This window comes from Mixophyes fleayi, chromosome 4 (genome assembly GCF_038048845.1).
Source record: "Mixophyes fleayi isolate aMixFle1 chromosome 4, aMixFle1.hap1, whole genome shotgun sequence".
NCBI lineage: Eukaryota > Metazoa > Chordata > Amphibia > Anura > Limnodynastidae > Mixophyes > Mixophyes fleayi.
In genome coordinates, this window is record NC_134405.1 from 250,717,466 (window position 1) to 250,789,554 (window position 72,089).

Sequence of the window (72,089 nt, forward strand, 5' to 3'; positions counted from 1 at the left end):
AGAACACACAACAAATATTTATTGATAGACTGCATCTCAAAACTGCACTGGAGATGTATATTTTTGCAAACACAAAGCTTGTCAAAACACAAACTAATTTTTCATAAATAATACACAAAATGGTACTTTGAAAACCTTATTTGGGGTTAACCATCCTGAAAAATGGCAGTTATTTAGTACAACATAACAGTGTTTAAAAAGCAATTTATAGGAAAAGCACACATTATTCTGATGAGAACACCGACCCCTGGCAAGAACTCAACCATTACAAACATGCAGAATATAAAGGCATATACTGTGCAAAAATATTTCCTGCAATTTAACTGGGAGAAAACTAATGTATCAAAGGCATTTGTCTCAGATCCAGCTAGTAAAATAAATACATTTTTAATGAGCAAATAGTGTCTTCAAAGGCACATAATAGACTAGAGTGCCTACCAGATGCAGCAAGGAGGAGTGAACAACATCTCTAAAGCTTTGGCCATGGTATTTTGACATCTGTGAAAGCTTAAACCTAATTTTAAGGGGAAGACTATTGTATCAAAACACATTTTATACAGCACTTAATGGGATTTTAAGACTGTGGGTGCGAAGGAGGGTGCCTAAGGAGTTATGGTTTAGTTTAATAACTGACTAGTTGCTTCTGCAGAAGCAATATTATATCCAGAAATAGATTTCTTTTCACTTGTTCTCAGTTACTTCCTTATGGTTACACTCCATGCATTTGTAACTCTATCCAGTATCTGTTAAAGATCGCTTTTAGCATGTTACAACAAATGCAGTAAAACTGGCTCTTATATTTGGCAAGCATAGGGCTTCTATTGGCATATTGTATCATGATTTTTGATCAGTTCATTAAAACCTCTACCTTTTTGTTTTTGGTGCCAAGTGCAATAAAAATGTTATAAGAACCCACATCCATCTGTTAATCCAAATACATCATGAGTCTGCTTTCAAGCTAAACTTTTCCAGTAGACAAAAAAGTGCTGTAGCACCCCTGACCATGTAGCCAAAAGTGATACACAATATTCATGGGCAGCACACTTCTACTGTACAGTATATTGCACATAGTATGTCACATATGGACATTAAAACCTACCAAACACTTATGTGACTATATAATGGCAGTAGTAAAGAAAAGAAATAACAATATTGGTAGAGCTTCTACAGACAATATTGGTAGAGCTTCTACTGGAATATTAGTAGAGCTTCTACTGGAATATTAGTGTGTGAAATGTTGCAATAGCCCAGATAAAAAAAAGAGTATGGATCAGGGCTTTTTTTCATTGATAAATTAGGGTTATTTACTAATGTTACTCAAAAGTACAAAAATGCAATAACCCGTGGAAACCAAAAATGAGTTAGCTTTTAACTCCGTAGTGTCAGTGATGTTGTAATTATCAACTGGAAATAAGGTTAAAACAGAAATAACAAATTACTTTTTAATATTAAAAAATAGTGTTTTTCTAAATGCAACAGAGAGAGAAAAAAATCCAACCCATTTTTAAATTATGTTAGTGAACTAGCTATTACCTTCTTAAGTACGGAATTTCACAACATAAGCACCATTACAGTAAATACGCTCTTATGCTGAAACCATCTTTCGTCCTTTTTCAAATGATGACCCTTTGTCTTTTGTATAGTTTTTGGGAGAAAAAATTAATTAGACAGATTTTTGTACTGACCTTAAATATATATATATCCAAAGTAAAGAAACCTCAAGTTTCTGTCAACTAGTATTTCTTATAGGCCTTTTTGTTAATGTCCCTCCAGTTTCCGAGCTAACTAATAGTTTTTATCATCGGCCTATCGAAGTGATAAAAATTATAGTTTTTACTTAATTTATGAAAGTTTTCTCTCCAGGACAGCTCAGGCGAAATGTATCTGTCCCAGCAAGACATTTCTCTTGAGGTTAGATTTGCACTGCCTTACCTGCGCAAGGAGAGTTCTCTTACTGCTTGATTCATTGTTGTTAAAGTGCGCATTCATTGTACTTTTCTCCTACATATCTAATTAACACAAATAAATGATACTACTGAGCACAGGGGTGGATTTGGATAGACACCTCTCCCTGCTATGTAGGATGTGCCTGATGTTATTGAGGTGACAGGGGCAAAGAGAGACTGGATTTTAAGGGAGGTTTGATATAGCCATCCCAATTCCCTGGTCAATTAACACCAGGAAAAATAAGTGTGCACAGCCAAGCCATTAAAGGCAGAGAATAGAGATCCAGGTAAAGAAAGAATCCTACCAAAGAGAAGACCCACTGGTTCAAAAATCTCTTCAGGATAAGGTTTCTGAAGTGAGACATTTTTTGCAGCGGATACTGAGAACTTTTAGCAGTTTGTCTCACCTGGGAGATGGAGAGATCAGCAACCTGGGTTTGAAAGATGATGATGAGGCTTCAGGTGGAAAGCCCACTTTGAAGAGTCTTTAAAGAGTATGGAAAAGGTCCATAGAGGAGAATTAAAAGATTGTTGAAAGAGGTGACAGCAACAACAACCTGGGTAAGGCTCAGATGCTACCAGGTGTCAGGAGGCATCCTCCTGGAGCTCAAAAGACAAGGGTCCTGGTGTCCAGAGACTGCTGAATAACTGTTTCAAAAATGCTGTAGTATTTTAGTAATATGAACTTGATGGCTGAGTACCTTGGGATGTAATCGTATGGAACAGAACTGAGCAGGACTAAGGAAATTGAATTTGTGTAGAGTGAGTCAGTGAACTGCTGGCAGAGAAGAGGTCACTGAGAGACCTCAGGGTCTCAATGTTAGAGTACATCCTGCTGCTCTCTGTGGAATTTAAGATGATGAGTACTGTGCTTTTCTTACCCTGAACTTTCTAACCCATTAGTTGTCATTTCATTGTTTAGTTTCTCTTGGTGCCAAGGAATAATATTGGAGCTGTATAACATCTTTATCAGCTCTATCTACCAGAAGGTGGTGCCCCAAGTAATGAGGGGAGAAGCTGGCATCCTGTAGAGGAGGAACCAGGAAGAGGTGAGCTGTCTTTTCTCTGCTTCTCATCGGGCTGGGGGCTGAAGTACAGAATTGTATTGTTAACACCATCCACAGTGGAGCAGTTAATGTCCAATATACAACTACTAGCCTTCAGCCAGATCTCAAACTCATGTACATACCATTTTCCCTATATCTAGTGCTTTGCACTAGGCTGTTAAGTGGAATATTGACTACTTTTGTAAATTGAAACATATCACATCAAGTGGACTGCTAAGATCCAATTTGAATCTTACCTCCTCACAAAAATTAATCACATTTGTAAGAAATGACCAGTCCTTTATGAAACCATACTGACATTCATTGGTGTAACTACTGAGGTCACAGGGGTAGCAGCTACTAGGCCCCATATAGTCGCCCCCATGTATTCAGTGCCATGCCCCCTATGCAATCTCCTTTGAGTGGTGCAGCAGCAGTGAACTTAATGTGCTCCCTACTGTTTCTCCGCCAACATTGCAAAGAATTTGAAGTTCCAAAATGCCATGCACATGAGCCTGTATTCTAGTGGTCCAAAAATATGTGTTATGCTCAGAGGAGAAGGAAACTTTTATATTCCCTTCCTCTCTGAGCAGAAGTATAGAGCGGGGTGCAGTGCACCTGCAAAAAGCTAGAGAAAGAGGGCAGCTGGCCTGGTAAGGTAAGTGAGGAGAGAGGAAGGGAGGGTAGGGACTAATATGATGAGAATTGTCCCCTCCTAGAAACTTTAAAGGACCTTTCAAAATTGTGTATTGTGGCCTACAAATAGATACACTTCTGCTGTAGTATCAAATTATTTTCTACAATATATTTCAGAATCCAATCCCTCAGAATCCCTGCAATGAATTGACCAACAACTGAAATTAGTTCACAGCTCTATAATTTCAATGGCTAATAGAAATTTTTAAAGACTGGAACCTTCATTTTCTGCAAATTGTGTGACACTTACCCGTTTATGAAGTTTATGAGTCCATAAATGTAAGAAATAGTGGTCCATCAATTATTGTACTTTGTTCCTTTAGCACACATGGGTAGATAACATTTGTATTAATATTGTCTAGGTGCTTGTTCCTGTACTAGACAAGTAACATTTATTGGTGTGCATAGGCCAGTGATGGACAACAGGAGGCCCTCTGAGGCCCTCTACCTTCACCTCTGCAGCTCCCAGCTCCCTAATTCTCTATTGTAGGATTTGCTTTTTATAGCTCGCAATACTAGTTTATAATGCCTGCTGATATATGTTTTTACAGATAGGGGTCTCTGTTTATGAAACCGCTTTCCGTAAAACAAAAGTGTATCAGGTTGCCCATCACTGGAATAGTCTATTGCCTCACAACATATTTCCGGGTATTTTTTGCTTTGTTGTAATTTTTTATATATAAATCACTTATTAAAAAACCTAATAGACTATTAACATGAAATTAAAATATTTAATATCTTAAAAGAGAAAAAAATTTAGATAGCGTTCGGTTAAAAAAAAACCCTCCTACACTCACTGTGTAATTGGCTTTAATTTCTTGTCCATTTCAAGTCAGAAGTGTGAGCAAAGCCATTTTTTGCCAATATTTGATTACTATCGTCTTTCCTTTTGGGGAACAGTGATCACATTGAAATTAATAATGTTTGACTGAATAAAGATACTAATAGTTTTTCATTTTGTGTTGAGCAGCCATTAATAATTCTTGAAATAGAAATAATTAAGTTTTAATTGAATTAAAACAAAATGTAATAGCAACTCCATTTTTTCTATAATCTGTAAGTGATAACGCTTCCAGAAAATAAAATGTTTATTCACAGCTGATCGTGGGCATTATCATTTGATATTTTAGCTGAATAAAACAAAATAATATGCAAATACACTGGCATGAGAGCCCCAAAGTACACTGTGTACTTTGGGGCTCTTTTTTATAATATGTATAATATCTCCAGTTACCTGGAGCACAACAGAGGCCCCAATTCTTAATTGTATTACTGTGTAAAGCCCAGAATTGCAGATCATATCTCCCAAGATGTAATGGGTTGGGGCAACACATCCTTTAATGTGGCAGAACACGATGTACCATAACAAGCTGTGATTAACACGTCCAGGCAAAGCTAAATGTGCTCAGCAGATAGACTGCAAAACTGACATTTCTTCAGAGGAACACAAAGCCACGCTCATTCATTATTTATCTGAAAAATTCAGCTTCCTCAGGTGTAGGAACCTAGGAGTACTGTGTGTGGAAGCAATAAGCTATAGATCATTACCTATTTCTAATGATCTGAACATTTTGCTTTTTATGAACTGACAGTTTTTGTTATTTCTTTTTGTAGTAATGGTTATGTAATGCACTAAAGTTTATCAATCCTATTTGCAAAATATAAATAAAAAGCGACAGCTACCTAATGTACTCTATGAAGAAACAATCTAAGAACTCAATCTAAAATTTTAATAGTGTCAAAATATGATTAACATAATATATTTGTTTTTACCTTTTTTGGCATTTGTTATAATTACATTACAGTAAGAACAATTGAATGCTTGTCAATAAATATCATATTTTTTAATGCACACAACCACCGAGGTAGAGAGCACCACGTATTTTGCCTACACTTCCTAACAGAAATATCATACACCATGAATAAATTATTTTCTTTAACAGTTTGGGTGACAGTTTTTGAAGTATATCTTGATGAGTAACATCAGTCAATTTGGCTATGCTCTGTCTCGATGCAGATGTAGTGCCGCTAAGAATTGGCAGCATCTATGTTCTAGACATTGTTATGGTCTGCCTCTGCCAGGGGCTGGCAAGGCTGTGAGACAGGAGGGCATCCGCCCACCGTGCTGGTCTCATAATGGGCTACCTTGGGCTGGATCACTGGGCTACCTGCATTTTTTGATAAACACAAAAAGGTGCATAATAATTTGGAATAAAGAATGCAAAATAGGGTATGTGTAGATATAAGTATATCTGTACACTAAATAGAGTCCATAAAAACAAGTGTTATTATACAGGCGTCATTCTAGATCCTTAACATAAAACCTGATGCTGTCAATTCATATAATTTGCTCTCTTAGGTAGCTCAGAGAGGCAATGAGTCCAAAAGAAATACAAAGGATTACTCAGCACAGTCTGTAGCGATCATATGTATAGATAATTTCTAAAGGTAAAAGTTTTTTTGCAAGGAGAAGAGTTTTTTTTATCTATAGTACTATCTATAGTACTATAGTACTATATGTCGCTATAATCCAAATTGCCATTTTATTGTCTATTTCACAGTTGTTGGAATTATTGTTATCGGAAATTTGAATTCCAACATTCTGGTCATGGGTATCTGTGACCCCTTGATGGGTATACTTTGGGGGATGAGATTGAATACTGGAGACAGATATGGGTGATTCATTGACCACTATAATGCACCCTATCCCCCAACAGTTAATGGAACAGAAAAGACCCTGGCAATGGTGAGGACTGTCATCATAAGTGTAGCAGAGCTTAAATGGGAAAGATAGAATCTGGGATCCAAACTACTAGTTCCTGTTTATGAAATTGGGTTACAATATTCCAGCAAATTAAAATAAAATTAATCATATGATGCTATCACTGCAATGCAGTGAAAACGTATTTTTTAGGAATAAGAAAAAACAGTTCACAGCAGTGGTCCCCAAACTTTTGCAGTTCGCGGCACCCTTAGAGTCTCCATAATTTTTTTAAGGCACCCCTCCAAAATAATTACAGAGCAGTCCTGTTTTAGAAGTAGTTGGGTCAAAAAAACGTAAAAAGTATTTAGGTCAAAACAGAAATACTTATTTAGTTGTATGCAAAAATAATACACATAAATCCAAGGAAAAATAATATTTTTATATATATTTTTTTAAATCATATTTCTGTCAAAGAATAATTTATAGTTAACTCACACTGTGACCTCCTTCATCTCCACACACTCTGCATCCAGTCACACTGCCTCCTTTGCATCCAGTCACGCTGCCCCCTCTGCATCCAGTCAGGCTGACTCCTCTGCATCCAGTCACTCTGCCCCCTCTGCATCCAGTCACACTGCCCCCTCTGTATCCACTCAAGCTGCCCCCTCTGCATCCAGTCACCCTGCTCCCTCTGCATCCAGTCACACTGCCCCCTCTGCATCCAGTCATGCTGTCCCCTCTTACGCTGCCTCCTCTCACACTGCCCCCTCTGCCCTCTCTCACACTGCCACCTCTCACACTGCCCCTCTGCCCTCTCTCACGCTGCCTCCTCTCACTCTGCCCTCTCTCACACTGCCCTCTCTCCCACTGCCCCTCTGCCCCTCTCACACTGCCCTCTCTCACACTGCCCCTCTGCCCTCTTTCATGCTGCCTCCTCTCACTCTGCCCTCTATCACACTGCCCCTCTGCTCTCTCTCACACTGCCTCCTCTACCTTCTCTCCACACTCCAAAAAAACTCTCACTCTGCCCTCTCTCACACTGCCCTCTCTGCCCTCTCTCACACTGCCCCTCTGCCCTCTCTCACACTGCCCCTCTGCTCTCTCTCATGCTGCCTCCTTTCACTCTGCCCTCTATCACACTGCACCTCTGCCCTCTTTCACGCTGCCTCCTCTCACTCTGCCTCTATCACACTGCCCCTCTGCCCTCTCTCACACTGCCCCTCTGCTCTCTCTCACACTGCCTCCTCTACCCTCTCTCCACTCTCCAAAAACCTCTTACTCTGCCCTCTCTCAGATTGCCCCTCTGCCCTCTTTCACACTGCCTCTTCTCACTCTGCCCTCTCTCACACTGCCCCTCTGCCCTCTTTCATGTTGTCTCCTAACACTCTGCCCTCTCACACTGCCCCTCTGCCCTCTCTCACTCTGCCCTTCCTCCCTCTGCCCCTCTCACTCTGCCCCCTCTGCCGCGACCAGCCAAGGAGAACAAAAAGCAAAAAAAAAACTTACCAATCCGCGCGGCGCCCGGGATTCAGCATCCTCTCTCCCGCAGCTTGCACTGAATGTTGGGCGCGCTGCGGGAGAGAGGAGGATTCTGAATTCCAGGCGCCCAGATTGTTAAGTTTTTTTTTGGGGGGGGGGTTTCTCTGGCTGGTCGCGGCACCCCTCTGACAGCGCTGGTTCACAGGGATAAATACATTTTTATTATGACTATGATAAAGTGCTTTTATTGATTAGTAAAAGAACAACTAAGGAATTCCATTCTGGTCTGCTTAAAGAGTCTATTTTTCATAAAAGTGGCTTCAAGCATCTATTATATTTTTTAAAAGACCAAAGCTTCTTCCCTGCTTTGTTTGTACTTTGAACTACTGCACATATATAATGCTCTGAGTCCGGTTGTTATGTGCCTATATTAACTGCAGACATTGTACTCACCAGCATTTGTGCATTTCATCATCATCATTTTTATAGCGCCACCAAATTTACAGCACTGTATATGTTTTCACTGTAGCAAAATTTTCTCTTGCCCGTATGCTAGCCAACACTTTGGCCAGCCAGACTAATTTTATCCTTTTTATATATGGACCAATGCATGCAGCTATGATAGTATTTGCTTACTTATCAAAGAAGACCCCTGTGGAATCCTTTGTTCTAAACCACCCATGTTTTAGAATGATATAGCTATGCTACCCTTGTAGCCAGCTAAGTTATTGACTGTCCTCAGCCTGTTATCCTTAAGTTCACTTTTCACTTTAACATACAAAGTATTTTGTTTTGCATGTTTTGATTCATTGCCTTAGCAACCTATGTAGTTAACTTATGTTTCTTCACGCTTGCATATAGCCCCAAGGAAAATACATTGTTAAAACCTTTACATAGAGTAATATGTCATACTGCAAATAGTACTAAATACACAGTGTGTGGAATATTCTATTTGCCCATTACATTATCCAACACAAAGGTATGTAAATCACTCAAACTATAACAACAGTAATTAGCAATGTTCTCTACACAGGCAATCAAATAAAAAGCACATCATTTTCTACCCGGTGAAAGGTTGACTTAATATCTTAAACATTAGACTAGATTCCATAAAAAGAGAAAAAACTCCCAAGATTAGCATTCAAAATATGAAACATCCTTTTCTCATTCAATAAACTCAGAGCTTCTAAAATAACAATCTGAGCACACTGATCTCATGGATGTCTACACAGAAGGTCATGGGAGAAGAAGAGGGACAGAGGAAGGGGCTCAGCTTCTTCAACTTTTAATGCATGAGTTCTTGGGGCAAACTTGTAACTTTTCCCTAATGGGGCAAAATCAAATACAAGGATGGGATATTTTATGTGGAGATCCACTATGCATACAGATTTAGAAATTTAGAGTATTAAAAAGCTCTGCTACACAAAGTAATGAGTAGGAGAAGGATTGGGCAACAGAGGGAAAGGCAGGGATATATCTAAATGTGTTTTACAAGAATCGTCAGCATTCTCTATAAAAGTCCAATGTTTATTAAATATTTGCCCACATAAAAGGCCCCATAACTATACTATATTTTCACAAACAAAAGTTTGATGCACACAAAACATTTAATTCTGTACCGTGTAATATAAACAAATTATAGCAAAAAATATAAATATTATTACAATTATATGCAATGCAAATATACAAAGACAAACGGTCATAAGCACAATGACTTGATAACTTTAGTCAACATAATACGTTACATAAGAGACTCATTTTGTCTGAAGATACTCCCAAATCACCCCTCCTGTGCACTGCAGTATAATATATTTTGGATTATGTAACAGTAGCCGTAATCATCTCCCAAGTATTCCAAATGCATATATTTGTTAACCCATATCCATATTTATATTAACAATTATACTGTTAATAGTTGTTCATTTATTTTATAATACAATATTTTTTGATTGCGTTATGCTGTTACTTTATATTGCACATATGCTTGTGTGTATACTGCAGTCTGTTCTGTCTGTCTACGTTAGGCAAGTATCATTTAGGCAAAGCCAACTTACAGCCATATTCGAATAGAAATGCCTCTTGAGATCCGCTTTGATTTGAATGCGATCAGAACTATGTTCAAGTTAAGTGCTCTTTTTTAAAACGCAATTTATGTGCAAGTCATGACTGAACATAAATCAGGCCATTAGTGTGGTTTTTATATAGAAGTGGAGGAGGCTTAAAATCATCTTATAAAAATTTTAAATTAAATAACTAAACATTTTTTTACACTATAGTCTATTAACATTTATTTAGGACAACAATTTATTTTTAGTCCTTAGAATAGCATTTTTGTGATTTATTAAGAAAATAACCATTTGTATATTTATATGTATTCTCTGTTCTCCTCAGATAGGATCATTTCCTTATTTTTAAAGATGTAGGGTCTGATTGATTTGGAAAAAGCTAGATAAAAAATGACTACATAGAATGTAAAAAGTGCCATTTTCACTCAATAGCATAACAAGAGGTGAACATGGTGGAAACAATGTCGATGTTACATTATAGAATGTGAAAAACAAAAATAGGTGCATGGCTAAGAAAAATTGCACATTTGTGATATCACAACAGTCGGACTCTAATCCGGTAACTCCAGTTGGTAAATAACCCGTTGTGGTGTTATTGACAGTGAGGATGATTTGAGGTGGTGACTCTGGGAGGAAGGAAGATGAGAAGCTTAGTTTTGGACATGTTGAGCATTAGGTAATGTTGGGTCATCCATGTTTAGATATCAGAGAGAAAGCTAGTCCATTGAGCAGATTTGTTCACCAAAACAAAGAGGTGCACAGTCAGAATAGCAGAGGGCAGAGAATAGAGCCTTTTGGGATCATATTGGGAATGAAAGGGAAGATATGCCAAAGGTAGAGAAGCTAAATAAAGAGTTGGAAAGGTAGCAAGTAAACAAGGAAAGAACTGTCACAAATTCAAATGGTGTGAAGGGTAAGCAGGAGAATTAAAAGTACTGGAAGATATCTTCAACAGAGTTATACTGGAAAAGATTTGGGGTTGCCTTGGTGGCCATCAGTGGTGAACTAAAATAGGGAAGAATGAGACAACAGCTCAGGAGCAAGGGGGACCTCATCTGTCCTAGGGATGTGCAGAGCCACATCATAGGCAGTGAAAAATGGGGGCAGGTGATTGCATAGACCAATAGATTCTTCTTGGTCTTCCCAGGCAGTATCGGTTTTTGCACTGGTTTCAAGCCCATTCGATGGGGTTGGGGCAACACCATGACACTGGGGCCTAAATTTCCTTTATATTCCTCATGTAGTATATTGAGGATTGTATTTATATTGTGGTATTTGTATGTTAAATTTATTACTATGATCATGTTTAATGTTTTTGCAAGTCTGCACACTGATTAGTACGAAATTGATTAGTTGTCACATGACAACAAACTGCAATGTGTTGATATTATTGGGATTTGTTCCTTCATACTTAGTGATTCGTTCCTTCATAATTAGTAAATTAAGTTACGCCATAATGGAAGGATTGCTGCGTCTAAATCTAGAACTAGTGTTTAGCTATTCTTACAAGCACTGTCTCTGAGTACATTCAGCCTAACTGAATGTACAGAATTCTCTAAGACATTAACCATTTACCAGTCAACTCTCTGAGTTTTGAATTCTTTGCCCTGCACAGGAATTTCACCTTTCCTGGAAGCAGTGAAAAGAAGTTTACCACTAATATGTTTACATTTGACGGCAATTAATGTCACCCTGAAACAAAAGATTACTGGAAATCACTGAACTCAGTATGTTATTGTTATAAACCATACACCATTTTCTCACATTAGAAAAGTTCTATGTGAGTATTTCACTGTAATAATAACATCAACAATAATACTGTAACTAAACTTATTTATAAATAATAATAATAATAATAATAATAATAATAATAATAATATCATCATTATCATCAATGAAAAATTTAATTCACAAAAAATGCAGCATGTTGAGCTTTCTGCATTGTGATCTGATAGTGCAGATCATCCAGCTGCTGAATGATCACTATCAGATATTAAGGAAGTTGAAGAAGTGTTACATGGTTACTCTCATCTCATATTGATTAATAAACTCTATGCAGGTTTGGAATCTAGATATCCATCAAAACTACTGTAATTAACACCAACTTTCCATTAATGTGTCTGGTGTAATTTGTGGCTTCTTGTGGTCCTGGGAACAACTATTTGCATAATATTGTAGCAGGACTGTCCACACAATTATCTTCCGCTGAAGTGATGAATAAATAGTGCCCATAAAGGTTTTCTGATAGACAGTCTATCATCCCTGAATCTTTTGTGGGACTCAAGACTGATCAGACCAAAGCTTAGATATGAAACCAAAGAGGCAACCTAATAATTTTAATCGGGCCTCTCAGCCATGAAGACCTCCTTTTTAAAACTACTCTTTCCTATAGTGTCCAATGTTGGGCAGTTTAGAGGGTTATGTCATGGTAACTAAGCCATACCCCTATCTTCCTTTTATTGCTTAGGAACCCTGACATTAACCTAACTAGTCTGGCGGAAAAGTCCTTCTTATTGACAGGAAGTCCATAAAATCATCCCATCTCAGAAAAAATGTCACTCCCTTCTGTTGTGAAAAGTACTCTAATGGTACTCCTGTTCTAGACGAGCAATATTGATTTTTGCATTTTTTTAAGGTCATAAATATATCCGCTGGCATTCCATCTGGCCCCAGTACTTTTGCACAAAATAGAATAGAATTGACAAGGGGTACAGATTACCATAATTTAGAAACCGCAGGTCTAAAACAGGCTCATGTCCTTATTGAGGAAGTACCATAAAACATTATGCACCTATGTGTTCAACTTGGCACACATAAAAGTTCATGCTGATTCTCTGCTTTTGTGAGAAGGCTTAACAAAAAGATACTGTCTCTGCCTAACTGCTATATGGTTTGGTGATACATTTGTTTTGCTTTACTTGGTCTGACATTGTCTTTGCCTATACACATAGGTACAAATCAGTAACCAAAAGGAAGATCCGGATCAAGTCAAGATCAGCAACTGTAAAGCAGAGACAATACCGAAGCAGTATCAAGAAAAATAGTCCAAATCCAAAGCGAATGTTTATGCAGGCAGAAAACAGCCCAAATCAGAAGTCAAGCAGGGTGAGAGCATCAGACAAAGCACAAATAACAATACACACAAGACTTGTCATGAGCAAGGAAAGTATGTACCCTGTACTTATATAGGCACATAGCCTACCATTACTTACCAAGTATGCCCAGTCATATTTAAACTTGAATTATTACTATGTGCAACTCAATTCTAACTACAGACATAATCAGCACACAAGTTAGCATTGCACATACAAAAAACCTACAAAACACACAGTTCACATATCACTGTAACCCTAAATATGTGCGCAGCTCAGAGGGTTCTAGTTACTTACATGTGAATGCCCCTGATCCTCTTCTCAAAGTGCAAGGGGCTGTTAGCGTTAGATACATGCAGCTGAAAACACTGGCATAAATTGTGCGCATGTGTGGTGTGTCAAATTTTATGCTACATGGAAAATTTGATGCAAGATTTTTTATCTCATACTTTCCTTGCTCTTGGAGAACACTTATAGTTGCATAGCTAAATATATAGAGCAAGCTTAATACAGACTAACTACACACGTATAACAGTGTCCCAATTCTATAATAAAACTATGTTAGTGTGGATCATTCCATAAGTCAAATTTAAGTTTGCTCTACCTGTAGTTATTGAGGTTAAAAAAGGAAACAGGTTAATTAATGAACTCTGGATCTGCTGAAGGAAGATAAAACAAAAGCCTCACCAAAGACACAGACAATTTAACCTCATATGGGGAGGGTCCTCAGGTTACTTTAATGGCCAATAGATTTATAGTACAATCAATGGCTCATTAAATGTACAGCACATATATTGTTTAAAGTGCAATGTTTTTATAATGTAATCGACAAAGGGCCTATTTTCATTAATCTACAATCTTCAATTCTCTTGCCAAGATATAACTTTTACATCCTTGTAAAATCAACTCCATGCTTCAGTGTAACATCAAATGACTTGGTAATTTACCTAGTGCTTTTATACTTTATAACTTAAAGTACATAAACTGTATGACTCTGGATGATTGAACTTCACTTTGCATGGAAAGCAATCTGACGCCCCAGGTTAGAGAATCTGTTTCTAACTGTATTGTTATCATAACAGCATCTTGGCAGTAGAAAGGAATGCACACCTTGAATTTCCAGCACATGAAATAATGTCTCTTGCGCAAACAATACAACAAGATTTGCCCATAGGTTTTCAATATCAAGCGAGTAATTGATTTAAGGCTGGGCACAAATGCCAGCTCATTAGCAAATCCATTTCCATGATGATGGGAAAATTCAATAAAAGTCTTAAATATCCCATATATTTGGTAGATCATTAAGTACATTAGGAAAGTATGCATGCCTCCCATTTTAGCAAGTTCTACCAAAAATACCTTTTCATCCAATTTAATATAACCTAGAAACTCCCTTTTATAATGATAGGTTATGAATTGAAAGACAGTTAAGAAGACACTTCAAGATGGAACAGCAAGATCCAGTATTAGGGGCCAATAGTTCTTGGATCAGGAGTACAGACAAAGGAAAAACACTTTGGGCTGACTTTTCTCAGAAATCACATGTGTTTTGAATAATATTTCAACTTTAAAAACAGAAAAAAATTCAACAGTCCCGGAAAATTGGCTAGTTTGTCATCTTACATGTATTACAAACATTGTTCGCTCCTTACATCTCTAAATAATCAGGGATCCATTGTTATGATAATGTTTGCAGGTTGCACAGCAAGGGAAGAAGACAATGGACCTATGTCACTTCAGGGACTGCTCACACAATGTCTCTTAGATGTATTATAATGTTTTGGATACCCATGAAACAAGAAAACCACAAATATAGCAGTAGTAGTCTTTTAGGCTATTTAAAAAATAATACAATTATATTTTATGCCCATCAGAACAAAATTCAGTTCCCACCCTATATCCAATTGTTTCACTTTTTTAAATATTTGTTACTGATGAGAATATTTAATTTCAATATTTCATCATTTTATATTCACTTAATGCCATGCTTTTGCCTTGTTATTAGTGAACAAATGTAGATTCCCTCCCCCACTTCATGTGGCATGAGGCTTGTGGAGGTTTTGTGTATATTGAGAAGCAACTTGGTTTGCATATCAAATGCTGTGAACAACTTCCTGTGGAACGTTGGCTCCACTTCAATGAAAGGTTTTTATATTATGTAACAAAAGACACTGGAGCCCTCTTTCTTCGCTGCTTACACTCTGATAGGATACAGTCACACAACTCCTAGCTGAACAGCAGGGAAACTGTAAGTTGAATGCAATGGAGGTCTGTGCATGTGAAGTGGTCTGGAAAGCAATTTATATTAGGGATGTTCACTGACCCCCATGTTTTGGTTTTGGTTTCGGTCTTGGATCTGTATTAACTTTGTGCTTTGGTTTTAGTTTTGACAAAACCGCCCTCACGTGTTTTGGTTTTGGTTTTTAAAAAATGTCAAAATCACATAATTTGGCTCTTTTTTGTTCCTATATTATTATTAACCTCAATAACATTAATTTTCAATCATTTACAGTCAATTTTTGTCAAGTGACAAGAGCACTGCTACCCCTTTTGTTTCTGTATGAGCGATGGCACTGAGCAATGGCACTGGAGACTGGAGAGTGACTAGGACACTGCTACTCCTGTTTCTGTGTGAGCAATAACGCTGGATCTCCTGGGAAGGGAGATACATTTTGAATTAGATTTGATGTACTAAGATTGGTGATGTTCAGGGGGGTCGGGTTTTCGGAAAACAGAGCCTGAGCATCCATAATTTATATTAGAGGCTGGCTAGTATGAAAAATGGATTATAGTGTATTTGAATGGATTGAATGGAAGGTGAAAAAACAGTCAGTATTTAACTTATGTGCAAAACATAAAACTAGGTTTCACCCCTGGCATTGTAACATGGTTTTGTCCAGGAGACTTAAATAAAATACTTCTTAATTTAAGATCCTTAATGAATCTGGCCCCTTGTGTTCAGTTTTTCTTGAACATAAAAGCATAAGTTATTAAATAAATATTGGTCATGTGGATTTGAAAGAATAACAATTATATTTCTTAGATTAAATCAGAACTATCTTTGTGTGAACAGCATATTTCTACACAGTGGCATTCCAACCAAGAAAGAACTTGTATAGTTTTGTCCCATCTCTCTGATTACCCACGATCTATAATAATTGATTATAGGATGAAGCACGTGGTGGCATACCAATCCCTTGCAACTATTGTATTACTGCCACAAAGCCTTACACTGTGAGTGAATATTTCTCCACTCATGCTCTATGATGCTAAGACAGTGATTCCAATAATGAATGTAGCTGAAGTGAGATGAGAACCTTGCCATTGTAACCACATAGAATACTGCCTTCCAATCTAGGGTCCTCATTAAAAAGAATGACCCTGTATCTAGAAAGCATTTGTTATTATGTAAGGACTATGCAATTCAGGTAAACATGTTTGTTGTCAACTGATTATCCACAAATCATTACATGTTTATTGCGCTTTTCGGTGGTCATATTTGCATACAAGTTCAATTTAATCTTTAATAGTGTGAAAAAACACAATATTTGTGAATGATCATGACATCACCTGTTATCTTCTCTGTTAAATGCTTCTCTCTGGTTGCTGCAGTATATTTCATTGCTCTCTCTGCACACCACTGGGCACTACTAGTACTGTACTGTTATTATGCTTCTGAATTGTCTCTAAGGTCTGTTATTGTGGAGCTTCTACATTGGACCCCAAAATTGTCCTTGTCATAATTTTACAATATCATCATCTACCTTTTGTATATTTGTGAGATTTAGTACTATGTTGTGCTTATAGATAGCAATAGTTGTGCCAGAGCCTTCTTTAAATAGTGAATGGGCAGAAAGTTGATTACTGGAGGGGCTGACAACAGCAGCTGCCACAGGGTGCCGAGTTGCCTAGCAACAGAACACGCCTGCACAAAGAAAGCTGCAGGTCAGCCAGGTCAAATGTGTCTGGTTGCCTGGTAACCAAACGTGACTTTCGGCAGGAGAGAAAGCGTCCATCCCTGTTCGGACAGGAGAGCACAGGGACGGCACCTGACAGTGCCCCCTCCCTTCCTCCGAAACTAGGAAGAACCTTTGAGAAATTTCTTGAAGAGCAGAGGTGCATGAAGATCTTTTTGTCCTCCCATGATCTTTTCTCCAGGCCATAATCTTTCCAATGGACCAAATACTGCTGAAGCCCTTGGAACATGCGAGAATCCAGAAAGTGAGTAATCTTGAAACTCTTCACCAGAAGCAGTCTGGACCGGAGAAGGGCGATTGTGAAAGAATTTGTTGAGAAATACCGGCTCCAGGAGGGAAATATGAAATATGTCATGGATGTTAAGTGTAGGAGGTAAACGAAGTTTGAAGGTTACCAGATTGATAGCACGAATGATAGAAAAAGGTCAAAAATGTGAAACCAGCTTCATGGAGGAAACGCCTAATCTCAAATTCCAATTAGAAAACCAGATTTTATCGTCGGAATGGAGAACCGGAAATTTTTTTTGATGGTTGGCGAAACGTTTATAACGTAAAGAAGATCTCGACAAGTTGTCCTTGGAAATCAGCAGCAGGAACTGAAGAGTTAGGACTCGACGGAAAGACAGGAAGGACGGGGTGGGTACCAAAAACCACAAAGAAGGGGGAGGAGCCAGAAGACTCGTGAATGTGGTTGCTATGAGAAAACTCTGCCCAGGAAAGAATATCACTTCAATTATCTTGATTTTCCAAAGAGAAACAACGTAAAAAGCTTTCAAAATCCTGATTCACTTGTTCCATCTGCCCATTGGTCTACAGGTGGTACCCAAAGAGAATTTTAAATCTAGACCCATATTCCTGCAAAAAGCCCTCCAAGAACATGAGATAAACTGAACACCATGATCCGATATAATTTCTTGAGGACAACTGTGAAGTCTGAAGATTTATTTAATGAAAACATGAGCCAACTGGGAGGCGGTAGGTAACCCAATCAGGGGAGCAAAATTGGCCATTTTAGAAAAGCGATCTATGACCACCCAGATAGTGCTGAATACTGCACTGGATGGAAGATCAGTGATAAAATCCATAGATATACTGAACCACAGGATTTCAGAAATAGAGTGGATGAAGGAGGCACCAGGGAAGGCGTCTGGGAATTTTATGTTAGGCGCAGACGGTATAAGCCGCAATAAAATTGCAAACATCAAAGCGGATACTGGCCCACCAGTAGCGAACAGACAACAAAGCGTAGGTCTTCTTGAATCCAGCATGGACAGCCAGATTTGAGGCATGAGCCCAACGAAAAATTTTGGGTCATAGATGGGTTTCCACAAACAAACAACCTGGAGAAGGCGTTCTACCAGAGGTCTTAGTCAGGACTAGGATTTGGTCAAGATCAATGATGGATTGTGGCTGGGAAGGAGGAAAAGAGTCGGCAACATCAAAGGCATCTGCCCCAAAGTTCTTAGAACCTGATTATAAAAGTGAGGAGGATGCCTAACAGGCTTGACGTGGATTCAGACATTTTGCCTCTTGGATGAAAATAAGGTAATTGTGATCGGTGTATAGGGTCACTGGATGGATGGCTGCCTCCAGGATGTGACGCGTGCTTATCATATTTTAAATGAAAGTACCTCTTGGGCATTGCTTCAAATGTTTAAATTATATGGACAAATAAATAATGACAAGTTTTTTTTTTCAATTTGGGAAATATGTTACAAACAAAATAAGAAATAGAGGCAAAACCACAGGTGCAAAAACATTCAGAAGAAGTGAAACTATTTGTTTCCCCTCACACGCTTGCCCCCTGAGCCAACAGTTTTAGGAGTGGTTCTCTTTCCTTAACTCCATGTTACACATTATGTGGATTGCAATAGTGGTGGAGAAGCAGAGGGAAGCAGAGGGCAGTGGGGAGCAGAGGGTGGAGGGGCAACAGAGGGCTATGGGGCAGCAGATGGTGGAGGGGTACAGAGGGCATGGGGACTGGAGATGGAAATAGGCTTATGGGGTAAACTTGGGGAGGATAGTGAGAGTAATCTTTGGGAGGATACTGAGGGTAAACCTAGGGAGAATAGTGAGGGCAAACTTGGGGAGGATAACAAGTGTAATCTTAAAGAGGATAAGGAGGGATTTCTTGGGGAATAGGGGCCTGAGGAGAGAAAGGTTTCATAGGGGCAGGAAGGTAAACTTGTGGCATAGGAGCCTGAAGAGAGAAATGTTGTATAGGAGCAGGAGTGAGGAAATGTTGCATAGGGGAAGGAGAGGACATGTGTGTAATGGGGAAAGAGTGGTATCATAGGCATTGGGGCAGAAGGGGAAATATGTGGCATCGTGACAGGTGGGTTAGTGGTGATATACTGGGCAACAATGTCGGTAAGATGGGTCAAGGTCGTGTCATTGTTTTGGAAAGTGTGATGGATAAGGGTGAGCGTTGTGTTGCATTTATGTGTTATTTTCAAATATTTGATTGGACTGGTGTATTTACTGAAATAATTATTGGAGGTTGGAAAGCTGCCCATGCCCCTTGCTTCCTCTTCCATGTGTGTCTCTTTCACATCACAGGTGTACTCCAAACGGTCCACAAGGTCTCACCCTCTTCCACTGAATCTGCATCTTCAGCAAACATAGTGGATGAGAAAAAAAACACAATCTTCTATGTTTGACTCCATGACTCCATAACGTCCACGTTTTTACATTATTAGTGCATTTCATAACTTTTTTTTATGAAAGCCCGTGTGTTAATGTGGGTCATCTTTTATAAAAATGTAAAAAAATGACTGTACCATGTAAATTTAAAAACCAGCATATCTGCATCTTGTGTGGAAATTTATATGTTATCTGATAATACTCTGTAAACTTGAAGACCATGTACAGATTCCATAGGCTGGCTAGGTTGCAGTATAAGTGCAGTATAGGTAAAAGGGATTTAGGAGTTTTATTTGCAGTCAAATTGGCAACTGCTAAAAATTGAACTGTAAATTTTCTGGTGAAAAACAACTATTCCATGGTCTCCAGGGGTCTGACAGGCAATACTTAAAGTCCTACCACCTGTGTGAATTATTCAAAGATAAGAATTTCGCAATGTATACTATCCAAAATATTTTAACAATACTTGTGCAGACATGTATATTAAAGATGTTGGGCTACCATACTTTGGATAATGTTTTTAAGGTTTGGCAAATTTACCAAGAACTGTATTAGGTATGAAGAGAACAATATAATTTGAAATTTTATAAATGTATATATATTTAAATTGCTTACCATTTTTTCTTACCACAGTCACCAATTTTCTAATTGGTGCTACGGCATTGACCTACACACTTATCTCCTACCATATCCATATTTTCTCTGGTTATGAAAGCTGCCGGTTGGTTATCTGCAACCTCTCCAGCACCTGCTGTACCAGCGCTTCAACCCATTGAGGGGAGAAGTGTGGCTGCCTCCGCTTAGAGCCCAATGTGGAGGAGCCAGAGCCTTGGCTTAAGCGCAGTTGCTGTGGCTCAGCCATAATTGCAAACAGAGAAAAGGCAGTAATTACTACATTATTATTATTATTAATATTATTATTATTATTATTTGTTTATATGGCTCCACAAGATTTCCGCAGTTCCATGCTACAAAGCATTTCATACACTGTCCCACATATGTCCTCGTACTTACCAATAGATTAGAATGGATGGCACACTGAAGGTATTGATTGAATCTATCATAAATCACACAATGACGAATTTTTATTAATGTAGCATCTCTGAACTCTGGTGAGCTAGAAAATCACAAAATGACAGGGCTGAATGATTTCCTCTCCAGCTGGTATACAGGGTATGCAGGTGATTGCCTGTGTGAATGGCTAGACGTTCTCATGCCCCTATTTGCCTGGGTACGACTGATTACTGAGATTGATTGAAAGTTAAAAGTCAGCCATTTTAGAAATGGTATAAAAACTGATCTTTGACTGACTGAAAGCCAGTCAGTAGGTAGAATGTTGAAAAGTCTTGTTTACTTGCAAACATGACGGCAACAAGCTTCACTTGTGCTCAGTACATATTGAATGAAGAAATTAATGCTGCATATAGGGCTGAGAAGCTGTGTCTGCGGCCACGGTTCAGCTGCAGACGCAGCATATTGAAACTCCACTTATGCAGCATCAGTGAAGCAACCTAAGGAGGAGGCAACCGCAGCTCTAATCAGAATAAAGGGGAGAAATTGGTATTTGTAAGTTCACAATAAATTAAAAAAAAATTTTTTCAAGATAAGATTACTGTTATATTTGGCCCATTACAAAGCAATATGGCTTGTAATAACCTTAAAAGGACAAAGGGCAACTGTGTAATAGTGATGTATCTGAATCAGCATGTGATTGAAATAAACCTCCCAGGTCAAGTCCATATGAAAGTGGTGTACAGGTGTGTTTATTTGGCCAATGCTGGTCCATGTGTGGAATTGGATATTTAATGTTGCAAACTAACATTATATGTATGTCTCTATGAATGTGTGAAACAGAGGTAACCTTTATAAATAAACTAATGTGTTATAATTCTTCCAACAGAACACCTCCTCCCCTGCCACCTCAGACTATGCATCCGCCATTTCCAGGAGGTCCATTAGGAGGTCCTTGAGGAGTTCCTTGAGGAGGCCCATGAGGAGGGCCAGGAGGAGGCCAGGAATGGGGCGGAACAGTCCCCAACTCACAAATAATCCCTTTTCCTAGTTACCCTTCAATCCCTTTCCCCACCCCACCCATTCCCTTTTGCCAGCCCCTAGATTCAGAGTGGCAGGGCCAACTTATGTAGGTATCCTGGGGGAGCCCCCGATAGAGACAGGGACTAAAAAAAAACAAAAAACTGGATGACTAATGTACATATAAATATTAATAAACTCATTTAAATAATAATTGTAACTGTCTATGATATCATGTGGTCATGAAGCCTGGTAAAATATTGATATCTTAATGAATTAGCAATGTGTAAATTAGCATTGTGTGAGTAATCTGGGTTAGGTGATAAACAAACATCAATAATGTGGGTATATGAAATAATAAGAATTTGAGTAGTGATGTTATTAGGGTCTTAATTGTGGGAAGAATTGAGCAACAGAATAGATTTAAGATATACTAGCAGTCTCTGGAGACATGATAGAACAAAACAAATACTTCAGACATTGTTATCTAATTGAGAATGTAAAAGAGAATTAAGAGGGTTTATTTAAAGGGGAATATCTCAAATTTAGTGCTTAGACCATGAGAAAATCCACTTAATTTTTTAGCTAGCACTGTTAGATCTTCTATTGTGAGCTGTTGCTATCATGGCAGTCAGAATAATAGATACTATACTGAAGTTTAAAGGGTGTTCAGTGTGCATTTAGGCACAAGTTCACAGTTTAGCAAGTATATGTAGAGCTGTTTTCAACAACAAATGAGGTGGAATTCAAATGAACTTTAAGAGGTTTAGTGTGAGCTTAGTGAATTGACTTTCTCAAACGTTACTTTCTCCAAACTCCTTTTATAATTTTTTTAAAGGCACAGGGAAACCTTCCCTGGTGAAAACTGGCAAAATTTACACCTGGAAGGGATATCGCCTTCAGTAAATGAAAAGCAGTGTAGCACTCAAATGAACTTCAAGAAGTTTAGTGGAGGCTTAGTGGATTAAATTCCTCAAGTTTTAATGTCTCCAGACTCCTTGTAAAGTTTATTTAAAGGTATGGGGAATCCTCACCAGTGAAAATTGGAAAAATATACACCTAGAGGGGTTAACACTATCGGTAACCGCTATGAAGTATAGGGTGAAACAAAAAACAATGTCACAGTCGAAAACAGCAATATTCCCTTTGGTAATTAGAACCCTAGTCCCTAACCTGATTTGTGTTGTTTAATGCTACAGTGTGTTGTGGATATAGTTTGGGCAGATCTAGTGAGGCTTCTTTTGTCCTCATTTTTTGTTGTCAAATGTTTAGGAGTACTGTCACTACAGTATTTATTAGGAATACCCATGTATAATAAGAAATAGCATACAGACTGTAGAGTTACGCTTATATGAGTCATCTCAGAGATTTGAGGCATGAATGAAATACTCTGTGACCACAAACCTTTATTAAGTTATGAAAATGTGTGACTTTTATTATCCTTATTTTCTGGGGTGCATTACTCCATTAGCAAGCATAACTTTTAAGAAATCACATATTTTTGTTTATATGTTCATTTTCATTAATCAATGTTGAGTCAACTTGTGTCACAATATTTTATGAACATAACCGAAAAGTCATAGAGAACTAAAGGCGAATGCACAATCCAAAGAAACTTGATCTGCCATGGAAGTGCCTAAAAAGAAAAGTATATTACAAGTGTAAAATAAATAAATCAGTTTCTAACTTTCAGTTTAGTGGATTGAATTCCTCATCTCTCAGAACACTTATAATTAACATTCTCAGCTTCAAATATTTTTTATTAGTGGCAAGTGGTTTGGAAAATAAAAGGGAGAGCTTTTTAAGGTAAACTGGCAATTCCCAGAAAGAGTTCTACCTGCTCTGTGATTTACAGATGATTTTGGAATTAACTGTGCACTCTGTAAAGTTCATGTGTGTATTGTGGATACACACATAATGTGTAAGCTTGTTGAAACAAAATTACAGGCTACTTAAAATGTACTTTTTAGACAAGATACACCAAAATAACTTTCTGTATAAAATTTATTAAGCAAACATAGCTGTACTTCTTCACCTTATTTATCAAATACTAAAACAAAACATGTATAAAAAAAGTCTGCTAAGTGCAGAGAATACATTGTTTATGTATATTCGCTTCATTCCACATATGGTCTCACAGGCAGAATGGCCCTAAGTAGCCCCAGCATTATCCCAACCACACCACACAGCAAAAGGAACTAACTGTCATTGTCACAACTATATTTATAAACTATAATTTCAGTGAAATGAGAATTAGCAAATATTGGGGCAGATTCAATTGGCCGCAAGGTGCCACCAGACATCGCCTCCAATACGGTAGGGAATCTCCTCTCATTCTTTCTCGCATCTCTTTGGGACATTCATTAGGGAAAGGAAAGCAAAATAAAAGAGTAACTTTGCACCTTTTAAAACCATGTTGCATTGGGGAAGGATGTAACTTTTAATTGCAGGGACAGATTTATAGTTGGATTAGGGCATCCTAGATCAAATTAAAATTTCAATGTACAAATAAAGCTATTAAGTATTTGTGTGCTACATGAAAAAAACAGCCAGTATTTTACTTATGTGTAAAATAATAAACTAATTTGCACCCCTTGCATTGTAACATGGTTTGTCCAGGTGAAAATGTACTCAATTTTTAGCCTTACTTTCCTTAATGAATCAGGCCCACAAAACGGCAGAACTCAAATTTGTATGACAGGAACATTGCACCAAGTAGCATCGCTACCAGTGATTTGGGGCCTGTAGCCGTCACACAAACTGTAATGTCAGCATCTCCAACTCTAATAGGAAGAACCGAGCAGGAGCTGCTGAAGGGTGGAGGTTCCCTTGGTCTCCCTCTGGTGTTACTACAGCATAAACACTACCCAACAAAGACCCTACAGTATACAGACCAAGGTGGAGGTACTGCACAATATGGGATATTAGGTAAAACATTAATTTACAGACAGGACACACAAACTGATACATACACCCTAGCCGGAAAATGGGGTGCTATATATGTACTTCATTTTGGTGGAAGGAATTACATTTGGTTTCTGTTATAAACTATGACCAATAGGTGAGTAAAATTCTATTCCTCTTTTTGTGGTCTCTTGAAGTCTCAGTCCTATACTTCTTAAAGTAATGTTTTAATTATTGAAAAGATAATGTTTTCACTTTTTTTCCATCTAAGTAATTATGCTTTTTAATAGAAACGGAGAATTGGAAAAATGGTCAGAATAGACAAATTTTAGCTCTAGACCCTGCTGTACCAAAGTCCTTGCAGACGAAGATGTAACACCACCTCCCCCAGCCCTGTAGACTGGCATCAGTTGTTACCAGGGTCCATGACCACTAAACAAAAGACCAATCCATTGTTAAATGGCTTTGATTGTGCTACCAACAAAGGAAAATACGAGTCTCTGTGGAGATATGGATCCATTGGGTGTCGAGATTGACTGGAGACCCCGAGCATTGTCTTAAAACGTCCCACTGGAATGTGCGAGAACGAAACCTTCTGTAAGGGAGCATTTCAAAGGTCGATACCATGATCCCCAGGAGTTTTATGCCTAAGAGCATGGAAGGTCGTGAAAGAGTGAGAATTCTTCTTAATGAGGTCTGCAGAAAGTGAGCCTTTAGCTCCAGATGGAAGATCCTCTGAAATCTGGTGTCCATCAGAAGACCCCAAAAAATCATCCTTTGGTAGGGAATCAATTGGGACTTTGGATAATATTTTATCCACCCATGTTGCTCCAGAACCTGGATGGTGAGGGTCAGTTGTTGACCAAGAAATTGACTCAACGACGCCTTGATAAGCAGATTGTCTAAGTAAGGGAAAATGTTCACTCTCAGACCTCACAGGTGTGCGGCTATGACTGGCATTATTTTCGTGAATGCACTTGAAGAGGTGGAAAGACGGTGGAAGCTCCCTGAATTGATAATGGGAGCTTCCAACTGTAAAACGAAGGAAAGACTGGTGTCCCTCCCAAATGGGGACATGAAGATATGCGTCTCAGATATCTATAGATGCCAGAAACTCCCAAGGTTCCAATCCGTTGATCACTAAGCGGACTAATTCCATACAGTATTTGTCCACCCAAAGATGTTAGTTGAGACCCTTGAAATTCAAGATCGTCCGAAGGAACCGTCTGGTTTAGGAACTAAGAAGAAGTTTGAGTAGAACACCTGGCGTTTCTGTGTCTCCGGGACTTTGCAGATAACTCCTGCGGAAAGAAGACAAGCGACAGAGAGAAGCATTGCCTTTCTTCTTACTGGTTCTCATGGCAAAGTGGGGACAAAGAACCAATGAGGAGCAGGTGCTACTAGATCTATGATGTAGCCTCTTTATGTAATCCCCAAAACTGTCTTGGGAAAACGATGTCGACTGCTCTTTGAACAACTGTAGGCAACTCCCTGTCCTCCCAGGAGAGGGGGGTTTCCGTTATGCTGTCAATTTGTCCAGGGGTTTGGTTGCCGAACGTCTCGTGGAATGGGAACCTCTATCCTTGTGAGAGTGAACCAGAGTAGTATGGTATCTGGCTCTGGTAGCAGACTGGCCTCTGGGTGCCAAATTCCCCTGAAAGGGCTGGTGAAAGGATCCAAACCTCGGTGTTCATGGTCTGGGCACATTGACCGGAAGAAAGGTGCTCTTGCAAAACGTTGCCTGGCATATCATGTTATCCAATTTTGGTCTGAAAAGAACTGATCCAGAGTAAGGAAGTGCCAATAGGGACATCTTAGATTCCATATTAGTGTCCCTGGAATTAAGCCAGAGGGTCCTCCTAGCCACAATTGCAGCTGCGGACACAGAGGATGAAATGGAGGCAGCATTTTAAACCAGTAAGAAGAGAGGCAATGCATCATAAAGGTAACCAGACGCTTCCTACTAATGTAGTGTCAGTGGTAGCAATTCTGAGTCCTGCAATCTCGCATATAACTGATCAGCCCAAGTTTCCATGGCTCTGGCAACCCAAGCTGAATAGAACATGGGTCGAAATGAGGTTCCTGCAGCTACCAATATAAGCTTGAGGAGCCCCTCTATTTTTCTGTCCGTGGCATCCTGAAGGACCGCTGAGTCAGAGACTGGTAAGATGGTGTGACGAGCCAACCTAGCCACTGGTGTGTCAACCCGGGGAAGTTGCTCCCAATTCATCACCTCGTGTTCATACAAAGGGTAGAGGTTAACAAATCTGTGGGGAATAGAAAATTTCTGATCTGGCTGCTTCCAAGTGGATTCGGCTATGTCAGTTAATATCGATGATGATTGAAAACAAACAGTCTTGCGTGTCCTATGCTTCAAAAGACCTTGTTCTGAAGACACCTGGTTTTCCACTTTTAAAAAGTCCAAGGCCTGATGGACCGCCAGAACCAAGTCCTGTATTCCATGGCTCCTAGAAGTTTCATCCCAGTCTCCGAACTGGGTAGAGTCAGAATCCTCCACCAGTTCCCTTTACTTTTCTGAGGATCCCTCAGAATCTGAAACAGAAAGAAGGAGGTGAGAAGATTTGCCTCTAGGTGCCAGGTGCCTGGGCGGATCCAGAAACCGATATAATCGGACTCTACCTAAAGAAGATGGCCAGGTGGGTTCCCCCTGGGAGGTCTGGGGAGAGATAGTGAGCACCTGGATTGCCCCTCCCCCTGTTACCTCTGGGATGGGGTTCACAACCTTTTCTGTCAAGGCTGCTGATGTAGAAGCTACATTCGGGCCCCCATAGGATGCTGTACTCGCTACCTGCCGGTTAATGTGCTGGGTCAGCATAGTGATCTACTGTGCCAGAGAGGCCAACCATGCCGGTTCCTCCACCATCCGTGAGGTGCTCCCCTGATAATGTCGGGCGCTGCCTCACACTGTGCACAAACTGCCCCCTGGTCCAACTGTCCAACTGGAAGTTTGGTTGTACAGTTGGAGCATGAATAAAATGTAACCTGGGCAGTCTTCCCCTTGTCAGACATAGTTAAAATGTCTATCATGGTAATAATAATAATATACTGAAGAAAATGCAGCAATCACACAGAGAACTGCTGTACAATAAAATATATGTGTTTTGCCCCTGGCTAGAAGCCCTAAAACAGTACCTTACAGCAAAACTGTGATATGTAGTATGAATATGGGTTACAGGAATACTTCTAAGTTAAGAAATCTGAGAACCAATTTTCTTTACCACACAATGTATATTAATATACTGAATGTATAAACATTTCCCCCAGTGAGGTACTTAGTTCTGCTATTAGCAATGACCTCAGTGAGGACTAGGATTGGTGAGGAAAAGAGTCATAAACAGTCGTTTTGACGGTTATGGCTCTATGGTGCTGCACAAGATCCAGTTGTTTCAGTCAGTTTGTCAGCAGTATTTTCCTGCCCTGGGGCACACCAAAGCCGTGGGGTAATCCTCATCCACTCCTTACACTTAACCAAGACTTTCTAAATGCAGCCGTTATGCGGTGCTTCCTTTCTGAAGCCTGTTTATGGCAGTAAGTAGGTTCCCCTGCAACTGCAGGTTCCTTTTCCTCCTGGTCCCAATCTCAGTCAGGACTGCGGATCCGAGTTCCCCCTCCACCTCAGCGGGGAACATGGTATCTCCCATCAACATGTCTACCCTTCATGCAGTGTCCCAGCTAACTCTCTCTCTCCCAGCACTCTCTGCCTAACAGCAGCGTCGGACCTACTATAAAATGAACAGTGACAGCCGCGCTTATGTAAAGCAGGCAGTAAAAATTTAAATGAAGTTACTTGTTCACAGACGGAAAAACATTCGTCCTAAGCTAATTGGTTAATGTGCTGCCCGCAGCACAATTGCCTCTGACTATCCTAGAGATAAATAGAGAAACTAAGACTGAAATAAAAAACTAACTAACTATTACAACAAGTATTGCAGAGCAATACAGTATCAGCCCAACTCCTTGGGCACTTAAACTACACTGAGGTCTGCAGAGTTTGCAGAGGGGAGGAGATGGCAGCAAGTTCAGTTACTTAACTGTTTAAGTGCCAACTCCATGCACCCTCATACAATCCATGGTAGCAGTGTCCCGTAGATTGGATGATTGAGAAATATTGTATGAAACGTTTAGGAATTACAACCATTTTTATACGCAGACCCCTATTTTCAGGGGCTGTGTATAAAATAAAATGTTCATTTTTAATACACTGTCACCACTTTTTAGCAGGCACTGACTGCCTGAAGTCTGGAATGTACAGACAGCACCAATACTGGGTTTCCTCCTCTGTTATGCCTTGCCGGGCCTTTACTGCAGCTGTCTTCAGTTGTTGTTTGTTCTAGGGTGTTTCTGCCTTTAGTTTTGTCTTCAGCAAGTGGAATGCATGCTTGATTGGGTTGAGATCAGGTAATTGACTTGGCCATTGCAGAATAATCCACTTCTTTGCCTCAAAAAATTCCTGGGTTGCTTTCGCAGTATGTTTTGGATTATTGCCCATCTGTACTGCGAAGCACCATCCAATCAACTTTACTGAATTCGGCTGAATCTGAGCAGACATTATATCCCTATACACTTCAGAATTCATCTGGATGCTTCTGTTTTCTGTCACATCATCGATATACATTAGTGCGATTGGAGGCCATGCAGGCCCATGCCATTACACTGTCTCCACCGTGTTTTACAGAGGATGTGGTAGGCCTTGGATCATGAGCCATGCCAAGCCTTCCCCGTACCTCTTTCTTCCCAGCATTCTGGTACAGGTCGATCTTAGTTTCACCTGTCCAAAGAATGCTGTTCCTGAAATGATCTGGCTTTATCAGATGTTTTTGGCAAAGTCTAATCTGGCCTTTCTATTCTTGAGGCTTATGAATGGCTTGCACCTCTGTATTTGTTCTCTTAAAGTTATGGTAGACTTGGAAAATGATATGCCCGTAGAGTGTTCTTCACTTGGCTGGATGTTGTGAAGGGGTTTTTCTTTACCATGTAAAGGATCCTGCGATCATCCACCACTGTTGTCTTCCGTGAGCATCCAGGCCTTTTTGTGTTGCCGAGTTCACCGGTTATTCTTTTTCTTTCACAATGTATCAAACTGTTGATTGGCCACTCCCAAGGTTTTTCTTGTTTTTTTAGCCTAAGCATGGCCTGTTTCACTTGCACTGACAGCTCCTTTCACCCCATGTTGAGGGTTGATAGCAACTGTTTCCAAATACAAATACCACACCTAGAATCAACTTCAGACCTTTGCCTGCTTAATTGATAAAGAAATAATGAGTCAATTGTCAATTACTTTTGAAAAAGAGGGGGCTGCATATTACACAGCTGTAAATCCTAAACCCTTCCTCTAATTTGGATATAAATACCCTAAAATTAAAGCTGTACTTTAGGCCCATATTCATTATATAACTATAACTTGAATATGTTTTGGTGAACAGCTAAAATAGCAAAAATGGTGTCAGTGTCTTCAAAATATATGGACATGTATTTCATCAGGGTCCTTCTGGTTCTTACAATTAGTGGAGATATCTACTGTTCATCCTCTGTAATGATATCTAAGTATCTTATGTTGCTGAGAATTGAAGTAAGAAGTTTGAAAAAACAACAGACTGTAGAAACTTAATTTAATTTTTTATTTTTTTTTAAAAAATGCTAAATCTAAATTAGTAGTTTCTACATTTATTACAGATAATGATTACACTACACTGACATAAATATTTTTGGTAGCTAGAGCAAGGTATGAAGTATAAGGTGGAAGCAGAAAAAGGACTAGGCACACCCTGGAGTGTAAGTACAATATTTTGGGAAAAACGTGTCAGTGCATAAGAAAAGAGTGGGACTGAGTGCAATCTCTTTTATGTTAACGTGGTAGACTTGGTTGGCTCGGAATTAGCTCAAATTCTCTTAAGGACGTCACTGGTATAATTGAAAGCATGCCATTTTTCATGTATAAATTTGACTACATAGTTTTTACAATGTTATACAGTAATTAGTCTAGAAAGACTTGTCTGTAAACCTAGTTATATATGAAATAAAAATGTTCACATAGGATGGCCAAAAAATACAGCTCATACAAATGGCTTACAAGAAATATCACCTTTGCGTTACTCAGAACTTAAAAGTAAAAATGTCACAGGGGTGGGCTTTTATAGTCTAAAAGCTTTAAACGTGTGGAAAATGAGGCTTAGCACTACAACCTGATACTGAGACTTGGTATTCTCACCTAATAAAATAAAAAAGTAAATTATAAAACTATTTTTAGTAAAGAGAAGTGGTGTGATCATCTCATGGATGTTTAACCACTTCAGAATTATAGGGAACGGAATACAAGTCAGTCCGTCTAGACTAAAGTAGTTCTTCTGTTAATGACTACCTTGTTTGCAAAAAAATCCTCCAAAAAGTGAACTTTTAAACATTTTTTTATGTGTGCACAAAAACATGTACATCTACCAAATGTAGATTGTAGACATGATACATCTGGGCAATATCTTGTATTTGGATACGACTTTGGGAATTATTTAAAACCTTGGATAAATTTAGTGTAAAAGCAAGTCTCCCAACATTTCAAGTGGTTACAGATCGACAAATATTCACTGAATTCTCTTGTATTGCAGAAAATCCAAAATAAGAATAAGAAATGATATCTATGTTGTATAAAATATGTATAATATAAACACATCTTGAAAATGTTGGAAACAGAATGAAGTCACTATACCGCTTTTAGACTAATGCATGCACATGTTTATTGCAAATAAAATATTTTAATGCTGTATTGTAAATTAGGAAATGACTAGACACCATCAATTATGTTATTAATTTATTAACATTTATTTCTATAGTGCCAGCATATTCCATAGTGCTTTACCATTGGTAGGAACCATTGTAATAAATCAAGACTGGGTATTAACATACAGACAAATAGGTAGGAGAGCCCTATGCTCATTCTCCAGCAGAAAAAAAATTAGATAACAATGAAAAAAAAGTGTACACATTGCATACATTTCAGATAATCAGGTAACTGCTAGAGAGCATTCATTAATATAAATTGTAAAATTTTGCACTCAAGGTACTTGTAGTGGTCATTTATGGAGCTGCATAAATTCCCACAATGTAAATGTCATTTTGTGATCTAATGCTTCTATATTTGTATTATTGCACCCATTTGTATGGGTAAGAGAATGAATTAGTATGTCAATATGGTGGTGACTACAGTGGTGTAAAATGATGCTCCTTTTGATGGGAGTGAATCAGGGCATTCTGTATTGAATGTGAGCTAGACACAACGATACACATTGCATTGTGCCTAAATGCAAAAAACAACATTTTGTGTTGCAGGACAAGATATTTAAATGAGCTTCAAGGGGTAGAATTTTGGGTGCATTCCCAATTTAGAATGGGACCACAAAACCTTTTTTTCAGATTTGATTTTTAATTCAACTTGCTCTAATGTGGCAACAGGGGCTGTCTGGGCTGTTGGGCCATCCCATAGTGGGCTACTTTGGGCTGGGTCACTGGGCTACCTGCATTTGTTTCCTTTAAAATGTTCCTAACAGACTGCTGAGCCAAGTCTATCCCCCCTTCCCCCTGGGCAAAAATTTGCCAAACAACCCTAAGGTGGCAGAGATTGGGCATTAACACACGATATACAGAAGCCACAAACTCTGTCATTACAGCTTCAGGTTGGTCCTCCCACTCAACCCCATCACACAGTGTCACACAGCCCTGGTATTCAGTCAGGCTCCTTAGATGAACTACCAAGGTTCAGGAAAAATGGCGGGATAAAACAGTCCCTGGGCTCAGGGGAAGAGGCAGGTGAGTAGAATTAGGAGTAACTTTGATACATGTATAGTCTTCTACCAGAAGGCAACAGAAAAGTAAATTAAACTGACAGTAAGGGGGACTTTGATATAACATTTTTAATTTTGCTGGGATGCATATTTTCATCTGTAAGGGCAAATCTACAAATGCAGCCTTGCACTTATTGGGGGGGGAGGGGGGGAGTCCAGGTGCACAGATACCCCATTTCTGGTTCAGGGCAAAGTATACAGTAAGGTGGCTGATCAAAGCCAACTTACTGTATGCAGCTGCGGAACATCTTGATCCATCTCACGTCTGCCCCTTGCTAATATCAAAACACATGTGCGCTGCACACCACCTGACATGCTCTCCATCCATGTGGAGGCAGCAAGGAAGGAAGACAGAAGAGCCAGCCTCTTTGTGACATATGAAAGAAAATAAGTGTGGAGTGGAAGAAGGGCTCTTAATGTAATGTGGCTGGGGGCATCAGCTCTTAATTTAATTGTGGGGTGAGAGTGGGGGGAAATCATTTATTAGTGGATGGGAACTATTGATTTACTGGTGGAGGCTATTTAATATAACAGTGACAGCATGGTGGTGTCTATTAATTCAAGGTGCGGTGATAGAACTATTAATTTAATGCTGGGTTGGTTTGGGGGCTGTTAATTAAATGTAGGTCTGAGTTTGGGGAGAAAGGGGTTGTGACAGGATGGACCTCCTATGCCACCCTGTCCACATGTTGGGGACTGGCTGGGCTTGCCTTGCCACTATCCCTTTTCTTTATTCCAAATGCACCCCTCTAAATGCAGTAGGAGGGGCTTGCTGCTGCCACCACTAGGCTCCTTCACTGGCACCTAGAACCGCTTCATCTGGGTAACTTTCGCTACTAGTGTACCCCCTCGCTAGGCAACTGGGCTGTTACCACTGACCTCTTCGTTTAGATCAGGGTTGCTGTGGATGGTTCCCCCTGGTCTATCACACTGTCCACAGCTGCAAGGTAGCAGGCAAAGCATTTGTACTGGATTCTGGGTTCCAACCTCAGAAAAGCCAGATAACGGATATGTAGGTCACAAGATTTGCCGCAGGTAAGTAAGCAACAAAGCAGGATCTTGAAGCAATGATGTTTTATTATCTCACTTAGCCCTTATAACGACAGTTACATGGCAGTTTATGGTACTAGCGATGTTTCCAGAAGTGTACAGATGGAATAATGCATTACATGGTCAAATAGTACTCCTTTTATACACATTCTGACACACATGTTAGCAGGGGATAATGCTGTCCTCTGACCCTGGATGGCTCCGCAAAGACTGAGATATTAAATTAAATATTTAGTATCAGGATGCAATATGTTCTCCAAACTTGGATTTAAATCCAATGCATAGTTAGCAAAATTTACATCAATCTGTTATTTCCTAAAACTTGCTGGTTGCATTATTCAGACAGGTTCTAAGATACAGGATGAAAACTACACATGAAAAGAAAGTAACAACCTCCTGTGGTGGATTCAGGCTAAAGCAAGTGTTTATCACTTCCCATGAAAAAGGTCTGATTAGCCTTAATGAGGATTTCCTCTCAAAGCTACGCAACAGATTTCCTCAAACAAATGCCTACTGCATCAGAAATCAATAAAGCAGTAATCAGTACATCAATTATATAAATTGTCACCTGCGGCACTAATTGAAATAAATTCTACAATAAGTTATTTCTATGTGATTCATTCACAGGGGTTCTTTATTAAATGTAGATACAAATTATTAATTGTCAGGGTTGCTTTGGGGGTCTGGTTTATTTATAAAATATAGATACTATTAATTTAATGACTGGACTTTGACTGTTTTGTGGGGGGATATATATATTTATTAAATGTGAATGTAATTAATGTCTGGGCTGGTTGTGGGGAAGGAGGCCTAGAGTGTTCACTCATTGCTAGGCTTTTCATATTTCATGTACTTATCCTATACCTGTACTTAACCTTTCCAAACAGGGTCCCAACATTCCAGTATCCAGACAAGCAGCTAAGCTTAAGACATGAACAGCAACAGGTAATGAAAGCTGCAAGAACAGGTAGGAGAGAGCAGGACAGTCTGCCAATTGTGCTGATTCTGGAACAATCAGGAAGCATTTTCTGTTTCACACTGTTGTGCTCTTGAAGGGGGAGCTGAATGCTTCTATCAGTATTGCCTGCAGCATTGCTAGTGTACTTGAAGGGGATATGAAGAGTTTGAAGAGCCACCTAGCACTGTCTAAAATGATAGCCATGACCCTTGCTTGTTGATGATGTCCACTTTGGCAGCATGGAAACTCCATTCTAGAAATCCTGCGTTTAGCCCTGAAATGGTAACAAATAGCTTTGCACAAAGGAACTTTGCAAAGGCAGACATTATGTATGAGTATGATGGGCAAATACTCACAAAATTAATTGTGCAATAATTAATTTTATGATCAGTAAATGACCCTTAGTTTCTCTTAAGAAGGGTAAGACTGACAACTGCTGCTTAGAATTTTTACTCCATGAATAATATTTATGTTATCACAATCTGTTAAGAAATATTAATATTTTAAAATACTGATGCTATTGGCAGGTGTGGAGGAACGTAAACAGTTCTTTTTTATCCCTTACACATTGATTCCTCAACTTTGACAGTACTTTAAGCATGTTTATATCTATCACAAAAGTAGAGAGACCTGCTTTAGGCTTTTGGAATACATTTAAATACATTTTCAAAACATTACTGTCCATGCTTGAGACAGCTGCCTTGCTTTACCTAAAGGCAACCATGTTCATTGTATCTAGAGGGTCCCAGTATTTCCTGATGCAAATCTGTAACATTGAGCTTTTATTTTCCATGAAAGCAAGCTGTTGATCACACAGACTAACAGAATTAGTTGGAATAGTTTCCTATATACAGTCAGGTCCAGATCAACCAATAGGCTGATCAGGCTGCAGTCTGGGGCACTGGGTTTCAGGAGGTCGTGGTGCTACATTTAATATTTCTTTTACCACCACTTTTTTTTTTTTTTTATATAGATGGTGGGAACTCCTGGGATTGTCTGGAATAATAGTGGTCAGTCCTGGGTTTAATTGGGCATCCCTACATTTACTATAGCAGACAGACAGCCTAGCAGCAATCTGATTGTTGTTAGCTGCGTCCTTGGTTCTAAGTCTACAATGCTGCAGTGCTGCAGCCTGGAGAGAAAGAGAGAAGAGCAGGGCCTGACGATTCCTGCTTGAAAGGAAGGTATGTGACATGAATTGGTGACATGATGTAGTGGGGGTAAAATGGCTGGAGGGGGTGATGGCTGGGGGGTTGTGATGAAATGGCTGGGGGTCATGAATTGGCCACTTGGGTTGATGAAATGGCTGAGGTGGGAGATAAATTGTCTGGGGGGGTGATGATATGGCTGCTGGGGGTGTAATTGGCTGAGGGGGTAATGAATTGGATGAGGGTGATAAAATAGCTGAGGGTTAGTGAAATGGCTCATGGAGAGGATTCACGATCTCTATTTTTTGTGGCGTTCACATAGATGCTCTGTGGTCGCAGCTGTCACTAGAATACTAAATACTAATCAGATGGGACTGATAGATTTTAGTATTTGAGTATAGCTTTTTGACAACAAAACTCCATATATTTTATTGTCTATATATGCCTTTGCTAGGGGGTAGCTTTCTCCCAGTGTTATGTTTGAACTAAAGAGACTAATCATTCAGGGTTTCTTAACATTTTACATTATAATACAATTGTCGCATATTTTCAAAACAGGACCCTAACTTTCCAGAATTTAACCAAATCAGAACAAAGCTAAAAGAACAAGCAAGAGAGAACATATCAGCTAGTCAAAGCTAAAAGAACAGGTGAGAGCGAATGGCATAACATGTATAAATTTAAATGCTGGGGAATACTCTTGAATAATCAGATTCATGAGTATTCCTGTATGCTTATACATTACTGGGAGAGCGAGGGGCCGTTATGAATATATTAGCCTAGGGCAGCCAGAACCCTTAATCAGGCCCTGGTTACATTATTTAGCAGGCCCCAAAATAAAGCATGGAGTGTTTTTAGAGGAAAAAACACTTTTTTCGTATCGTCGTTAATGCCTATATTATTAACAGGGGACATTACTTCAATATTTTTTTCTGTGCATTATTTTACAAATTTATAATCCACATAGGTATTGGACATATCCCGCAGGGTCTTATATAGTAGAGTAGAGTAGACCTACACCCAAATTTATCATCGCACATATCTTCACATCTGTTCCTTGCTTAATGTGGGAGTACGCAAAGCTGAAATACATGAGTTTTAAAACAAACGCACATTACGCTCATTATGCAGGCCTTGATGACTGGTCCAATGTGATGAATAATATTATTTATCATTTAAAAAAAACATTGAGAGAATCAAAACAGGTTGTTGCAAATAAAAGCAAAACACTTACTTTATGTACCAAAGCCACATAACCACATAGCTATGGTACAAATCTAAGGGATAGATGCATGTGTTTAGCATAAAACAATTTCGAAAGTGTTTGCCTATGCAGTTAAAGATCTATGTGTGTTTTTTCAGTTTCTTAATGTCCTTCAGGATATCAGATAAATTACCATGGCAGAATGCACCACCAAATTTGATAGGAAAATGAAACTCTCAACCTCATAGATATTAAAACACAATGCATTAGCTCAGGCCTGGCCAACTTGTGACTCTCTGAAAAGTGACATAAGACAGACAAGTAGTTGGTTAAAAAGGTGCACATGAGCTCACTAATTAAACTCTATGTTGGGATGTTGTGGAACATGAATAATAAAACTTAACTTTTATTAATAGTGTTTAAAATAACCAGCGAAATAGCTAAAATAATTCAACATATAAAGACAAACAATGTGTGAATTTAAAATCAGCTGGATGCACTGATTGCCATTTTTTTCAAATAGGTATGAGGGATATATTACATAACATAGGCACAAATTGTATACTATTATAGTAGGTAGATATCATTTGTAGGGATATATATTCTCCTATATGCCAATTCAATTCATTCAATTCCTCCAAATAATAATAATCTTTTATCATTTCCTTGCTTGCAATCCACAAACCACGTCTGGTATTAGAAAGTCTCTATGCACATGTGGGGGATAGGCAGGTCCTAATGTAAATAACTATCTAGCCTGCTGGTTCTAGATAGTCATAATGAGAATAAAGCTGCTTCCTCTATTTAATTAAATAATGCGGGGAGTGATTTGCTGTCTACCTCCTAAACGCTCCAAACTAACTTTGGATTTAATGGAGCAATGTGACTTGGTCTTTAATCCCTAGTAATCAGCAGGAATCAGCAAGAGCACCCAGCGAAACGCCAATGGGAATTAGATCTGGGACCATTCATACTGCACCTCGACCCGGGTCGTCTGGGCTTGCCCCGCAAAAATCCGGGTTTTTGTCATGGCTTGTAGATTCACAGGAGAACCACAGGTTGGCCAGACCTGCCTTAGCTTACTGTAAGGTGATCCTAAAAGAATATCCATAAGAAATTAAGAATTAAAGCATGTCAGTGACAGAAATATACTCTAAAATGTGACAACCTTTTTGACTAGGTACACTTCAGTGTTTCCATCTGATGAAATAATGTGATTGGTTGTGTCAGACAATTGCTGTTTGACTAAGCACATGTCACACGCTGGGGACCCGCTAGTCGGGACCCGGCTCACTTACCTATCCGGCGCTCCGACGGAGTCCCGATGACGGCCGCCATCTTGGACGGGTCTGCCGTTTTAAAGGCTTCCACTGCCCCCTATTGGTTGGAGGATCTCCCTCCAGTATTTAAACTTACTTCTTCCTCTACTCTGAGCCTGTTCTTAGGTTCAGTTGGGATTTTTCCTAGTAAATTCATCCTGCAGTTCGCAGTTGCTCCATACAGCTTCTCCGCTATCCCAGCGGTCATCCTGCAATTTGCAGCAACTTCAGGCTTCATACAGCGTCCATTCCTAGTTTCCCAGTAAACCTGGGCCAAGTGTCCAATGTCCACCCTTAAAACGCGGGGGTACTGTCACACGCCGGGGACCCGCTAGTCTGGACCCGGCTCACTTACCTCTCCGGCGCTCCGACGGAGTCCCGATGACGGCCGCCATCTTGCGCATCCGCAGACCCGATTTCTGTTTTAAAGGCTTCCACTGCCCCCTATTGGTTGGAGGATCTCCCTCCAGTATTTAAACCTACCTCTTTCTCTACTCTGAGCCTGTTCTTAGGTTCAGTTGGGATTTTTCCTAGTGAATTCATCCTGCAGTCCGTAGTTGCTCCATACAGCTTCTCCGCTATCCCAGCGGTCATCCTGCAATCCGCAGCAACTTCAGGCTTCATACAGCTTCTCCGCTATCCCAGCGGTCATCCTGCAATCCGCAGCTACTCCAGGCTCCATACAGCTTCCACCTATCCCAGCGGTCATCCTGTAATCTGCAGTTACTCCTGCTCCATACAGCTTCCCCTATCCCAGCGGTCATCCCTGCTACCTGCGGACCATCTCAGGTTCACGCTGTTCCGCTATTCCTGCGGTCATTCTTGGATTCGCTAATCTCTAAACTCTCTGAACTCCGTGGAACCTGCCCCACTACCGGAGGACCGCGACCTGCATGGCGGTTGGTGCGAAGTCCATATCACCGTGCAGCGGTTCCTGGTGAAGGCCAGCCGCTACGTTAGACTCCACGCCTCTGGTGAGTGTTAGTCTTGACAGGTCAGGGGTCTTATTCCAGTTACCGTGACAGCACACCAGTGCCGTAACTAGACATTTTAGTGCCCTGGGCGAGACAGGGCACCGGCACCCCCATCTAAGTGGGAGTGACATTTTGCCAAGTGGGTGTGGCCAACCTAATGTGGGTGTGTGGCTAGCACTTTACTGAAATAACTCTGTTACATGTCTGCGGACCCCAAACATGAGCACAAAAACATGGAGGAGAAGAAGAAGCTACTCTGTAAGGTGAGGTACAAGGGGTCTCACAGGCGACCACCGCCTCATTCACCTACATCTCTTCACTGGGGAAATCTCAGCTAATATGTAAATTTGTCCTATCCATCCCTTATATTAGTTATTGCTACCACTACCTGAACTTTTAGTTTATTTTCCCTCTCAATTTATTTAATTTGTTTGTGTATTTTTTCTTGCACTTAGTGGGATTATGGCTGCAAGAATGAGATCTGGGCAGGTCGAGACGAACACTCTTTTGTTTCTTTAGACTAGCGGGGTAGGGAGAGAGAGAGAGAGAGAGATCGCATGTGCGTTCCACTAACAGGAAGTTCGGCATTGGAATGCACATGCGTTCCACTGCAAAAGTGCTGAAGGTACAGAGGCAGGTAGAGGGCGGCTGCTGCGCCCTGGGCGACGGCACCACCCACACCTGCCTAGTTACGGCTCTGAAGCACACTGTGTTTTGTCTGGTCAGTCTTAATTAAAAAGATATGAGTGCTGATAAGCCATTTTCAAATAAAGTGAAAGAGGAAAATAATAAGTTAAAAAAGTAAGCAACATTAGCAGACCTGAATATTTTACAAGAAACTGTGCTATTCGCTGAAGCTACCTAATCGTTGTTGGTTAATGAAAAAAAAAAACCAATGGAGATAAAGTAATGAACAGATTAATTAATACAGAAGTAATATGTTTGCATACATTTACTTTAATCAGTTTTGATTGCACTGATGGCAACATATCAAAAGACTAATTTTTGGTGAAGCCCCTTGCATGGATTTTGGTTCATATATCTCATCTAAAATCCTATAAACATTTTACCCAATGGAACCCACAGCACGTCATGGTACAGTCTCTCAAATAGATACCATATGATAACATTTTGGCAGTAGGCACTGAAGTGGACACTTACAATGTTGGAAGTTGTATGCCAGCATATATGAAGCACTGCAGATGCTTCTCGGCTGTCTTCAATTTTAATTTCTTGATTGCCATTAACTGTACTGAAATCTGAATTTGGTGTTTCCATGCTTTTAATGTTTGCAGCATAATAGATTAGTATTTATTTCCAAACTTTCATATGTATCCACTATATTCATCAGCGGCCTGAGTTCAGTTAAAGCAAGACAGTCACTACACTGTATATCTCTCTCGGCTCAATGGTGCCTACTTTTATATGTCAGCAGATACATAGGTGCATATTGACCATATCCATGGTCCATCAGACATGAGTGATCATTGTAAGTAGTAAGTTTACCAGCTGCATCACTTCATGTTTCTTTCTTTATTTGTTTGTTTTAGAGGGCTTTTGTTAAAAAATAAACAGGATTTCTCTTCTTTGTACCATCCTCAGTCAAATAGAAAGACAGAGAGGTTCAAGCAGGTGCTTGAACACTACTAACTTATGTTTCTGGATATCAAGATGATTAGGCAGATCTGCTTTGTAGTTGATCTGGAAGAGACCACAGTGTTCCGCAGCAGTGGACAATGGCAAAAACAGAACATACAAATAAGGACAGAAAAGGTATCTTAGACCACTTGCTACTCCTTAAATTAATATACAAAAAACACAAATTACTGCGCTTATACCAGAAGAGAACCTAGCGTTAATATAAACTCTAACTGTAATGATGATGAAGAAGCTACAAAGCTAGAACCATCTTGTTGTGATATAATGGTGATATCAAGATAAAAGTGGAACTTATACAGCATAAATTTGTGACATTAAAAAAAAGAGGGGTATTTAATAGTAAACACACTACACAAACCTATATAATAATACAATAAAATAAAATAAAACCAGAGTTGACCAATAGTGCACTAAAACAAGGGATTGGCAATAAACCTATCCAAACTGAAAATGCACTTAAAAAATAAAGAAAAAGAAAAAGAAACAATCCTTGTCACTATGAAAAACACAGATGAGCGTCTATAGAGATAGTCCGTAATCCAAGGTCCCAGCTGGAGATAAGCAATTGTAGTAAAGTTGCAGGTGACGAGGTGGGATGATTAAAGGTGTCAAATATATGGAAAAATAAACACAGCTGTGCATATGTGGTCAGAAGTACCGTAAATAAAATGGATCCATAGATAAATCCTTATCATGTCCTAAGATGCGGTCAGACCAGTAGTGAGTAACTCAAAAGATAGTAATTGAGAATACTTGCTGTGTACTTAATATCAAACTTCCGATGCTGTGTACCTAGGCTTCCAAAGGTAAAGTGTATGGAGACTGAGCTCTCGCTGCTGGGCGAACAGCCCTCTCTTCCCTGAGAAGCTCTGGCGTTGGGTGGGTATAGGTACCCCCTACGTGATGGAGTTGGGTGCAGCAGGGGTCTCCCCATCTTCTTCATCCTGCAGCCTCTATGAGCAGCCATAGTCCACCAGAACCAGTTCATACGGACGTCCTGTGTACAGTGTGGACATGTATGTGATTTCAGTGTGTTTAAATTATAAGCTCCTGTTTTGTTTGTTCCCTTATAATGTTATCCTGCTAATTGCCCATTTCAGGGGTATTACTGTGCTGGATGTTTCTGTATATTCAAGTGCCAAAGTTTTTGTGTATTGTGCTAAATCTTTGCAGCTATCAATGGATTTTTTTGTAAAGCTGTTTTTTTTTTGTGTACATATTTGTACCCTAGAAGCTGTATTAGAGTAGGATCAGGAAAGCAGTTTTCTTTAGAATGTTTTTCTGATTCCTCCCATATGCGGACACCTTGAGGGGGGCAGTAGTCTGTCTTTACAGGGGACTGATACCCTGCCAGTATGGATGATGATAGGACAAAGTGTTCTCAAGTACACCAGTCCCTTAAATAGTCCCTTAGGCTCTTGCTGCTGGGCAGACAGCGTTTTCTCTCCCTTATGTGAGAGAGGTGGGTGCAGCAGAGGCCTCCCCCGTCTTCTCCATCCTGCAGCCTCTACAAACAAGTCTCCTATCTTGCACAAGTCACCCAGGGGTAGTAGCACGTTGGCTGGCTTGAGATCCAGGTAAGACACTGGATGCCACTGAATCCGTTTCAGTGCAGGAACCAAAGTCTGCTCGCTGCGTATGGGTGACAAAGGCTAGAAAGAATCTGATGTGAGCGGGGCTATATTGACAGTTTTAAGAAGCACTATTGAATATTTAATAGTCAGTGGGGTATCTGTGCTGTGCAAATGCATTAATGTTGGAGTGAATAGTCTATGTCTTCTGCTGATTTACTCCTCTGCTCATGGTTTGTGCAGTGTGTACTCTATGCAGGGGGTACAGGCTTGGGTCTCAGAGGATCACTGGCGCTCACTGTCATGTCTTCCCATCCTATCTGTCCCAACCTGCTGTTAATGTACACCTGGGTCTATGTTCCATAAAATGTTTAGCTGCACAGAAGCTGGCAAAGCGGCGAGAGGCATCTCATCTCTCATCACTTTAGGGGAGAAAATTTCTAGATGGGAGGAGGGGAGGTGGCTGTATTCTACTGAATTACATTTTCCACTGACACCAGAGCCCAAGACAGCTGTCACTTTCCCTTGCCTGGACTACCTAGTTGCAGCCGATGCTTATAACAGATGAAGAACACAGATCTAAAGTTAATCATGTAATGTGTACTCATGAATCGGCATGCTGATTGAGACTTTTTTCTTTTGCCTGTGGTTGGTAAATCGTTAATCGTTAGAATTTTCCTGTAGTGTGTAACTAGCCTTAGCTAGGGACAATTGTCAGGAAACGTCTAGACAGCAGGCATGGATTTATGTGTTGATTGTATTGTCTTTGCTACATAGACAATGAAATGGGCAATGCAAATGGACCATTTGTTGCAGTCACTAGGCTCATTTGCTAAAGCTGGGTACACACTACAGAAATTTCAACCAACTTTTTATGCCGAGCGATTTTACATGCGATCGATGGTCCGATCGCTCGGTCCATGGACTGCATACACACTAGCCTTGTTTAGAACGATAAAGGGAAGAGTGGATGTCCCTTTAGTGACTTTTTACAGCCATGTTGTCGTGAGCAATGACTGTAATTTTGTACTCACTGTTGTGGATTGGTCAGAAGTTTATACACACTACACAGCGGAAACGAGATTGGAACAAAAATATTAAACGGTACGACCAATCAAATGAGGTGACAATCGTCCATTTGGGCAGACTGTCGACCATCGTGTCACTGCACACACTGACCCGACTTTTGAACGAGCGGTCGTATGTCGGCTGTTTGAGCCGATTATTGGACAAAAACTGTGTAGTGTGTACCTGTTAGGAACCCCTCCAGCCGGCACAACACAACCCGGAGTCTACTCTGCCAGTCAGGTGTTCACTGGAGCCCCTGATGGTGGGGACAGACTGGGCTGCAGACTGACAGAGGGTCGTGAAGTGTGTACCGGCTGGGGAGAACCCAGGCATGAAGAGTCAGGTCCTCGCAGAGGTCAAAGGCCGGCAGCAGGTATCAGCATCGATGAACAAGCTGAGGTCAGAGGTCACAGGCAAAGTAGCAGAACGGGTAAACAAGCCGAGGATCAGGGTCACAGGAAACACGAGCGAAGTCCAATACAAAGCCAGGGGTCATACACGGGGAGTCAAACGTAGATATCAGGACACAGGAACAGGAACAAAGCAGGTCAGCAGACTGGAGCACAGAAGCTATAACCGGCAATGAGGCAGCAGACCTCATTGCCTTAAATACCCAGCTGAACCAATCACAGGTTGAACACACTCCTGCAGGTTAATAGAGCAGTCACTAATAGAGCCAATCAGGGCTTGCCCCTGGCCTGCACAGTTGCAGGCTAATGCCTGTAATTGCCTCCTATAATCTGCCCATATTAATTAGCCCACAGGCTATAGAACGCTGCGCCCGGCTTTCTCCTATTGCCGGGACGCAGCTCTGAAGCTTCTGCTGGTTGCCCCGGCAACGGCCGGGTTATGGCCGGAAATGACGTCCCGGTCGCCATGGCGACGGCCGGGACGCAGGTGAGTGAGTCGCGGCGGTGAAAGAACCCCCCCTTGAGGAGGGGTCGAGGGATCCCGACATCCCGGTTTTCTAGGGAATTTTTTGAAGAACTCCTTCAGTTTCTTTGGGGCATGGAGTTGTCTCCGCGGAACCCAAGATCGCTCTTCCAATCCGCGATTCCTCCATTGTACAAGGAAATGCACCTGTCCTTGAACTTTTTTAAAATCAGGGACCTTTTGAATCGCGAATTTTTGTGGCCCACTGGAACCTCTCCCAGGCACACTTGAAGACTGGGCTTGACCAGGATAAAGCACTGGCTTCAATAGGGAACAATGAAAGGTGTTTGGAATTCTTAACGAGCCTGGAATTTTTAACCTAAATGCGACGGAGTTCACCTGCTTGATGATAAGAAACGGCCCGATGAACTTAGGGCCCAATTTCTTGCAAGGTTGTCTGAGCCTGATATTTTTTGTAGACAGCCAGACTTTCTGGCCAACCTTAAGGGAGCAGGGGATACGGTGTCGGTCCGAATTTTTTTTTGCAACAAGTGAGGTTTGTTTTAACGATGAATGTACTTTCTTCCAGACAACTCTGAGATCCCTGGCAGTGGAACGGATCTCCTGGATACCAACGGACTGGAGTGAATACAAAGAGTTAGATCTGGGGTGGAACCCATAATTGCAAAAGAACGGAGAGGTTTTGGTGGATGAGTGACAGGAGTTGTTACAGGCAAATTCTGCCCAGGGCAACAAGGAGGACCAGTTGTCATGGAACTCCGATATGTAGCATCGCAAGAACTTCTCCAAGGACTGGTTAACCCTTTCAGTCTGCCCATTTGACTGAGGGTGGTATGCAGATGATAAACTGACCTTGATTCCCAGGAGGGTACAGAATGATCTCCAGAACTGCGCTATGAACTGGGAACCCCGATCGGAGACGATGTCTGTAGGGAGTCCATGGAGGCGGAAAATGTGTTGAATGAACAAGACTGCCAAATCTCGAGCAGTAGGAAGCATCGTGAGTGGAATGAAATGCGGCATCTTGCTGAACCGGTCTACCACGACCCAAATGGTATTGTGTCCCGTAGAGGGTGGCAGATCGACTATAAAGTCCATGGACAGATGTGTCCAAGGTTTAGCAGGGGCGGCCAACGGAACTAACTGACCTACCGGGCGAGTCCTGGGAACTTTGTTCCTGGCACAAACTTCACAGGACCTGACGTGACTCTTGACGTCAGCAGACAGAGACGGCCACCATACAGTATGGGAAAGGATTTCCAGTGTTTTGTAGACTCCAGGATGCCCAGCAGTCCGACTGTTGTGTGCCTCAGCAAGGACTGTCTTCCTTAGATGAACTGGGACAAACAAACATCCTACCGGAGTATTATCAGGAGCCAACCTCTGGAACCTTTGTAAGGTACAGCTCAAATCTTGGGTTAATCCGGCATGAATCATAGACACAGGAACAATAGGCTCTGGGCAGGTGACCGGAGCATGATGTGCCAGAAAACTTCTAGACAGGGCGTCCGCTTGAATATTTTTGGAACCAGGACGATAGGTGATAATAAAGTTGAACCGAGTGAAGAACAGCGACCACCGAGCCTGTCGGGGGTTCAGACGTTTGGCTGACTGTATATACTGTAAGTTCTTATGATACGTTATAACGGAGATCTGGTGTGCAGCGCCTTCCAACCAGTGTCGCCATTCCTCAAAGGCCCATTTAATTGCCAGCAATTCTCAGTTTCCCACGTTATAGTTGGTTTCCGCTGATGAGAACTGACGGGAAAAAAAGGCACATGGATGTAAGCGGTGGGTCTGGGGGTCTTTTTGTGACAAGACAGCCCCAGCACCGACGTCAGAAGCATCTACCTCAAGAACAAACGGTACCCTAGGATCCAGATGTCTGAGAACCTGAGCAGACACAAAAGCTTTCTTCAGGGTTTTGAATGCATTTATTGCCTGTTGTGACCAAACAGTTGGATCACCTCCTTTGCGGGTCAAGGTGACAATAGGAGCCACGATATCAGCAAAGCCGCCAATAAACCTCCTGTAGTAATTGGCGAATCCCAGGAATCTCTGGACCGCCTTGAGGTTATTCGGTTGAATCCAATCCAGAATTGCTTGGACCTTGGTTGGGTCCATGGAGAAACCTTCTGAGGAGATTAGATAACCGAGGAAGGATACCTTCTGGACCTCGAACTCGCATTTCTCGAGTTTCGCGTAGAGGTGATGTTCCCGTAATTTCTGTAGGATTTGTCTGACATGACCCTGGTGCGCAGACAACGATTTTGAATATATGAGGATGTCATCAAGGTAAACAACAACAAAGTGTCCCAGGAACTCACGTAACACCTCATTAATCAAATCCTGAAATACGGCAGGAGCATTACTCAGGCCAAACGGCATGACCAGGTATTCGTAATGGCCCGAGAGCGTGTTGAACGCCGTCTTCCACTCATCACCTGCTCTAATACGTATGAGATTATAGGCTCCACGAAGATCAATTTTTGTGAAGATAGTGGCTCCTCTTAATGGATCAAAAAGAACGGAGATGAGGGGAAGGGGGTAGGTGTTCTTAACCGTAATAAGGTTCAGCCCTCGATAGTCGATACAGGGTCTGAGTCCACCGTCCTTCTTGGGTACAAAGAAACACCCTGCTCCTACTGGGGACTTGGATGGCCTGATGAAGCCCTTCTCCAATTTTTCGTCAATATACTCCTGCATGGATTTGGTCTCTGGACCGGAGAGAGGATACAAGCGTCCCTTGGGTAATTTAGAGCCCGGAATGAGCTCAATGGCACAGTCGAAATTGCGGTGCGGTGGTAGTGTGTCAGCAGCCTTTTTGGAGAAAACATCCCAGTAGTCATGATACTGAGAAGGGAGCTGCTCCGGAATAGACTGAATAATACGTAGAGGTAGTGTCAAGCAAGACTGTGTACAATGGGGGCTCCACTGGACAATTTCTCCTTTTGTTCAATCCATGACGGGGTTATGGCAGGATAGCCAAGGATGGCCCAGAATTAAAGGAACCGACGGACATTCGATAAGACGTAAGACTATGGATTCCGAATGGAGAGCGCCAATGTTCAACTGTAGTGGTGGGGTCTCCCAAGTAATCTTGCCGCCTGGCAACGGACTACCATCTAAGCCACATACCGTAATGGCAGATTGGAGTTTAATCCGCGGAATCCCAGCAGAGCGGGCAAACTCGATGTCAAGGAAGTTGCCAGCAGCTCCACTGTCAATGAAGGCTGATAGTTTCGTAGAACGAGCACTGAACGTGAGCTGTGCAGGGACCAATAGTGCATTTTTCGGGGAAACGATCTGCAGACCTAAGTGAACTTTCTCCTCGTTTCCAAGGCATGCTCATCCCGACTTGTTTGGGCAAGAACGGGAGAAATGGCCCCTTGTGCCACAATACAAACATAAGCCTTGTGACCGTCTCCTGTCTCTTTCTTCAGAGGAAAGACGATATGCTCCCAATTGCATTGGTTCCTCACCAACCTGGGAGATAGGAATGAAGGTGGATGGAGGTGATGCTGTTTCCTTTTCAGTTTTCCGCTCCTTATATCTCCTGTCAATTTTAATTGAGAGGTGCATCAGATCCTCCAGAGAGCTAGGAGACGGGTATTGCACCAAAGAATCTTTAATCTGTTCGGATAGGCCGACACGGAACTGACTACGTAAGGCAGGGTCGTTCCATCCACTACCAGGTGACCATCTACGGAACTCAGCGCAATATTCTTCTGCCGACCGTCGGCCTTGTTTCAAAGACCGTAGATGAGCTTCCGCGGAGGCCACTCGATCCGGGTCATCATACAGTAGACCCAATGCCTCAAAGAAGGAGTCTACGGACTGCGTGGCAGGACTGGTCTGTGGCAAAGAAAACGCCCAGGACTGGGGGTCACCTTGTAGAAGGGAAATAGTAATCCCAACTCTTTGCTGCTCTGAACCGGAGGAGCGGGGTCTCATCCGAAAATAGAGCTTGCAGCTCTCCCTGAAGTTCCGAAACAGGGTTCTATTTCCGGAGAACCGATCCGGTAAATTCATTTTGGGCTCACAGATGGGATCTAGAGTAGGTTGTGAAGTTTTTGTGGCTTCTTCTTAAACAGACATACGCTCAGCCAATCCCTACATCCTCTGATACAAGGACTCAACATGGCCTGCTAGGGTTTGTGCCGGAGACGGTGTGGATCCACTTGCATCCATTCTGACCTTGTCTCCGTGAGTGGGCCGGTTATAATGTTAGGAACCCCTCCAGCCGGCACAACACAACCCGGAGTCTACTCTGCCAGTCAGGTGTTCACTGGAGCCCCTGATGGTGGGGACAGACTGGGCTGCAGACTGACAGAGGTCTCGTGAAGTGTGTACCGGCTGGGGAGAACCCAAGCAAGCGGCGTGAGGTCCACGCAGAGGTCAAAGGCCGGCAGCAGACAACAGTACCAGTAAACAAGCCGAGGTCAGGGGTCACAAGCGGATAGCAGAAACGGTAAACAGGCCAGAGATTAGGGTCACAGGATACACAAGCAAAGTCCAATTCAGAGCCAAGGGTCATACACGATCTTCAATGAGCAAATTTTTTCAGATATAATGTCAATGAAACCTGTGCAAATCACCAAACATGCTCCGTAGAAACTGTAAGTGTCTGTGCTGATCATATAACAACTGATCCAGAAGACGTGAAAATCCACCAATGTGGGTTACTTTAGGTAAGATAGACAAACCCGTTTATTCAGCTCCCATGGATCTCCAGTAAAGAAACTAGTAAAGATATTAGGATCGGCAGTCTAGAAAGTCCACATAGGAGGTAATCGCTGCTGCATAGGGTGCACGCTAGATGTTGCTCTAGTATCCGGCAGCGTGTAATCACCAAATATCTTTAACCAGCATGTGTAGCACTTTCCACAACAAGAAAGTTAAATATGAAGCTGTCGGTACGGCGTCTACAATGGCAACTACAGATATTCAATGCAGGTATGGAATAGCAGATACAGAGGTCCGATAATCATAAACTGAAGCGTTTCATCGTAGAGTACGACTTCCTCAGAGGCATCAATGAATGGTGCAGTTGACTGTTACAGATTTATAATTTATTATTCCCATATGACTACAAAGCCCCTTTTTTCCACAGCCATTACTCCAGTTTCAAACTCTGGGTTAAACAATGGCCAAAGCAAAACAGCTTTCACAAAAAACACATCAGTCTTGTTGTTAAGAAAAAGAAATGAAAGCTATTCCATGCTATTCCATTCAGATTGCCAATAAACTGAAGATTTCAGACAAAGGTGTCCACTACTGTCTTGAGAGAGAAGGGCAAACTAGATCTAACATGTTAGGAACCCCTCCAGCCGGCACAACACAACCCGGAATCTACTCTGCCAATCAGGTGTTCACTGGAGCCCCTGATGGTGGGGACAGACTGGGCCGCAGACTGACAGTGGGTCGTGAAGTGTGTACTGGCTGGGGAGAACCCAGGCAAGCAAAGTGAGGTCCACGCAGAGGTCAAGGGCCGGCAGCAGACAACAGTACCAGTAAACAGCCGAGGTCAGGGGTCACAAGCAGATTGCAGAAACGGTAAACAGGCCAGAGATCAGGGTCACAGGATACACAAGTGAGGTCCAATTCAGAGCCAAGGGTCATACACGGGAAATCCGTAGAGGTTCAGAAGACAGGAACGGGAACAAGCAGGTCAGCAGACTGGAGTGCAGAAGCTATAACCGGCAATGAGGTAGTGGACCTCATTGCCTTAAATATCAGTACCAGCCAATCAGAGCCTGGCAGTGGTATCACATGGACAGAGGTCCTGATACAAATTAGTTACTTAATTAGCCAACAGGCTTACCTATTCCTGCGCCTGCGCCCGGCTGTCCGCAGCCGCCGGGACGCGGCGCTGCTGTAGTTAGGGTTCGGCCGTTGCCTAGGCAACGGTCGGGTAAGTCCCGGAAGTGACGTCCCGGTCGTCATAGCGACGGCCGGGACGCCTGCAGACAGGAGGTGAGAGTCGTGGTGGTGCCCGCGGCCGCCGCGACTGCTAACAGTACGCCCCCCTTGAGGAGGGGTCAAGGCACCCCGACATCCAGCTTTTTTTGGTAATTTGCTAAAGAACTCCTTCAACTGTCTGGGGGCATGGAGTTGTCTCCGTGGAACCCAAGACCGCTCTTCTATCCAGTATTTTCTGAACAATGTATCTCTGTGGCTTGCTTGAAGACTGGGCTTGAGCTGGATAAAGTACTGGGTTCAATAGAGAACAATGAAATGTGTTGGGAATTCTCAACGAGCCCGGAATTTTTAACCCAAATGCGACGGGGTTCACCTGCTTGATGATGGGAAACGGCCCGATGAACTTAGGACCCAACTTCTTGCAAGGCTGTTTGAGCCTGATATTTTTTGTAGACAGCCACACTTTCTGGCCAACCTTAAGGGAGCAGGTGGTACGGTGTCGGTCCGAATTTTTTTTTGCAACAAGTGAGGCTTGTCTCAATGATAAGTGTACTTTCCTCCAGATAACTCTGAGATCCCTGGCAGTGGAGTGGATCTCCTGGATACCAACGGACTGAAGTGAATTACATCTGGAGTGAAAACCATAATTGCAAAAAAACGGAGAGGTTTTGGTAGATGAGTGACAGGAGTTGTTACAGGCAAATTCCGCCCAGGGCAACAAGGAGGACCAGTTGTCTTGGAACTCCGATGTGTAGCATCGTAAAAACTTCTCCAAAGACTGGTTAACCCTTTCAGTTTGCCCATTTGACTGAGGGTGGTATGCGGAAGACAAACTGATCTTGATTCCAAGGAGGGTACAGAAGGATTTCCAGAACTGCGCTATGAACTGAGAACCCCGATCTGAGACGATGTCAGTAGAGAGTCCATGGAGACGGAAGATGTATTGAATGAACAAGACGGCCAAATCTCGAACAGTAGGAAGCCTGGTTAATGGAATGAAATGCGACATTTTGCTGAACCGGTCTACCACGACCCACATGGTATTGTGTCCCGCAGAGGATGGCAGATCAACTATAAAGTCCATGGACAAGTGTGTCCAAGGTTTTGCAGGAGCGGCCAACGGTACTAACTGACCTACCGGGCGAGTCCTGGGAACTTTGTTCTTGGCACAGACTTCACAAGACAGGACGTGACTCTTGACGTCAGCAGACAAAGACGGCCACCATACAGTACAGGAAAGGATTTCCAATGTTTTGAAGACTCCAGGATGTCCAGCAGACTGACTATTGTGTGCTTCAGCAAGGACTGCTTTTCTTAGATGAACTGGGACAAACAAGCATCCTACCGGAGTATTATCAGGAGCCAATCTCTGGAACCTTTGTAAGGTACAGCTCAAGTCTTGGGTTAACCCGGCATGGATCATAGACACAGGAACAATAGGCTCTGGACTAGTAACCGGGGCATGGTGTGCCAGGAAACTTCTGGACAGAGCGTCTGCCCGGACATTTTTAGAACCTGGACGATAGGTGATTATAAAGTTAAAACGGATGAAGAACAGTGACCAATGAGCCTGTCGAGGGTTCAGTCGTTTGGCCGACTGTATATACTGTAGATTTTTATGATCCGTTATAACGGAGATCTGATGTGCAGCGCCTTCCAACCAATGTCGTCATTCCTCAAAGGCCCATTTAATTGCTAACAGTTCTCGATTTCCAACATCATAGTTGGTTTCCGCTGAAGAGAACTGATGGGAAAAATAGGCACATGGATGTAGGCGGTGAGTATGGGGATCTTTTTGTGACAAGATGGCCCCGGCACCGACGTCAGAGGCATCAACTTCAAAAATAAACGGTACCTTAGGATCCGGGTGTCTAAGGACCTGAGCAGACATGAAGACTTTCTTCAGGGTTTCAAATACCATAATTGTTTGTGGAGACCAATTAGCTGGATCGCTTCCCTTGCGGGTCAAGGTGACGATAGGGGCCACGATATCAGCAAAGCCGCCAATAAATCTCCTGTAATAATTGGCAAAACCCAGGAATCTCTGGACCGCCTTGAGGTTATTCGGCTGTACCCAGTCCAGGATTGCTTGGACCTTGGTTGGGTCCATGGAGAAACCTTCTGAGGAGATTATATAACCTAGGAAGGATACCTTCTGGACCTCGAACTCGCATTTCTCGAGTTTAGCGTAGGAATGGTGTTCTCGCAATTTCTGTAGGACTTGTCTGACATGACCCTGGTGTACTGACAACGATTCTGAATATATGAGGATGTCATCCAAGTAAACAACAATGAAGTGTCCCAGAAACTCACGTAACACATCATTAATCAAATCCTGGAATACTGCAGGGGCATTACTAAGACCAAACGGCATGACCAGATATTCGTAGTGGCCCGAGAGCGTGTTGAATGCCGTCTTCCACTCATTACCTGCTCTAATACGTATGAGTTTATAGGCACCACGAAGATCAATTTTCGTGAAGATAGTTGCCCCTCTTAGTTGGTCAAAAAGTACGGAGATGAGAGGAAGGGGATAGGTGTTCTTGACCGTAATGAGATTCAGCCCTTGGTAGTCGATACAGGGTCTGAGTCCACCGTCCTTCTTGGATACAAAGAAGCACCCTGCTCCTACTGGAGACTTGGATGGCCTGATGAAGCCTTTCTCCAAGTTTTCGTCAATGTAATCCTGCATGGATTTGGTCTCTGGACCGGAGAGAGAGTACAAGCGTCCCTTGGGTAATTTAGAACCCGGAATGAGCTCAATGGCACAGTCGAAATCCCGGTGCGGTGGTAGAGTGTCAGCAGCCTTTTTGGAGAAAACATCCCAGAAGTCATGATACTGTGAAGGAAGTTGCTCCGGAATAGGCTGAATCACACGCAGGGGTAGGGTCAAGCAAGACTGTGTACAATAAGAGCTCCACTGGACAATTTCTCCCTTTACCCAATCCATGACAGAGTTATGGCGGGATAGCCAGGGGTGGCCCAGAATCAAAGGAACTAACGGACATTCGATAAGGAGGAAGACTATGGATTCCGAGTGGAGAGCTCCAATGTTCAATTGTAGTGGTGGGGTCTCCCGGGTAATCTTGCCGCCTGGTAATGGACTGCCATCTAAGCCACAGACAGTAATAGCAGACTTGAGTTTTACCATCGGAATTCCAGCAACGCGGGCGAACCCGATGTCAAGGAAGTTGCCTGCAGCTCCACTATCAATGAAGGCCGACAGGTCCACAGTATGAGCACTGAACGTGAGCTGTGCAGGGATCAATACAGCATTTTTTGGGGAGACAATCTGCAGACCTAGGTGAACTTTCCCCTCGTTCCCTAGGCATGCTCTTTTCCCGGCTTATTTGGGCAGGAACGGGAGAAGTGGCCTTTTGTGCCACAGAAGAGACATAGGCCTTGTGATTGTCTCCTGTCTCTTTCTTTAGGGGAGAGACGATACGCTCCTAATTGCATAGGCTCCTCACCATCCGTGGAAACAGAAATGAAGGCGGATGGAGGTAAAGATGCCTCCTTTTCGGTTTTCCGCTTTTTAAATCTCCTGTCGATTTTGATGGAGAGGTGCATCAGATCCTCCAGAGAAGTAGGAGATGGATATTGCACCAAAGAGTCTTTAATCTGTTCCGACAGGCCGAGACGGAACTGACTATGTAAAGCGGGGTCATTCCATCCACTATCAGGTGACCATCTACGGAATTCAGCGCAATATTCCTCTGCCGACCGCCGGGATTGTTTAAAGGCCCGTAGATGAGCTTCTGCGGAGGCCATTCGATCCGGGTCATCATATAGTAGACATAATGCCTCAAAGAAAGCATTTACGGACTGCATGGCAGGACTGTTCTGTGGAAAAGAAAAGGCCCAGGACTGAGGGTCACCTTGTAGGAGGGAAATGATAATCCCGACTCTTTGTTGCTCTGAACCAGAGGAGCAGGGTCTCAACCGGAAATAGAGCTTGCAGCTCTCCCTGAAATTCCGAAACAGGGATCTATTTCCAGAGAACCGATCCGGCAAATTCACCTTAGGTTCACAGGTGGAACTTGGAGTGGGTTGTGAAGTTTTCGCGGCTTCTTCTTGAACGGACAACCGCTCAGCCAATCCCTGGATCATCTGGTACAAGGACTCAACATGGCCTGCTAAGGCTTGTGCCGGAGACGGTGTGGATCCGCTTTCATCCATCACAACCTCGTCTCAGTGTTTGGGCCGGTTATAATGTTAGGAACCCCTCCAGCCGGCACAACACAACCCGGAATCTACTTTGCCAATCAGGTGTTCACTGGAGCCCCTGATGGTGGGGACAGACTGGACCGCAGACTGACAGAGGTCTCGTGAAGTGTGTACCGGCTGGGGAGAACCCAAGCAAGCGGCGTGAGGTCCACGCAGAGGTCAAAGGCCGGCAGCAGACAACAGTACCAGTAAACAAGCCGAGGTCAGGGGTCACAAGCGGATAGCAGAAACGGTAAACAGGCCAGAGATTAGGGTCACAGGATACACAAGCAAAGTCCAATTCGGAGCCAAGGGTCATACACGGGAAATCAGTAGAGGTTCAGAAGACAGGAACGGGAACAAGCAGGTCAGCAGACTGGAGTGCAGAAGCTATAACAGGCAATGAGGTAGTGGACCTCACTGCCTTAAATATCAGTACCAGCCAATCAGAGCCTGGCAGTGGTATCACATGGACAGAGGTCCTGATACAAATTAGTTACTTAATTAGCCCACAGGCTTACCTATTCCTGCGCCTGCGCCCAACTGTCCCTAGCCGCAGGGACGTGGCGCTGCTGTAGTTAGCGTCCGGTCATAGCGACGGCCGGGACGTCTGCAGACCGGAGGTGAGAGACGCGGCGGTGCCCGCGGCAGCCGCGACTGCTAACATAGCCAGGATAGAAAAAAAAGCGGGAGCCACATATGCACATCTGCACAAGAGGATAAGTACATCAGAATATGCAGATAACGTATAGGTCTTGAGCTGGCATCTTTCTAAAATAGCACGCAACAGTAAAAAGACAACTCCGTGATGCTGGCTTTAGGCAGAGTTGCAAAGAAATAGCAAAATTTTAAATTTGCAAATAGAAGGGGGAAAAAATTTAAATTGGCAAAAGAACATACAGTAGACATTGAACAATGTACAACTGGAAAAGAGTATTATGGACTGATAAGTCTAAGTTTGAGGTGCCTGGCTCGAATAGGAGGACGTAGAGCAAATGAATAGATGCTGAAGGAGTGTTTAATGCCTGCTGACAAGCATAGTGGAGGAAATGTAATGCTATGGGGCTGTTTTGGTGCTGGTAAGGTGGGAGATTTACAAAGAGTACAAAGAATAATGATCCAGAAAGTTTACTACTCTATTTTACAATGTCATGCCATCACCCAGTGCTGGATTAAGGCTCTGGGGGGCCCGGGGCACTTTAGACAGGGGGGCCCCTATGATGTAACATGGTTATTATTTTAGACAAATTCACAGGAAATACTGTGTGCACTACTGTTAGGTACACGCAGCTCTGCCTTCACAAGCAGTATGTTGTGAAGCGGGACATACCTCCCAACTGTCCTTGTAGTCGGACCCAATCCTGACTACGCGAGACATATACGAGTTCAGGACTGCCGGGCCAGATTCAGGACAATTGGCAGACTGTCCTTCTCTCTCCTACCTGTTATCACTTTCACCACCTGTGAATGCTGGTGTCTTTAGCTCAGTTGCTGCTTGTCTGGATCCTGGAATGTTGGAGGCCCTATTTGGAAAAAAAAATGCGTACATGAAATTTTGAAATCTCCAACCACCCCCAGCATTAAAACAATAGTATTCCCATTTAATATATTAACACATTCCCCTCCCTCCAAACTGCCCTATCAATAAATTAAATGGCATTTATGTCTAAAAAATATAACCATTTCCCACAACCATCCACTGCATTAAATAATTCATATTCACATTTAATAAAAAAACCTAATTATCCCCAAACAGCCCTACATTCATTTATGAGCTTCCAAACCACACCAGCATTAAATTTATAGGTCCAATCACCCCATCTTAAATTGATAGACCACACTATTAAATTAAATTGCCCCACCATCACTCCACAAATAAAATAGCACCCAATAAATAATTAGCATACACCTGCAATCCACCATTAAATTAATACCCTACCTCCCACATTATATTAAGAACCCCCCTTCCCTCACACATTATATTAACATACTACCCCCACTAACTTTGTTCTATCCGCGTGCTGTATGACCTTGTTTCTCTTCTCTTCCAATAGCTGGCCACACATAGGGGAAAGGGGGGACGGATTGTAAGGATCCGTGGCCAATGATAGAAGGTGGCTGGTCTCGGAGGAGGGGCCAGCCACCAAGTAATAGAGACTTGGGCCAGTGTAGGGAGCGGCCCAAAATAGCCTTTTCCTATGCCCTCCAGCTCCCCGTCCCTGAAACTTGCATTGATACTGCACATAAAAACAAAAAAGAAACACAGATAAAATGACATCAGTTTTGAATATATATATATATATATATATATATATAAATATATATATATATATATATATATATATATATATATATATATATGTATGTATATGTGTGTAATCTAATTAAACCTTTAATAGAAGGGGCATGCTTCAATAAATACTTTAATATGTATTAATAAAATAGAGGATCCCATAACATATTTGTTGTGTGTATGTATATACATACATTATATATATATATATATATATATATATATATATATATATATATATATATATATATAATGTATGTATATACATACACACAACAAATATGTTATGGGATCCTCTATTTTATTAATACATATATATATATATATATATATATATATATATAAAATCTCCAAGTGAAAGTGTGACTTACCTTACCTCGTTCAGCACAGCACAGCATCCCCCGTCTCCTTTGGTGTGGTCCATTCCTGGGAGGAGCTGCTGCAACTGCACATGCGCAGCAGCTCCTTTTCCTCCATCTCAGAATGTACAGCAGCCGCGGTGCTGCTGTACATCACGCCGACGCCAGCTGTCAAATCCTGTGAAGGGTAGGTGCGCAGCCACACAGCAGCACAGCCGCACAGCCGCTCAAGCAGAAATCGGATCACCAGGTGATCCGAACAGCTTGCAGCCAGCAGCGGGGGGCCCTCGGAGAGCGGCACGTGCCCCCTGTGCCCCCCCCTTAATCCGGCACTGCCATCACCTGTGGCTAGCGCTTGATTTGAGCAAATTTCAGCATGCAGCATGACAACAATCCTAAGCATACTTTGGATTGTTGTAATAGGATTGCAAAAGAAACAGGGAGCTGGAGTACTGTCTTTGGTGTACTGGCCAGCACAAACATCAGATCTTAACCCTATTGAGCTCTTGTGGTATAAGCTTTACCATAAGGTCCGGGAAAAATGCCCTACAAGCCAATCACACCTCTGGAAAGGTCTACAGAGTTTGGGCACACATGTCCTCTGAAAATTGTTAGGCAATTCAAACATAGAAAGAGGCAGGAGAAAATTCAAATGACTATGGGCATGATTAAGTAAAGTTAAGTAAAAAATTTAGTAAGTAGTCTCCTGGACAAAACCATGTTACAATGCAAGGGGTGCAAATTAGTTTTATATTTTGCACATAAGTTAAATAGTGACTGTTTTTTCATGTAGCACACAAATATCAACTTTAAATTTCAGTGTACAAATAAGCTATCAAGTATTTATGTGATACATAAAAAAGCAGCTCTTGTACAGATTGGGTTCACTCAGTTGCCTTAGATCTGATTTAATGATTTTTGTACTTATTTGAGTTACATGGACTTTTGAGATTAGTGAACATTTGAAGCCAGTGATACAACAAAAGGCATGACTGCCTGTGTGCTGATATCAATTCCTTTAATAATAGAGATGTTAAATGACCCCTGTGTTCTGGTTTTGGTTTTGGTTCTGGATTAACTTCGTGGTTTGGTTTTGGTTTTGGTTTATGTTTTGGCAAAACCGCCCTTGCTTGTTTTGGTTTTGGTTTGGGATCCCTAGTTTTTTCTAAAATCCCTAGTTTTTTCCTAAATTCATGTAATTTTGCTTTTTTCCCCCCTACACTATTATTAACCTAAATAACACTAATTTCAAGTCATTTGCAGTCAATGTTGACCATCTCACAGATCACAATGTAATTTTCATACACTTTCAAACTAAGACTGCAACGACCTGGCTGGATGCTAAGCGACAGAGCAATGACTCAAACACACTTGGCAGTTCCTAGTACATCTAGGAAACATTGCCACACAGCAGTGGCAGAAAAGAAAAATGGTGCAAGATGGAATTGTCCTTGAATCATGAAATCAGTAATGGTTCATTTTAATCGCTCCACCTGTTCCTTGGATAACTGTGGTAATTCTACAGCTAATACATGGTGACGAGCGTTGACCCCCCCGGGATGCGTGCTTTTATCAGACCCAGACCAATCCAGGGTGCCAGACAATGCACTAAAAAGAGCCATTGTAATTCACAGCAAAAAGCAAGTTCATCACTGAGCTTCGATTCAGCCCCAATTCCCAAAACATTATAATATAGTTAGGTGGCTTTGACGTAAAGTGCAGATTACAAACACTTTGTACAATACTGATCAAACAGCAGCAAAGTGGAAGGTAAAACATATACACATCTATTTATACATCCATGCTTACATTACTTCTGCAAGCAACGTTGTTCTTTGTTAATAAAACTGTTGTCTTTATACTGTTCAAAAAAAATATAAAAATAATCCTCCACCATTCCCTGGATGTTGATAGTTGATAGTAGGATCAAGTGGAGTTACAGCAGTGCAAGACTGGTGAAACAGCAGCAAAGTGGAAGGTAATACATATACACGTCTATTTAGACATCCATGATTACATTACTGTGGCTTTACAAACGCTACAAATGGCTAGACAACTGTTGTCAGGATTTGGGTAAAAATAATTCTACACATAAGAGGTGGATTTTTTGGCCTTCTGCTCAGACATGACAATGGCCTACTTCTTATCACGTGCAAGAACTGCTTCCACTGGTGCAGGACTTACACAAACAACATCATCCTCATCAACATCCTCATTAGCGCCCTCGTCAGCTACACAAATATTCCCCTCATCCTGTTGCAATTCCAAAGTGGCATCCTCAATTTGTGTATCACCGGCTACACTCGGGCTGTTCATGCACTCATCTGCAGAAATGCTGAACGGGGCCTTCTTTATGGGTACACTATCAGAAAGGTCAGGATTACACATAGCACTAGTGGATAGACTCTCCTCAGGGATTGTGTCATTTCTGAATCTGAATATACATTTTCCTTCAATGCCTTACTGTTTTCTTCCAGCTCGGCTTTTACACATAAAAGTATTTGTACACCACTTTTAGAGTTCGGATGATAAGGTCTTGCTTTGTCATGACTGACCTTACAAGAAGATGCCTCAGTGACAGTTGCAGAACTCGCACTCATTGAGAAAGGCGAAGGCCTCATTCTTTCCTTGCCACTGCGTGTGTAGAATGGCATGTTGCCAAATTAATTTTTTTCTACAGATAACTTTGCCTGTAATTTTTTTTTTCTTGACCAAGGTAAAAGGTGTTTTTTTTACATTTTTGTTCCCTGACTTAAAAACACTATGCACTTTAACATAGGTTTTAGCAGATCACATAGAGGGATTACTATCATCATGACTGGTGCCAGCAGGTGCTTGGTGCTCCTGGTCTTCTGTGTACTGCTGTGAATCCATTTTGATAACACAGTACAATGTGACTGCAGATTAAGAACAACACTGCCCTATTATTTGTATTTCAGCAATGACAATTAGCAATGGAGCAATGCAGCTCTCCTCTTTGTGTGTTACCAATATAACACAGTACAATGTGACTGCAGATTTAGAAGACCAAGACTGCCAACCCTATTATTTCTATTTCAGCAACAACAATTAGCAATGGAGCTCTTCTGTTTGTGGTTAACTATATAACACCATACAATTTGACTACAGATTTAGACCAAGACTGCCAGCCCTAGCATTTGTATTTCAGCAATGACAATTAGCAATGGAGCAATGCAGCTCTCCTCTTTGTGTGTTACATATATAACACAGTACAATGTGACAGCAGATTTAGAAGACGAAGCCTGCCTACCCTATTGTTTCTATTTCAGCAATGACAATTAGCAATGGAGCTATGGAGCTCTCCTGAATGTCACTGGAGACTTTGAAGAACACTGCTACTCCTCCTCTGCCCAACTGCACTAGAGACTGCAAAGAACTGTGCTACCCCTTCTCTGTCCCTCTGTAAAATGGCGCTGGATCGTCGTGGAGGCCGTTACTTATAGAATCCAAAACTCGCGAGATCCGACAACGTAACAATGATGTTGTGTCTCGTTTTCAATTCTGAAGGCGCGGCGCGGCTCGGCTCGGTACTCGGATCTGCTAAGTTCGAGTGTGTTTGGATCTCGGGGAACTGAGCCTGAGCATCTCTATTCAATAAACATGATTGATGGTAGAAGCAGGGAGATCTGACTCTCAGTTGATATCTAGAACTCTGAGAATGATAATGAGTTCAAAGTAAAAAAGGGTTGATATCCTAAAGCAAAGATACATCACAGGGTAGTGGAGTTCAGGGCACAGACTTCAAATAAGGTATCAGGAACAACCCAATACCCAACCGGAAAATAGGATCCAAAAGAGCCTGAAGCAGACAAATCTAAGACAATCATACAGCAATCATCAGGATAGAGTGATCTGCTAGAAAGTCCAGAAAATGAGTCCATCAGACATGGTGCATCTACCTTCTGCAGATAATTAGGTATATAAAGCCAGCAAGTTGCTGCCACCTAAAACATAGTACCTGACATTATATCTGTTTTTATATGCCGGATGTTAATTAAAGTACCTGTTCTTATTTTGAATGCAGTAAAGAATTATTGAAGAGTTTAGTTTAAAATACCATAAAGGCAAATAAATATTGTATTAGAAAACAATAAAGTTATATGTTTTACCTTTTTAATTTTCTTTCTGTACCACAAGATTGTCTGTATTGTTGTATTCATGCATGTTTATTTAATACAAATAACTTTTTTAGTTATTTAATAAAGCAATAGAAAGTCTACATACGTTTGTTAAATATCCTCAGTCTCAGTACTTATATCATGTTTGTGAAAAACAATTACTTTAACTTGGCCATTTCCATATTATTTTTTTAGTGCTGACATTTTTATGATTCCTTTTGAAAATGCTAATTGATATATTTGCAAACTCTAATTTTAGCCCATTAAGTTAATTTACACTATTCGCAGCTCTCCAGCATGAATTACTCTTTAAAGAAATTCGAGTTCCCTAATCAAGCGTGTTGCTCTTTAAGTAATGTGTCCATGTAAATTGTATAATAAAATGTTAGTATATATTTAATTAGTTCTTTCAGCATTTTTATACAATTACAATGACCATGTTTTGTGTTTTTTTGTGAAACACTGTATATTACAAGGTTTGTATTCATTAATATATGAGCACCCTCTAGTGGTTACATGAGCAAATGTTCTAAAAATATAAAGGCATTGCGTCCAACTTTCAGGTTACAATTTCCAAAGCAACTCCTTTAAATTGCACATGATAACAGTAAATAGCAACAAGTGGTTAAATACTGTATGGATATAAGCAGATCTCATGCTTTAGTGTTGTGTTATATGTATTAATTTCATACAATCATGGTATTTATTAATAGCAAATGTAGGTGCTGATGTAGAGTTGGACTCAAATAACATTTCATTGTATAATATGCTTTATTACTTCTGCACATGCCCACAAAGCAGTAATTCCGATTGCGTCCATATGTAGAGTCACATCTTGCACTTTTGGCTGCTTGGGCTCCTTACAATTGAAGAGGCAGAATGTAGGAAGGAGAGGGTCGGGTTGCAGCAAACGCAGTTTATGTAGACTGAGAGTCAGACGCATATGCGCCTGTCAGGAGACTAGAAACTTGCAGGTGCCCAATCACTAGTGTAAGTCACAAACTGATAGTGGCAGTTTGTCAGCTTTTTCTATTATTGCGACCCAAATTAAGTCCAACTCTACATAAGGCCCTAAATGTGTCCTTTTCAACCGACTGAAAATTTTAAAGGCGCAAAATAGTGACTGTGGAACTACAAAGGCATACACCAAAAGGAAAGTGTAAAACATTGTTGATGTCTATAGCTGACACCAGTATATAATGTGCTATGAGGTTTCTCATATAATGAATTGTACTGGTTTACAGTCTTTTCTTGGCTGCACATAATGAAACATATAGAATCACGTAGAATGTGTTGCATCTTTTCCTTTTCCACAGCAATAATCACCATGGGAACAGCATAGGGAATTGTTCTGAAAATCAGTATTCACCAAGGAAATCATATAATATAAGATACATAATGGTATTATAATTCCAATAAGAAAAAAAAATGGAATTGAGGACCTGAAAGTTCTGGTTTTATACCCGAATAATCATACAATAATCTGATGCATAAACTTTATTTGAACTTAGTGAGGTGATGTGATCAAATACCATAGCTTATCTTTGTTTTAAATACATGCCTGATTTATATGCCTTGTATGTTGTATAATATGCTCCTAGTCAGTGGTGGAAGTGAGCTGGCATATGGTAGTATGTCATAGCGCCACTTCTCCTACTGCCTTCATTGTCAAATTATTAATTCCAATCACTTACAATTTCCATACCTCCACTTCTAAATTTCCACTTCAACTACTGTTCCTAGTATTCATTACCCTGCAGTGGTTATTATTTTTTATCATATTTTTGATCATTTTGTATTGTCTAACATTAAGAAGTATTGTTATATATTACTGCAGTAAGTATTCTAATTTGAATGTTTTATTGTGTAATTTTATTAATAGGTTTTGTTATCCTCCCTGACTGTTAGCTAATACTGTACAAGCAAAAACAGTATAGTTGGAGGGTATGCAATACTCAATCCATTCCCAGTATCCATCTCGTGACCAGGGGAGGCCTGTCAAATTTCAGCCTGGGGGGCAAGGTTTTACTCAGCAGCCTCTTTTAAAGTGAAAAAAAATGCAGATGGCCCAGTGACCCAGCCCAAGGTAGCCCATTATAACCTTCTCCCCAGGTTATAATGTATTATATGAATTTGGGTTAAGTGCTACCAGTAGATAGATAGCAGAAAAGTGCAGTCAGTTATCCCCTGAAAATGTGGAAATGGTCATATTTATTCAAATTATTCAACAATTCAAAGGTGGCTTACCATTCAATTGCAAGTATGTGCAACTGAGAATTCAAGTAGAAATAGCAACTCCTTTGCTGATTATGTGCTGGGGATTGTTTCATTGTATTTGTTCATTTTGGATAGCCCCACCCTTTCAAGCACCTGCCATAAAACTATAAATTGATTGAGCAATTTCCACGTTTGTAATGATCCCTATCAGACACTACACATTGATTGGAGCCCCATGTAGTCTGAAGATATAAGAGAAGAATAATTAGGACAATTTTTTGGCTGAAGGTAGTTCTAGAGGAATAAAATTGCCTATTTTACAGAACCAAACCTTTGGAGAATGGGAGATCAACTATGAAGTCCATGGTGATATGAGTCCAAGGAATTTTAGGGATAGGTAATAGTTCCAGCAGACCCAGGAGTGGTTTTCAAGGTGATTTACTTGTGCACAGACTGGACATGCCTAGACAAAGCTTTGAACATCTTTGCAGAGTTCTGTTCACAAAAGAGATTGGGACACCAACTGAAATGTTTTGCTAACTCCAGGGTGGCTGGAATTTTTGTGGTTGTGGGCTTCCTGAAGAACTTCAGAACTTAGTTCTCTGGGTACAAAGAATTTGGAATGGTGAGCCTTTTCCAGTTTTTGTGCTTGTTTTAAGCGAGTAGATAAATCTCTAGTCAAACTTCCAATAATCCTGGTAGCGGATACAATAGGATCAGGAGTAAATGTACCAGATTGATAAGGCATAAAACTTCAAGACAGGGCATGGTGCCTTCACATTTTTGATTCTGGGCCAGTAAGTAATAATGAATGAATATCTGGAGAAAAGCAATGACCACTGAGCTTGTCTGAAGTTAAGCCTCTTAGCACATTCCATATACACAAGGTTTTTATGATCAGTAATAATCGTGACCACATGCTTGGCTCCTTCCAACCAATGGTGCAACTCCTCTAAAAACCATTTAATTACCAACAGCTCTTGATTTCCCACATCGTAATGACTCTCTGCCACCGTAAACCTTTGGGAAAATAAAGCACAAGGGTGCATCCTGTGATCTATAGAATTTTGATGAGAAAGCATTGCACCATACCATATATATATATAGATAGATAGATAGATAGATAGATAGATAGATAGATAGATAGATAGATAGATAGATAGATATGCATCAACTTCAACAAAGAAAGGTTCCTTTAAATCTGGATTGATAAGTACTGGAGACGTACAGAATGCTTAATTTGATAAAATCGTTGGTGGTTTCCGGAGGCCAGTTGTTTGGGTCTGCCCCCTTCATAGTTAGTGTAGTTAATGGAGCTACAATTGAGGAAAATCCTTGTATACATTTCTGGTAATAACTTCTGAACCCAAGAAATCGCTGTAAGACTTTTGGGTTTGTGAGTTGTACCCACTCTTGGATAACTTTTAATTTAGATAGATCTATGCAGAACCCACCAGCCGAAATGATATAGCCTTTTAAGGTTACCTCATAAACCCCAAACTAACATTTCTCTAACTTGGCAAACAGATTATTCTCTTCAAGCTTCTAGAGTACTTGACATACATGAGAATGATGCATGGAAATAGAGCTAAAGTAAATTAAAATGTTGTCCAGGTAAACGACGATGAATTTGTTAAAGAAGTCCCTTAAGACATCATTAACAAGGTCCTGGAAAACGCAGGGGTGTTAATAAGCCCCAAAGGTATTACTAAGTATTCTTAATGCCCTGTATATGTGTTAAATGTCATTTTCCAGTTGTCCCCCTACTTTATCTGGACCAAATTATATGCTTCTCTTTTGGAGTATATAACTGCTTGTTTTTACTAATTAAACAAGTCCGGCATTAGAGGTAATGGGTACTGGTTTTTCACAGTTATCTGATTAAGCTCTAGGTAGCCAATGAGAGGTCAGGGTCCCTCATCATTTTGGGGATAAAGAACAGACCAGCCCCAACTAGAGATTTAGGAGGTCTTATTAATCCCTTTTGAAGGTTTTCAGAAATGTACTCCTCCACGGGTTTTAAGTTATGGAGGAGAGAGTGAAAATAAACATCCCTCCCTAGCTTGGATTCTGGAATTAGCTCAATGGCACAGTCGTAAGCTCTCTGTAGTTAAAGGATGTCTGCTGATTGTTTGCTGAAAACATCAACATAGGCGGTATACTGAACTGGAAGATTAGCCTCCAACAAACTAACTAAACGTATAGAAAACGAGATGCAAGACTGAGGACAGGATTCACTCCAGGAAGTAATCCGTCCATGGGCCCAGTTTATGCAAGGATTGTGAATGATGAACCACAGGTATCCCAAAATGTCTGGATGCCCTGGAGCTTGAACCACTAGAAAATAAATTACTTCAGTATGCAGGGCTCTTGTGAGCTCTAGAGGGGTTTGAAATGGATGGCTCCCTTTGACAATGGTTTACTATCAAAAGTTGAGACTGAGATGGGTGTATCGAGGGTCTCTACTGGAATGGCATGGGCCTAAACAAATGATTCATCCATGTAGTTACCTGCCACCCCACTGTCAATTAGGGCTGTGGATGATAGTAATTAATTATGTGATTTAATTTTAATAGGTACATGCAAGGAGTTGGATATGATCCTAGAAAGACCTGGGGACACCTTGCTACCATTTCCTAGGTCCAAGTATTTTCGCAGATTCTACAATTAATTGCAAAATGACCCTTGAGGCCACAGTAAAGGCAAAGGCACTTTTGACGTCATCGGGTTTTCTCCTGTGGAGTGAGTTTAAACCAGCTTTTGCATGGGTTCCAGTTCTGGCTTCCTTGGAAGGGGGAGGAATCCCCTTCCAGTTGGAAGGAGGGGTAATCTCTGTGGTCACTAAGGCTCATTATTGTAGCTGCTGATCCACCTGAATGGCGAGTTTCATGAAGGCATCTAGGGTGCTTGGAATGGGATTTGGACTAAGGCATCATTCAGTCTTTCATTGAGTCCAACCTGGAACTGACTCCTAAGAGCAGGGTCGTTACATTAAGTGTCAGTAACCCACCACTAGAATTCTGTGCAATATTGTTCTGCAGAGTCCTGTTGTTACTTTAGATTTTGCAGGCTAATTTCTGATGATTATGTCGATCTGGGTAGTCATATAAGAGCCGCAGAGCTGCAAAGAAATTGTCCAAAGATCGTATAGCTGTGGCATTGGGACTTAGACCAAAGGCCCAGGTTTGAGGAACTCCTTGCAGGAGATACATCACAAGGCCCACACGTTGTACCTCCATGCCAGATTAAATAAATCTCATACGGATGTAAAGGAGACAACTTTGCATGAAGCTGAAGAATGAAGCTCTGTCACCAGAAAACTCCTCTGGCAGTTCCATGGAGGGCTCTCTGTTGGCAGCAGTGACAGCCAGAGATGCCTGAACTGATTCTTCCTGGGCACAGACTTGAAGGTTCAAATCACTCGTCATTTGTGCCAGGAATTGATCCTGATTAGCCAAGACTTGAGCAGGATCCGTAGCACAGAGCTTGTTTGCTGAGACTGGAGTTAATGTTACAGATGCTCAGGCTCGGTTCCCCGAGAACCAAACACTAAAGAACTTAGCAGATCCGAGTACAGAGCCGAGCCGGCTCAGTACTTTCGTGCGCCCTAGGAATTGAAAACGAGGCAAAACATCATTGTTACGTCGTCTGATCTCGTGAGTTTTGGATTTTTTAAGTATCGCCCTCCACAACGATCCAGCGTCATTTCACAGATGGACACAGAAGGGGTAGCAAAGTTCTTTGCAGTCTCTAGTGCAGTTGGGCAGCATCATAGATAGAAAATAAAGAGGGGGGGAAGTAGTGTTCTCCAAAGTCTCCAGTGACATTCAGGAGAGCTCCATTGCTCCATTGCTAATTGCCATTACTGAAATACAAATAATAGGTCTGGCAGGCTTGGTCTTCTAAATCTGCAGTCACATTGTACTGTGTTATATAGGTAAAATACAAATAGGAGAGCTCCATTGCTCCATTGTTAATTGTCATTGTTGAAATAAAAATAATAGGGCTGGCAGGCTTGGTCTTCTAAATCTGTAGTCACATTGTACTGTGTCATATAGGTAACACACAAAAAAGAGAGATCCATTGCTCCATTGCTAATTGTCATCGCTGAAATGTAAATAATAGGGTTGGCAGTGTTGGCCTAAATCTGCAGTCACATTGTACAGTGTTATCAAAATGGATTCACAGCAGTACACAGAAGACCAGGAGCACCAAGCACCTGCTGGCACCAGTCATGATGATAGTAATCCCTCTACATCATCTGATAAAGCCTATGTTAAATCAGGGAAACAAGAATCTAAAAAAAAAAAAACAGAAAAAAAGATTTGTAATCCAGGCAAAGTTATCTGCAGAAAAAAATAAAATTGCCAACACACGCAGTGGCAAGGAAAGAATGAGGCCTTCGCCTTTCTCTAACAGTGCGAGTTCTGCAACTGTCACTGAGGCATCTTCTTGTAAAGTCAGTCATGACCAAGCAAGACCTTGTCATTCGGACTCCAAAAGTGGCGTACATGTAAAAGCAGAGGTGGAAGAAAACAGTAAGGCATTAGAGGAAAATGTATGTTCAGATTCAAAAATGACAAAAATCCCTGAGGAGAGTCTATCCACGAGTGCTATGTGTCCTGACCATTCTGATAGTGTACCCATAAAGAAGGCCCCTTTCAGCATTTCTGCATATGTGTGCATGAATAGCCCAAGTGTAGCTGGTTATACACAAATTGAGGATGCCACTTTGGAAAACATGATGAGGGGGATATTTGTGTAGCTGACGAGGGCGCTAATGAGGATGTTGATGAGGATGATGTTGTTTGTGTAAGTCCTACCCCAGTGGAAGCATTTCTTGCACGTGATAAGAAGTAGGCCATTACATGCCTGGGCAAAATCCACCTCTTATGTGTGGAATTATTTTTACCCAAATCCTGACAATAGTTGTCAAGCCATTTGTAGCATTTGTAAAGCCACAATAATATAAGCATGGATGTCTAAATAGACATGTATATGTATTACCTTCCACTTTGCTGCTGTTTCACCAGTGGAAGCAGTTCCTGCACGTGATAAGAAGAAGGCCATTGTCATGCCTAGGCATAAGACCAAAAAATTCACCTATTATGTGTGGAATTAATTTTACCCAAATCCTGACAACAGTTGTCTAGCCATTTGTAGCGTTTGTAAAGCCACAGTCATTAGTGATAGGGACCTTAACCATCTAGGATCCTCATCCATGTTACGCCATTTGAAGCGATTTCATGGCAAGCTGTTGGGAAAATTGGAAACTTATGCTAAAAAAATAACAACAAGCAGTCCATCATCAGGTAGGTACCTTCTCTCAATTAGATCCCGACACCTGCAATCTACACCCACAACACCGTCCTCATCAATATCCTCAGTAGCAATCGGAGTTAGTCCTGCATCCAATTTGCTAAGGCTAGATGACTCCTCCACTATCCTGGATTCCTCAGAAGAATTCTTGAGTATTAGTCCCACTGCAGCTGCTGCTGCTGATGATGCTCTGATGCTGCTGCTACTGCTGCTGGGGGTGAATCTTTATCCCAGAAGCAGACCAAGTAGACTACTAGTAGTTTGCAATAATTAACTGTTAAACAATCCATTGTAAGAGAAAGCAAGAATGAAAGCTGTCACTCAGTCGCAAAGCGGATCACAGATGACATGGCGACTATGCTAGTATTAGATCTGCGTTCAATATCGACTATTAATGCAACTGGTTTTAGAAAGTTACTTGAGGTCTTTTGTCCCCATTACCAAATTCCACCACGACACCATTTTACTAGAAAAACTATTCCTCACCTCTACCAGAAGGTTTGTAAAATTGTAATTATTGCGCTACAAAATGCCATTCTACCCACTGTATGCTTAACCACAGCTATGTGGAAGAGCAGAACTGGGCAAAGTAAAGATTATATGACTGTGACAGCCCATTGGGTTGGTGATTCGTTTTCACCAGCAGGAACAGCAGCAGCATGTACCCAAATATGTCACATTTGTCAGAGCCAGGCTACTCTGGGTATCACAGGCATCACTAAGAGGCATACAGCTGACAACCTGTTACAAAAACTAAGGGATGTCATTGCAACATGGTTTACCCAACTTGGACTCTCCTCAGGATATGTCATTTCTGATAACGCCACCCATATTGTGAGAGAATTACAGCTGGGTGAATTCCATCACATTCCCTGTTTTGCTCACACAATAAACTTGGTGGTTCAGAGCTTTTTAAAAAATTACAAGGACAAGCAGGAGATGCTGTCTGTGGCCCGTAAAATATCTGGATATTTCCGGCATTCCGCAATAGCATGTAGGAGATTGCAGCAGCTACAAGAGCAATTTAATTTGCCCTGCCACCAAATGAACCAAGAGGTGGTAAGAAGGTGGAATTCCACCCTTTATATGCTTCTGCAGATGGAGAAACAGCAAAAAGCCATCCACGCTTACACCACGAGCCATGACATTGGGAAAGGAGGGGAGATGTATTTTACTCAAGCGCAGTGGAGAATATTTTCCGTGTTGTGCAAGGTGCTGAAACCGTTCGAAGTAGTCACCTGTGAAATGAGTTCAGACACTGCTAGCTTGAGTCAAGTGATTCCCTTAATTAGACTTTTGGAAAAGCAGCTTGAGAAACTGAAGGAGGAGATTAGACAAATCAATTACGCTAAGTATGTCGGACTTGTAAATCAAGTACTTGTAAATCAAATACTTTATTCGCTTCACGAGGTTCCAAGAGTTATCAAAATCTTGAACCTGGATCACTACATTTTGGCGACTGTGCCTAGATCCTAGGTTTAAGATCTATGTCTACTCTTTGTTTCCAACTGACCTAGAACTATAGAGATACAAGGAGCTCCTGGTGAGCAAGATGACAGCTCAAGTGTTAAGTGACAGGAGGGCATCTCCTCCTTCAGTTTCTCAGTCAACTGCTGCAAGGAAAAAACTTAGCTTTCCCAAGAGACCCAGGGATGATGCAGATGACTCAGCACAACATTTGACATCTGGTCTGGTCTAAAATAATTGGCCAAAAAACGTGACACCTCTGCCGTAAATCCACCTGATCCTACTATCAACATTCAATGGATGGTGGAGCATTATTTTAACGACTCCTTAGAAATAGACACATCAGACAGTCCCTTTACATAATGGAAGGAAAAAAGGGATTTTGGAGACCCATGTACCAACTCGGTTTTCACTGCCTAAGCTGCCCACCCTCCAGTGTGTACTCTGAAAGAGTTTTTAGCACAGCCGGGAACCTTATCAGCGATCGGCATAGGTGGCTACTTGCTCAAAATGAACTTAACAATGAACTTCAATTTTCACGAGGAAGGCCTTTCCTGCCAATTACATTAAAATACTGAGACTTCTGTAATAGTGTATTCCAGAGGTGATGAATTAATAATGTGTGAGGATGATGTACAAACTGATGAGGGTGAGGATGAGGCTGAGGATGATGACAAAAACATCTTGCCACAGTAGAGCTCATTAACAGCACTGATACCTTAGGTGCCTTAAGGCTATTGTTAGCTTGTTTGGTGGGGGCCCAAAGAAACCAAGCACATCAGCCTCAAAATTGGCACTCCTTGTCGCTGAAGTGCTTGGAAATTCGGGAACCTCCCGTAAATTCCGGGATAGTAGGCAAGTTTGCTGGTACTCAAATGCTCCCTGGGCTTGATCCCAGTACAGTATATTTATTATTAGTTGGGAGTAAGTTAGAGTCAAGGAACCTTACAACTATGGAGCAACATGCAGACAAAACAAGACAAATTGGACACAAAAGAGAATGTTCAGTTGGCAAGCTGGGTCAGAGGACAAGAGAGGATAAAGGCACTAAACAGGTCATTAGTACTAGGGCACGCAGAGATAAAACTGCAAGGTCCAGTAAACAAAGCCAACATCAAACACAGAAATCCATCAGCAGAACATAATCAAATCTCAGGCTAAAGATGCAGGAACTAGACTAGGTAAACCTAACGCCAGCAAGGCAATAATGGCTGGGTAGAAATCATGTGAGCATCAAACATGACTGATCAGCTGTTGAATAGAAAGCATGTGAGCGGAGTTAAGTAATGAGCAGTGATTAGCTTAGCAAGAGCTGGAAATCAGATGCAAAGTGAAATCCTCGTTAGCTGTTGGCCGTTAGCCGTTTATAAAGCAGGATGAGTAAGGTTGCTCAGTAAAAAACACACAACAACTCTGATATTCAGTAAAATCTGGAATGGATTTCTGAGAGAGAGCAGAAAATAAAACAAAGAGCAGCAATAAGATAACAACACCTTTCTGCTTATTTACCGTCACCTATGGAGAAATGCCTGGGGGTTGCAAAATGGGGGTTTCTCACTAGAATCAAAGTCTATCATTCTGTCGTGGGGGTTCCTGGTGAAGACCTGGGTTCCCATTAGATTACCAGCCCCGAATTAACCAGCACCAATCACTAATGGCATTGTTGGTCCACAGCCAGCATGCTCATACAATGGGGCATATTCAATTAGGGTTCCGGTCTGCGGTAATGCGCGTTACCGCGGAAAGTGCGCACTATTGCTGGTATTACGGTACCGCAATAACGCAGATTTTCGTACGCATCCCTATCGGCTGCGAACGACAATCCACGTTATTGCGGTACCGTGGATTAAGTTCACGGCCCGTTCCGGTGCGATCCTGCGAACCG

The 72,089-nt window shown here is 41.4% G+C and overlaps 1 long non-coding RNA gene across 1 annotated transcript; it reads left to right on the forward strand.

Moving 5' to 3' along the window:
* Positions 1-2,874: 2,874 nt before the first annotated feature.
* LOC142150112 (uncharacterized) lies at positions 2,875-21,873 on the forward strand. Its single transcript, XR_012691015.1, has 3 exons — positions 2,875-2,995; positions 12,889-13,042; positions 21,550-21,873. It is a non-coding gene; the product is annotated as an uncharacterized LOC142150112 (long non-coding RNA).
* The last annotated feature ends 50,216 nt before the right edge of the window (positions 21,874-72,089 follow it).